This window comes from Canis lupus, chromosome 13, assembly GCF_048164855.1.
Source record: "Canis lupus baileyi chromosome 13, mCanLup2.hap1, whole genome shotgun sequence".
NCBI lineage: Eukaryota > Metazoa > Chordata > Mammalia > Carnivora > Canidae > Canis > Canis lupus.
The window spans coordinates 64,281,060-64,338,649 of record NC_132850.1 but is presented as its reverse complement, the minus strand read 5'-3'; the positions used below and the strand labels follow the sequence as shown (position 1 = coordinate 64,338,649).

Sequence of the window (57,590 nt, the reverse complement as noted above, 5' to 3'; positions counted from 1 at the left end):
TCTACTTCTAATGTTTTTCTACTTCCAGTCTATTCTCTATTCTCTAATCAGAATAACCATCCCAAACTGAAAATCTTACTACTTTATTCTAAAACATTCAACAGTTTCTCATTTCATTTAGGACAAGTCTTCTCTTTACATGGTCATTCGTCATCGGACTCTCTTATTTTTTTTTTTTTTAAGATTTTATTCATTTATTCATGAGAGAACAGAGAGAGAAAGAGAGAGGCAGGGACACAGGCAAAGGCAGAAGCAGGCTCCACGCAGGGAGCCTGATGTGGGGCTGATCCCAGGACCCCAGGATCATGCTCTGGGCCTAAGGCAGATGCTCAACCACTGAGCCCCCAGGATCCCCTCTCCCACTTCTTCGCTCCTGCTTTTACACATTCAATTCCAACTACAAAGAGCTGCGTTCACTTGCTAACAAGGCCAAGCTTCTGCTTTTCCTGACAGTCGCCCATCCTGTCGCCTGGGGACATAGAACTCCTGCTCTTCACCAACTGAAGGAAAACAAGCAAACAAACAAAACCCGCTCCTAAGTGTTTCCATTACTATCCCTTAAAGAACCCAAAAAGTAGCACTTATCCCTCACTATCAACAAGGTCCCGCCTTCTTCAATAGACTAGAAGCTTCTTGAGCAAGTCGCACTTTTCAATCTGTTCATCAATCTCTTTCCAGAATCTGATATATTGTACACTTGAGAGAGAGAGAGAGAAATGGCTGAAGGATTGAATGTGTGAATCAAAGAGCTTGAGCCCGGGTGACTGAGCAGAACATGGTATCCTTCTCCAAGCTGGGGAACTCCGTAGGACGTCTGCTTTCCTGGCAAATGAATTAGAGTAAATCCTCCTTTGAACTTAGTGGCTTTGCTGTGGGGATAGCACCTCCCTACTCCTCTCTACCTCTGCAGGCCCGAGAGCAGGTGGCTGTGCCCGCAGGGCGGTTCCCTACATAAAGGAATTGCAGGCACTAATATATACAATTAAGGGCAAGATGAGGAGATGGAGATATTCTAAGTTCACAAGGAAGCAGTATTTCTGATAACATAAAGTCTGACTGTGTTTAGTTGAAAATATGTGCTATTATAAAATAATTGGGGGATCCCTGGGTGGCTCAGTGGTTTAGCAACTGCCTTTAGCCCAGGGTGTGATGCTGGGTTCTGGGATCGAGTCCCACATCAGCCTGCCTCTCCCTCTGCCTGTGTCTCTGTTTTTCTCCGTGTGTCTCTGTTTCTCTTGAATAAATAAAGTATTTTAAAAAGTAAATAAAAATAAAATAAAATAATTGAATATAGTTGTGTAGCTGTAAATCCAGGAGAGCAGAGGGAGTTTTCAGAGGTCAGTAACACATGAGGAAAGTATAGCCTCTATATAAATGAATGGGATTATTGAGTGAAAAGGTACAGTTCGTCCTTGGGCCTGAGGTTTCTACAATTCAGTGTTTCTTTGGGGTTATATGCCTAATGTTAGCAAACTTCACTAGTTCTTAATATGGGGGGGAAAAAAAGGCATGTGATATAAAAGAATTCTGATAAATTATTTTTAATGCAAACATATAGGCATTAAAATACTGCTGTTGGTTCCAGTATTGCCTCTCTTTTTGAAGTTAATAATATCAGGTAATTTATATGGAAAGTGCAGTAATGATTTTTAAAAAAAGGACAAATGAGACTTCCAGTGTCCCTGGCCTATAAGGGACTTAGAAGTCACCACTGCATCCTAACAAGTAAAAAGATGAGCTGAAACAAGTTTTAGTTTCCTGAGCCTCATTTTTCATATCCATAAAGTGAGGTAGAAATACTTCTCCCATGACAATACTTGACCTCCAGGTTTATAACAAATATAAAACATTTACTTCATGTGTACGCCAAAGTAATCATAAGCAATCATAAACAATCAAAGAAATCATAAGGAAAAAAGCTTGAGCTCATTGAATAGGCTGTGACAGAAGGGGGCAAAATTTCTTTTATAAAAAATATTCAGAAAGAGGCAGGACATATTTTAGGCTTATTTCATGGAATATTAAATCACTGAAAAGTGTTCAGTCCTGTTCAGAAGGTCTATGTGTGCATGACAAGCCTTGCATCAAAATGTACAGACTTACTGTTTTTTTTTCTTTGTCTTTTTAAATTTACTTTCTTATTTACAAAGAAATAATTTATCCAAACATGAAAATATACAAAATGACAACAGATTCTTTCATATTTTGAAGTTCATTTTTTTAATGAGGTCACCTCACAGTCATCTCATTCTCCAAAGGGATAAAATGTTTGTTTGATGTTTTCCAGCCCCATAAAGTTAGAAATTAAAGTACTCAAAACAGGGGGCACCTGGGCAGCTCAGTCGGTTAAGCATCTGCCTTCAGCTCAGGTCATGAGCCCAGGGTCATTGGGCCCAGGGTCCTGGGATCGAGCCCTGCATTGGGCTCCCTTCACAGCAGAGGAGCCTGCTTCTCCTTCTCTGTCTGCCTCTCCTCTATGCTTGACTCTCTCTCTCTCTCCCTCTCAAATAAATTTAAAAATCTTTTAAAAAAATGAAAAAAACTTTACCCTTAAAAAGATAAATACTGAAAAATGATAAGCTATAAATTGTGGCTCATAGAAAAAAGAATCCTGTAGCTTCTGGTTTTGTCACCCTGTAGAAAATGAACCAATCTTTGAGCTAACAAGGCATTCTTCCTTTGGCATTCTTTCCTTAATGAGTTATTTAGATGCCTCTAAACATTATCTACTGTCTTTCTGCTGGTGCATAATCAGTAGATAGAGAAAAGTGTTGGTCTGAAAAAAAATTAAACAAAAAAAAAAACCACTGAACAAAATAAACCCTTTGAATATTTTTCATTTACTCATCTCATTTCCCACCTTCCCCTTCCCTTAAGCTCTCCTTCCTTCCTTCCTTCTTTCCCTTTTCCTCTTATTGCCTCTCTCTCTCATCTTCCTTTCCATTTCACAAAGTTCTTCCTTCTTTCCTGTCCTTTTCCTTTTTTCTAACTTTACCTATTTTGGACCAAGCTATAAACGAGAGCACTACCAATTTTTTATGCACTAACAGTATTTGTTATCTCATTATAGCCTTGCTATCATGCAGCATGAAGTGCTTGTACCTCATGTTATTATCTTACCTCTGGAAGTAACAGACAAATATAATAAACTATTCTACTGTATAAATTATGAATATTGATTATGTTTACTTATCTTGAAAAAGTAAATTAGTGAGACAGTCAGGTAACCTGGGAAACAGACTCTGAGACTCTTTGCATGCAGAAACAAACAGCACTTGTGAAAACTCAGGAAAAAGAATTAAAAAGGGAAAGAACCCGAACTGCAGTTTCCTATTTTAGACATTACACATAAATGAAGTTATAACAAAAGGGGGGGAAAAAAGCACTGATGCTTCAGAACTTGGAAAATAAAATAAGGAATCTCAGTAGGCAGTGAACTTATTTGTTGGGATCACGGTCCTTTTATAACTGGTCGTGAATGTAATATTGCATTGCAGAATAGAATGCTGTGTAAGTGGAACACTGATTTAACGCAATCCTCGATACAAAATCCGGTTTCTCACAAATTTTAATTTTTATATTAGCATTCTCAGCAATGGCTCTGCCTTAAGCTGCATTATGAGGGATAAAACTGAAAAAAAACACAAAATATTAAAAATGTGTGACTAATATAAAATTCCATTTCCAAAGTCCAACAGCTAAAACAATAACACATCCTGAAAACAGAAAAATAGCAAAGCATAAACTAAAACCAAATGTTGCTTTGCTACGAATGGCACTCCTAAGAGACAGCCACAAACACGGCACTTTCGTAAACCCAGCTTGGATTTTTGAGGTCTAACCCGGGGGAATAGCAAACTGCATACCCCAAGGGCAAAATCACCCTCCTTTTTTAAATAGAGTTTTATTGGAGCACAGTCATGCTCATATTTATTTTTCTATGACTAATATTTATTCTCTAGTCCTTAACAGATACTGAGTCAAGACCAAAGGTTTGAGAGAGCCTCTGCTTTCTCATGATCCTAGATTAAAATCTCGGGAATTTCTACCCCTCTGGTTAGCCACGTGACTCAGAAGACAAAGGTACCTTAGGCTCTATTGCAGTCATGATCCCAACACAAGGCGTGAGTCCCTTAAAATCATTTCAAGAACTTTTAGCAATAAAACACGTATTTATGACAGTGTGAATGGATAGAAAGGCACTATAAAGAATATATAATAACCTTGGCCTCGTAATAGCAGCGGACTCTTACTACCGTGAGACCCACAAGTAGGGAACTCACCAGAACACAAGGGAGAGCGACTTGTAGAGAGGATTGCCTTTAGAGCAGCCGGAGCCTTGGGTCCAGGACTCCGTAACCCTCAGGTACTCCTCAGGGAAAGAACCAGAGCAGGAACTCCCTGACCCCACTTCTCCGGTCCTTGAATCTTTTACCACCAGGGATTGAAAGGGAAGCCAGAGGGCACAGAGGCCAGGCCCTCAGCTGTAGACCAGTCAGTGTGTTAGGGCACAGGGCCAAATAAACATGTGGACCCAGGAGAAGAAATGAGAAGACAGAAAATATGTCTGGAATAATATGAGTGGCTTTTGAAAATCAACTGGGCCACCCGACCAGCTATTAGTAAAAATACACCAATCCGTGACCTTTAGAGAGACTAGCGGGGTGTGTGTTTGTGAAGTATAAGACACCAGAACGCCCGAGGGGCTCACCCTAATGTCCGTAATAGGCACACAGTCTCGTACCTACTGGCATAACGGGAAATAATATAAAAGGACCTAACATGATTTCTTCCAGGTTCTCTAGTTAATTTACAAGTTTATTGAATACTTTCAGGAAACATCAAAGATACTGATCCCTTAGCATGTTTTTGTCAAATCACTATTTATGAACGACTTGATAGAGACATTTTCAAAGAAAACTGTGACCAAATTCAAACAAGGACATCAAATTTTGGGGAATAGCCTCTGTCCAAAATGATTTACAGAGGTTGGAGCATTTACAAATTATATCAGCAATCTCTAAAATTTGCCCTTTAATTCTTACATTTGTTCCACAAAACTATATTTAACAATTTGGGTCATTTGCCTGGAAATGTAAGTTCCATCTAATTATCCCTTTTGTCAGTCATAACATCACAAGGTTTTGTTCATTTTTTTGTTTGTTTGTTTGTTTGTTTGTTTTTTTCCAAGCAAGTGTTTCGTCTGAAATTTCATAGAGTCAGGGAACTTTGTGAACAATTTTGAAGTGGGCACAAAAGATCACTGGGTAACTATTTTTGTCTTTTACCCTGAGACATTTTGCACATCTGTAAATTATAAAAATATTGATACTATTGCAGACCATTTTGCCCAGAGAGACGAAAATATACCATCCAGTGGAAAGTAATTATTCCCTGTGGATATTGACCGCTTTTGCTTCTATTTATAAATTCAGCTCAGCATTACTGAGTTACTCATATTAGGTGTGGTTATTTGAATTCTCCTCGGAATCAACTGTAACATCTTAATGTTTTCCTCATTAATTATTGATTAAACAAAATCTTTAACTTGTGTGTATTTCCTATTTGTATGAGACTCATGATTTCCCCGCCTTTTTTTTTTTTCTTTCCTGATAACATGGCTAGAGCCAAGGGTCATGATTTAAACTGAAGAAGGCACATTGGTTTCTCAGGAAGCCTTAAAAGATGTTGCCGATTCCCTTGCGGGTGGAAGAAGGATGGCTCAGCAGCAGTCAAGTAAACATCAATTGAAGCACCAGAGGCTTTAGGTGTCAAGTTGATACAGGAAACAACTTAAAAAGACAAACGCACGCAATGCTTCTTAACTTCATCTGTGATTTTTATGATCAACTACGGTATTTAAAAAGCCTGCTGTGTAGTACGTTGAAAACACCTTAGAGAATGACAGGCTATGATTTCTGTTCTTTTTTATGGCAGAGAAAAAAAGTAATTTTATTGTTGTTTGAATATTTTTATACACATCCTTCACGCTTGGGCTCCCTTATCATGAAAATTGTGGGTTTCCTACTGTTGCATATCGTTATCGGGTTAAGGACAAAAGGTTTACATCTCATGCAAGATTAATTAGGTTTTTTGCCAATTTTAAAGGCATCATCTATATCCTGTGGGCTCAGAGAGAACTTGGCAGCATCGTCAATCACTTCCCACTTTGCCTGTATACTAGTATGTACAAATAATCGGAAGGCAAGCATGCTTTGTGTATAATCACAGAGAAAAACGTGGGCTTTTTTCTAAATGTTTCTATTTCATGTAAAAATGAACTCACAAGTACCTTTGATAACGGCGCAAAGCTTCAACCAATATGAAGTGTAAATATATATATCTGTATATATAAAGTAAATATAGATAGATGATAGATAGATGGATAGATGGATGATAGATAGATAGATGGATAGATGGATGTTCTTTGGCCTAGAAATGGACCTTAATGCTAGGAACAGTAGTTATGGGAGATGAGCAATTAGAAATAAAAACTGACATATCTAAGGATTGCTTAGTGAGTGGTACTGTGGTTTAAACAAACAAAACAGTATGTGGTTGGAATTTAGATCTACTAACCCTTTTTGGCATGTGAGAAAATGTTAAGGGAAAAGGTGATTGTTAAATATTAACATTAAATCTAGTTTAAAATTTCTCCAATATTTAGCTAGAGAATATAATGCTAGGACTCTTAACTATAGACAACTAACCGATCGTCACCAGAGGGAAGGGGAGTAGGAGGATGGATGAAACGGGTGAAGGGAATTAAAAAGTGCACTTACCCCGACGAGCACGGAGTTATGTAAAGGACTGTTGAGTCACTGTATTGTACCCTTGAGACTAATGCAACGCTGTATGTTAATCTAAAAACATTCCGCCATAGAATTAGGTATTCCTCATTGCTTAGCTCTTAAAATATGGGATAAAATCCTTTATTCGTCCTCATTTCCTATAGACTCTGAAGCTTTGAATTTATTCTTATGAGTTGATGAAAATAAACATAATCCCAATGTTTCTTTCTCTCTTTTTGCAAAGATTTATTTATTGATTTACTTACTTACTTACTTTAGAGAGCATAAGTGCACAACTGCGGGGATGGGCAGAGGGAGAGAATCTTGAAGGACTCCCCACTGAGTGTGGACCCTGAGGCAGGACTCAGCCCCACGCCCCATGAGATCATGACCTGAGCAGAAACCAAGAGTCAGACCCTCAGCCAACTGAGCTACCCGGGCACCCCAACCAATGCTTCACCTTTAAACAAGTTCTGACTTATTACTACTGACCAAAATAGAAACAAAATGACCATCAGAATATTTTTTCTCCAATAAGACGTACCGGTTAGTGTGCTTTAGGATGGGGCCAATGATTTGTGGTCACTGCGATTTGCTATGTTGATTTTAATGAGCCCCAGTTAGTCCTAGGAGGTCGCCAAGAAACCTCAAGTGTTTAGAGGCTGATAAGCAGATAAATGACAAGCAGATCTATTGACCTTGATGCTAATTACTAAATCATTTCTTTACTTGGGTCAGATTAATAGTTTCTCTCAAAGTGGAAGACTGTCATTTAAAAGGAATTACTAGCCATGGGGTAGTCCAGACTTACGATTCATATGCTGACTAGTAAACACGGAGATAGTTACTTTATCAGCTTCCAACTAAATTTCAGATGACAGAGTAAGTGTGGAATGGACTGCCTCTATTTGTGATATGAATAAAAAAAAATGAGCAAGAATTAATTCGATCAAAAATACAATGACTTAGAAAACATGCCACTGATCCCTGTTACGTATTGACATATGTTCCCATCATCTTTTTGGCTGTAGGATCAAGGATAATTTCTGGGTTTCTATCCCCAGGGTAAAGTGAATTTGTCCTCATTTGGCATTTATAGAGTTAAAACTATGTGATTTATGATATTTGATTGACTACAAAGCTAAGCATAAAATGCAGACATACTTTAAATACCATTACTTGTCACAGACTATTTTACACAAACATACAAATAGAAAAGTATAAAAAAAAAAAACTGCATACGTTCTAAACCTTCAAAGGGGATTTTAGTTTGCAACCAGTTAGGGTATTAAAAAGTTGCATTAGTCTTTTGTGTATTGACCAAACTTTTAGCACAGGACTTCTACACACTTGTTTCAGTAATGTACAGTGATATGATAAAAGGTACTAGGAACTCATACATTCCAATTACGTCAGCCATACATCATGTTGACTTTGCCTTTCCATTATCATTGTGGTCTTGAGTTTACTTAAAACATTTATCTTGCTGCAAGTGGATAAAATCTTTGCTTTTCATTCTTTTTTTTTTTTTTTTTTAGATTTTACTTATTTATTCATGAGAGACACAGAGAGAGGCAGAGAGAGAGGCAGAGGGAGAAGCAGGCTCCCTGTGGGGAGCCCAATGTGGAACTCGATCCCAGGACCCCAGGGTTATGACCTGAGCCAAAGACAGATGCTCAACCACTGAACCACCCAGGTGCCCAATATAGAAGAAATTTTTGAGAGCATTATTGCTTCCATTGACCATGAAATGTCCCAGGATCACCTTGTTTTTCCAGTAGAAAGGTCCAGTTCTACAGGAATCAAGGAAACCCAGATTCCTGTAGTAAACGACAGTGTAATGAGAAGAAAGTCAGGGCATGGGGAAAGCAGGCGTCAATCTTACCTGCTGGGGCAAACAGGTGACATCAGGGAAGCGACAATTTAATGAAAGTTTGAACTTTGTAATGTGATCAACTATCAGCTTTTCCCAGTTTACTCTAGAACATCCTCCAGCCACTTTAACTGTATCATGTTTAATAATGGATTGACTTGTAATCCTGCCCACCACTTCACATTCATATCACGCATATTCAAATTCCAGGCTACTAGTATTATGTCTTTGTGTGTAGCGGTGGTGAGGCATGTGGGGGGGAGGCTGGTACTACTGGTTTAAGGCCCTGAATTTACTTTGCGTAGTCCTATTTCACTTTATTCAATTTGCCACTAACATGTCCATCCATGGCACACACAGAACGGCAGCAGGGACAGTTCTACATAAGATGGGATTACACTTCTCTGCAAGTTTTGAGACATGTAGAATGAGTGTAGACTAACTGTAAAACAGAAACTTTTATATATTTAAATTAACATCCAGATCTAGCCAATATGCACTAATTAAAAGCAAAAAGCAAATCATGGAATTGCTGTCATCAGATATTCAGAGCCGTCCACGTACGCTCTACATTGTAGAGAAAGCAGTCACCTAGGAGGCACGGATTCCCCGGTGACATTTCATCGCCTGCCCCATTCATTTCTTCCAATCCTCCTCTTGGGATTATTTACTCCATGTGTCTATCGGATGAGAGAGTGAGGAGTTCGGACAGCTCTTCAGAGTGACGCCACTTTTTATTTCTTGACAAACCACTACTCTGCGCTTTCCACGCTGTGGGGTGATGCATCTTCCATCACAGACCCTGTGATTGAAAACTGTTTAATGGTCCGATATTTAACCTCAACCAATGATTTTTTTTTTCTCCTAAAAATCTCTTCCCCATCAGCAACATATAGAATTGCTTTATTTCAGAAGCCTAATAGTTGTGATCAAGGTTTCCCTAAGGTAGGATGCCAGCTACTCCAATCCATGCACAGGTTATCCACCGACATCTCTCCCATCACTCCTCTGAGTAGATGGGCCAAACTTCAGGAAGCGTCTGGTTGATGGAAGGTTTGATCGCCAGGCTGCACTCCACCCTCCCCCACCCCCCGCCACCAAAGAACAACAAACAAACAAAAACATGTTAAAAAAGTTTGTAAGTGGGTTATAGTAAGCTGGCAGATTTCACGGCTGATGGGAAGGATCGGTGCTACCCGAGAGGACCTAATTTAAGGAAACAACAACGACAACATGTCATCTGTGCTTATAGTAGGCTTATTTCTAAACTTTACATGACTCACCAAAGCTGGAAATCCACTTGCTAGTTGGCCTCTCTTTGTTGATAATAATTATATTTTGATGTGATTTGCCATCTACTTACTTATCAATAGATCTGTAGAGGGATGTCCCTGTGAGCGAGCAGGATGTCCCTGTGGCACACTGTAGGCTTTGTCATATACCTGTGTTCGACCAGTCCCCACCATAATGCTGGTAGCCATTTCATATGCTGGCCTCTGCTCTCAAACCCAAATGCTTCTTCCTTGAACCTTACACTCAAATGATTAACTCCTTTGCTTTGGAGAAATCGTTCATAACTTCCTACAATCACATCTACTTACCGGCCTGCCTCTGAGTCCGTGTACTACGCCCTTCATCTTATTATTTTAGGTCTCTCTAAAGCAATACATATAAGTTACTATCTAAGGCCGAACTTTCCATCGTGCCCTAGTTTCACTCCTCTTGCTTTCTCAGGAACATTGAATCAATAAGACTCTTATATATATTATGCATCATTAATATTTTCCTCTTCACTGGATTATTCAAATCAGTGTATAGTCATTGCTTAATTTCTCACATATTTAAAAAAGTAGAGAGATGAAAAAAAAAAAAAACCTCTCTGGTTCTCACATGTGCTTCAAACTACCACACCATCTCTTTTACTCCCTCTCAGCCCTGTGTCTGTTATAAATCTTCATTCATCTCTCTAAAATATCTAAGTTCCCCTCAAGATTTTACCCTTTTTATTCTAATGAAATGGTTTTCTTACCAGTTACATGTATATCCCTAAATCAAAGACAATCTAACCAATCTCATCACACTTAACCTATTAGGAGCATTTGGTTCAATTTATTTGTCCTTTACTACCCTCTACACTCAACTTTTAGGATACCATGCTTCTTGAAAAACAAGAAGATGGTACCAAATAGGAGTCTGTGGGGATATTAGGGAACAGATTTTCAAAGATCTTACATTTTACATTAAGAAGCTTGAATTTATCCATAAACCTCCGGGAGCCAAAGGAGGATTTCTTTTTTTTTTAATTTTTTTTTTTTTTTTTTTTTTTTTTTTTTTTATTTATGATAGGCACACAGTGAGAGAGAGAGAGGCAGAGACACAGGCAGAGGGAGAAGCAGGCTCCATGCACCGGGAGCCCGACGTGGGATTCGATCCCGGGTCTCCAGGATCGCGCCCTGGGCCAAAGGCAGGCGCCAAACCGCTGCGCCACCCAGGGATCCCGAAAGGAGGATTTCAAGAGAAGAGTGACACAATAGCATTTGTTTTGGAAGTACAACTCTGAAAAGAGTGTTATTATGGGGCGCCTGGGTGGCTCAGCGTTTGGACGTCTGCCTTCGGCCCAGGGTGTGATCCTGGAGTTCTGGGCTCCCTGAAGGTACTTCTCCCTCTGCCTGTGACTCTGCCTCCGTCTCTGCCTCCCTCTCTGGGTCTCTCATGAAGAAATAAATAAAAATCTTTAAAAAAAAAATGGAGTGTCATTAAATCAATCAATCAAAACATATAAAAAATGTGAGGGATTTTAATATTGTTCCTTAAAACTCACCCCCTCCCCTGCAAAAGAATTATACACCCATACTCTTTGCCATAAGAAGCCAAGTATCTCTCCATAGACAGATAATACTTCTCTATCCGTCTTTATGTTTGGTCATGTGACATATTTTGACCAATGAAACATAATTAAACTTGAATTATGTCATATTCAAGCAGAAGCTTTAAGTGTGATTGTGTACTTTGCCTTGTCCTCTTGTTTTCTTGCCTTCTGAAATGAGAACAGCACTTCCCCAGGGATGGTTGTTTCCTTAGCTTGGGTCCTAGAAAGGAAAAACACATGGGAGAGAGGCAAGAAGAGCCCAGCAGTCAGAGCCAACCCATAGATTTTTAAGGTAAAAGTGATATTATCATTAAGTCAACTACACTTTGGAGTTAGTGGCTATGCCTAGGTGTTTCCCAGAGTAAATTTGAAAGAACTTGGTGATTAATCATTTGAAATATAAATAAAGAAGAGTGAAAAAATGTTGTTAGGGGAAGATAAGCTTTAGTTTAGAAATGTGTGAGTATAGTTGCAGATACAGTCATCTGTCTCCAGAAATTATATTAAAGCAGAAAATCAATGGAAGCCAAAAAAACAAGGACTATGGAAATGACACTGTCATTCTGAGTGCAGTGTGAAACTGTGGTTGAGAGGAAAATAAGATCCTTGGAAACGTATATTTAAATCCACACACTGGTAGTGGTAATAGAAAAAAAATATTATTTCAAGAATTATTTCTAAAATAACTTTTAGATTTAGGCTGAAGAATGGCAACAATTTATTGCTAACATTATAGAAGAAATCAAGCAACATTTTTGCTCAAAATTTGGTTAGAATATTATGTAATTTGGGGCTGAAAAATTTGAACTTGTCCTTGAGGATTATAGAGTGTTCTTCTCTAAATCTAATAGCCAAGTATCTAACTAAAGTTATTTGGAGAATCTGTTTAACTATTCCTAAATAATGTGAATGACTGGCTCAATATCAAAAATGGCATGAGCTCTTTGAAAAACAATTAATTTCCTTTTTGCCTCTTTTCAAAAAGCCAAAAATGCATAAAGCATATGAACTAATGTTGTTTAAATTTGACAATAACCTCACTTTACCTGATATGCTTCATTTAATCCTCACAATCGCCAAAAGTAGATACTATTTTTATTTTCCCCATTATATAGATGAGCATAGGCAATTTTTCCAAGCCCACACAATAAGATAGGAGGCTAGAATCAAACCTAGGGCTGTTTGCTCATTACATAAGTGCTCAGCTTCTATGAGAACTATGTAGTCATTTAACCATGAAAATATTGTAATTTGCAATTCATGGATTTTAAATGCTACATATCAAAAGAAGAATAACAAATGCTAAAATTACAATAGGTACAGAATTTATCTCAGGATAAGCTGAAGATCCATTATTTGAATATTAAGGCACAAAGCTGGAATTAGTTATTGTGATGGTATCTACGGAACTGGTTAGAGAATAATTTCACCTGACATCTGTCCCCCAATGTGTGCATGCAAACGTGCACATGTGCACACAAACACACCTTTATCTTACAGCCAATTATTTTCCCATAATTGTGTGGTTACCGAACATCTCTGTTTTTACAATATTACTCTGCCCACTTGCTATACATAATTGTTGGCTCTGGGATATGCTAGGCCTATGGCACAACAGAGTATAGCCCTTAGATTCTATATTTTGAAACTAGACCTGAGAAAGTTATTCAATCTTACTTTAGAGCTAAAGTTATAACTTGGACAACTTAGGGAGCATTGGTGGCCATGAGTCACTCAATGACAGATTCGCTTAAGGAGAAAAAAAAAAAAAAAAAAAAAGCCAAGTATGAAGCTTGGGAAAGTGGCAGAGTAGAAGAATCCTGAGCACCAAGCCCTATGGTTTTAACTAGTTATTCTCCACATCCAAGTCAATAAAGTGGAGAGTAATCCAAAGACTGGCAGAAAAAAACTCCATAACTAAATATAGAGAAGCAGCATGGAGAAGTCAGGAGGGTCAGAAAGGCAGAGGGAGGATGCCGAGGAGGGAGGGAGCATCACACATGGAAAAGGCAGAGAAATGGGAGCTCAAAGGAGGAAGGCTAATCCCTGTAACTTTTGGCTATAAAACCCAGAGGAAGTAAATTCTTTTAGTTTGTAAAAATGAGTGGAAATTGGAGTTTTAAAAGTCAGCTGACTCAGTATGGGCGAGCTGAGGGGCAAGTGATAGCTGGGTCACTGCCCTTCAAGGGACAGCAGTCCTACGTGGATAGGGCAGTCTACACAACACAAGGGGCAAACGGGAGACAGATCTGTTCATGATGATTTTGGAAGGTGTTGGGAGACTTCTCCAAAAATGAAGGAGCAAGTAGGCACCATTTCTTTCCCTGCTTTCCTTCATAGACACAGAGCCGCCTGCAGTAGGTGGGGCTACACACAGGTGCTAACTTGCTAACAGAGCACCACGTCCATGAGTTCTCCTGAGGACTCACCCATTCCAAGTCTGCTAACTTCTGTCCTATTCTCAGGGCAAATTTTGTTAAAGCCATGCATGTGCCCTCCTTAGCTGCCAAGTACTCAGCTGCTCCATGCTTCATGCCTAGTTACTGTGCTGGGCTCCATGGCCACATGGTACTCAGCCCTGTGCCCCTGGCCATCCTGGCACACAGCCACCAGCCACCACAGTGTTTTAGGGGATCTGGCATTGGACTACTGGCCCAATGCAAATTTTACTAACACTACTCTTTGCCTAGATTCCACTAATACCACAGAGAGCAAGCATAACCCCTAACAGGCACAGACTCAGTCCAGACAACTGCACTGAAAAGAAACATAATTCAGACACAACCTAAGGATATAAACAACTCATGTAGGATAGTCTCTAGAAGTGCCAGGTTCTGAACAGAGGGTGGTGCACTGCAAGGCACTACAGGACTTCTTTTTCATAAAATCACTACTTTCAAGAGTAGACACAGCTGATGTTCCTAACACAGACAGAGATAGACAAAATGAGGAGACAGAGAAATTTATCCAAAATGAAAGAAGGGAACAAGGCCACAGTCAGAGATCTAAATGAAACAGATATAAGTAGCATGCCTGATGGAGAATTTAAAGGAATGATCATGAGGAAACTCACTAGGCTTAAGAGTGGAGGACATGAACCATTTAACACAGAGATAAGGAGTAACATAAGAGAGATAAAGGGCACTGTAATGAAATGAGGAACATACTTGTTGGAATGAACAGCAGGATGGCAAAGTAGAAAATGAACTAAGACTTAGAAGACAGAGTAGTGGAAAGTAATTGAGCTGAAAAAAAGAGAGAAAAGAATCATGCAAAACAAGTACAGACAGGAAACTCAGTGACTCCATCAAATGTAGCAACAGTCATATCAAAAGAGTCCCGGAAGAAGAGAAAGAAAAGGAAGCAGAAATTTCATCTGAGGTAATAATAGCTTAAGACCTCCCTACACTGGGGAAGAAAAGAGATAGATATCCAGATCCAGAAGACAAAGAGAACCCCCAACAAAATCAATTAAAGCAAACCCACACCAAGAAATATTGAAAGTAAATTGACAAAATATTGTTATAAAGAAAAAGAAATTTCAAAGCAGCAAGACAAAAGAAGTCATTAACTTAGAAGGGGAAACCTATAAGGCTAGCAGGAGATGTTTCAGCAGAATCTATGCAAGCCAGAAGGGAATGGCATGATATATTCAAAGTGCTGAATGGGAAAAATCTGCCGCCAAGTATATTCTATTCAGCAAGGCTATCATTCAGAACAGAAGGAGAGGAAAGGAGTTTTCCAGACAAAGAAAATTTAAGGAGTTCATGACCACTAAACCAGCTCTGCAAGAAACATTAGAAGGGGCTCTGAGTGGAGAGGAGAGATCAAAAGTGACAGCATAGAAAGAGGAAACAGAAAAACGGTAAAAATGAATATTTCTGCAAAAAATCAGTCAAGGAACTCACAAAAATTGATATAAAATATAATAATGTATACCTCAATGTGGAGAGGAGAGGAGAAAAAACATGGGTTCACCCTTAAACAACCATCAACTTAATAGAGATATTAATATTACATATACCATATGTAGAAGAGGTTATATACAAACCTAATGGTAACCATATATCAAAAACAACTAATAAATATACAAAGCATAAAGAGACACAATCCAAATATATCATTAAAGAAAATCAACAAAACATGAAAAAGAGAAAGACAAGAAAGGATCAGAGAAAATCTTGAGAAACAACTACGAAACAAGTAATGAAATGACAACAAATACATAATTATCAAGAATTACTTTGTTCTTTTTTTTAATTCCCCAGTTTTTTAAAAAAATATATTTTATTTATATATTCATAAGAGAAACAGAGAGAGAGAGAGAGAGGCAGAGACACAGGCAGAGGGAGAAGCAGGCTCCATGCAGGGAGCCTGACATGGGACCCAAACCCAAGTCTCCAGGATCACGCTCTGGGCTCAAGGCGACGCTAAACCACTGAGCCACCCGGGTTGCCCTCAATAATTACTTTGAATGTACCTGGAGTAAACACTCCAATCAAAAGACACAGTATAACAGAATAGATTTTAAAAAAAGAAAAAAAAAACTGAACAAACAAAAAGACCCTTTTATACACTGCCTACAAGACAGTCATTATAGACCTAAAGACACCTGCAAGTTGAAAGTGAGGGAATGGGGGAGCTTGAGGGGCTCAGTCAGTTAAGCATCTGCCCTCACCTCAGGTCATGATGCCAGGGTCCTGGGATGAGCCCCACTTTGGGTTCCCTGCTCCTCAGGGAGCCTGCTTCTCCTTCTCCCTCTGCTTGTGAGCACTCTCTTTCTCTCTCTCTCATTCTCTCTCTCATAAATAAATACATAAAAATACATAAATACATAAATAAAATATTAAAAAAAAGAAAGTGAGGGAATGGAGAAATATCTATAATGTCAACAGATGTCAGAATAGCAATATATATATCAAACAAAACAGACTTTAAAATGAAGATTGTAACAAGAAACAAAGAAGGGCACTATATAATAATAAATGGGACAATCCAACAAGAAGATATAACAATTATAAGTATTTATTCACCCAATATAGGAGCACCCAAATACATAAAAGAGTTAAAAACAAATATAAAAGAATTACTCGGTAATAGTATAATAATAGTATGGGACTTTAACATCTCGCTTCCATCAGTGGACAGATAATCTAAACACAAAATCAATAAGGAAAGAGTGACTTTGAATGGCACACTAGACCAGGTGGATTTAACAGATATATACAGAATATTCCATCCTAAAGTAGCAACATACATAGTCTTTTCAAGTGCACATGGAGCATTTACCAGAATAAATCACATATTATTCCACAAAACAAATTCAAAAGTTCAAAGTCATGCCATGCATCTTTTCTGAAGAAAATGCTATGAAACTAGAAGTCAAGCACAAGAAAAAAATCTGGAAGCAACACAAATACATGGAGGTTAAATAACATGCTACCGAGCAATGAGTGGTCAACTAAGAACTAGAAGAAGAAATTATTAAGTACATAAAATTAAATGAAAATGAAAATTCAATGGTTCAAACCTCTACAATCCAACAAAAGCAGCTCTAAGAGAGAAGTTTAGAGCAATACAGAAGTTTAGGCTTACCTCAAGAAGAAAAATTTCAAACAGTCTAAACTTGCACCTAAAGGATATAGAAAAAGAAAAAGAATAACAAACAAACCTAAAACCAGCAAAAGGAAGGAAATACTAAAGATTAGAACATAAATAAAAGATATAGAAATTAAAAAAATAAAAACAAACAAAAGAAACAATAAAACAGATTAATGAAACCAGGAGCTGATTGAAAAAAAAAAAAAAAAAACAATACAATTGACAGACTTTCAGCCACACTTATTTTAAAAAGAAGAGAGAGAAGGGACTCAAATAAAATTACAAATGAGAGAGGAGAAATTATAACCAATACCACAGAAATACATACAATTATAAGAGAATATTATTAAAAACTATATGCCAACAAATTGGGCAACCTAGGAGAAATGGATAAATTCCTAGAAAACTGAAACAGGAAGAAATAGAAAACTTGAACAGATCCAAAACCAGCAAAGAAATTGAATCAGTAATCAATAAACTCCAAAGAAACAGAAGTCAAAACTGGCTTTACAGGCAAATTCTACCTAATATTTAAAGAAGGTAATACCTATTCTTCTCAAACTATTCCAAAGAATAGAAAAAGAGAGAAAACGTCCAAATTCATTCAATGAGGCCAGCAGTTACCCTGATACTAAAACAGGGTAAAGGAGCCCTAAAAAGGGGAACCATAGGCCAATATTCTTGATAAATATGGATGTGAAAATTCTCAAAAAAATACTAGCAAGAAGTAATTAAAAATATTTAAAAAAAAATCATTCCCCACAACCAAGAGGAATTTATTCCTGGTTTGCAAGGGTGGTTCAATATTCACAAATTCATGTGATACCTTACAGATCAACAAAAGGGAGAATAAGAAATGTGATAATTTCAATAGATGCAGAAAAAGCATTTGTAGGTTTAGAGGGAACATACATCAATATAATAAAGGTCGTCTGTGAAAAACCCCAGGTAACATTATCCTTAATGAGGGAAAGCTGAGAGCATTTCCTCTAAGTTCAGCAATAAGACAAAAATGTCTACTCTTACCACTTTAATTCAATAAAGTACAAGAAGTGATAGCCACAACAATCATGTAAGAGAAATACATAAAAGGCATCCAAATCAGTAAAGAAGAAGTAAAATTTTCACTATCTGCAGATAACATAATACTATATAAAGAAAACCCTAAAGATCCCACCAAAAACTTCTAGAACTGATAAATGAATTCAGTAAAGTCTCAGGATACAGAATCAATGTCAGAAATCTGTTGCATTTCTACACAATAATAACGAAGGCATAGAAAGAGAAATTAAGAAAAAAATACCAGTAATAAGTGCACCAAAAAGAATAAAATAGCTAGGAATAAACTTAACCAAGGAGGTGAAAGACTTGTGCTCTAAAAAGTATAAAACACTGATGAAAGAAATTGAAGACCACGCAAAGAAACTGCAAGACATTCCACACTCATGGGTTGGAAGAATAAACATTGTTGAAATGTCTGTACCACCCAAAGCGATCTACACATTTAGTTCAATCCCTATCAAAATACCAACAAGAACAAACAATCCTATGAATTTTATGGAACCATAGAGGGACTCTGGATAGTGGAAGCAATCCTGAAAAAGGAAAGAAAAGCTGGAGGCACCACAGTTCCAGATTTAAGTGTATCACAGAGCCGTAGTGATCAAAACAGTATGGTACTGGCACAAAAATAGACACGTGGATCAGTAGAGCAGGATAGAAAACCCAGAAATAAGCCACAATTAATCTTTGACCAAGCAAGAAAGAACACCCAATGGGAAAAAAAAAAGAGTATCTTCAACAAATGGTGTTGGGAAAACTGGACAGCAACATTCAGCAGAATGAAAATGGGCTATTTTCATATGCCATGCACAAAAATAAAACCAAACTGGATTTAAAAACTGTGAGCCCTGAAATCTTAAAAATCCTAGAAGAAAGCAAAGGCAGTAACTTCTTTGACATCAACCATAGCAACATTTTTCTAGGTTTTGATACTACCTGCAGTTTTGGGCATACACTGAAGGTGCAATGAACTACCCATTAGGGCCGTGGTCTCATCAGGTGACTATGGAGGGAACGTGCTTCCAAGCTCACTGACCTGGTTGTTGACAGGCTTTAGTTTAGCCATCTTCAAAACATCTCAGGGAAACTGAGGAGCACCTGTTTATCCTGGAGCATAGCCTGGGCATCACTCAGTGGTCCCTGCAGCCAAACGATGAACACCTGTGTATTGAGTCGTGCAGGTAGGGACCTTATGCCAAGGGAAAGTGAGCTTGGCAAAAATTTTCTATTGTCTAGCCGAATCCCATCTTTTTAAGACAATTCTGCAGTTATCCTGTTGGGAAGTCTTAAGTAGATTAATGTCTACTCATTCAGTTATGCATCCTTTAGCTTAACTGACTTTATTTAGCATTTTATTAGTAGGACTTAACAATGAAAGTAGAAGCACTCTAGGTATTCTCGGTTGGAAGATATTCAATATCGGGCATCGTGTAGGCTTTCAAACCACTGGTAGTGTGGGAGAGCAAAGTTTAAAACAGGTTTTGGGAGATTCCAAATCATGGTGATGACAAGGTAACTATCACTGATAGTGTTAGCCATTTACAGCTCGGAAGTGGAAATTCTCAGGAGGATGTTTCAAGCCCCAGGTGAAAGTTCGCATTTGTTATCTTTCAAAGCTAGAGACCTTGTAACAGCATCTCAGTGGCATTTTTCCTTCTTTATGTCCCTAAAATTTTGCCCAGTTGCCTCCACAAGTAGAATGTAGCTCAAGCTCATTATGAAGGGAGTCTTGATATCATAATTTCTAGACTTCGCCTCCTTGAAGTACAAGAGATAACTTAGAAAAGTGGACATGTGTCAACGAATACCATTGTTATCAGTGAACCGAGCGCCCATCCCTGATTACCTTGGCCCCCTCTAGAGAAAACAACCCTCTACAGAAAACCAAAACTCAAATACAAAAAAAAAAAAAAAAAAGGATAAGTTTCAGAAATTATCCTGGAGTATAGATTTGAAGTTTAGAAAGGCATAAAATAAGTAGAAGATGAAGAGACTATACGTCATCCAAGAAGTTTTATACAATGAAATTCAAATTCTGATTAAATGAAAAGGGATTTTACACTCCGTTTCCTTCTTATTGTGTTAAGCTTAAAAGTTGATTTAAAGGTTAACATCTCAGTGGCCTGGCTCTTTTAATTTTAGATCTGTGCAGTCTGGATTTCCAGAAAATATACTGGGACAAAAGCCTGAATTCACAAAATATTGTCTCCTACATGATACTGAACTATATTTAAATAAGCCATTACTTTATTCTATAAGGCCACCTGTTTCTGTGTGCTGAGGTTCATATGAAGGCTGGGGTAGATCCTACTTAGTATCCCCACCGCCTAACATTTCTCACTGCGATGTGAGTTCCTCATGCAGAAGCATTGCTGCGTGTAAGACTAAAATCGTATACAGTAAGCCAAACACGTACGTCTGGGAAAGACCTGACTGGCATAGGAATAAATACAAGCCAGAATGTGTTAATGTAAATGAGGATAAATTACTACCCTTTGCTTTCTGGCAGGAACCTAGCGTACTTTACTTAACATTAGGTGCCCGGCTATTTCCCCTCAGTAAGGCCATAGTGGCAGCTGAGATGCACGGGGCATTTGGCAGGGCCCGCATCAACCTTGGTGAAGCAAAGACCTTATTACTGAGTCCATGTATGGTTTTCATCCTTATTTGCATTCATTCAGTTTAAGAGACCAGATGAACATGCAATGAGGAGCCAAGGAAAAGTAGACTGACTGAAATAGATAAAAAAAAAAAAAGTGTGGATAATAAACAGCCTTCTCTGCAGTAAGGCCCCTTTGGGAAGCATTCCTGTGGGACACACATAGTAACTGGACCTATTCTGGAAAGTCAACTCGCTGTGTTTTTCTATATTTTTTATTATCAATCTTTTTTTTAAATAATAAATTTATTTTTTATTGGTGTTCAATTATCAATCTTCTTATCTGTCCTTCGAATCCCTTGGTTACCTGAATAGCTGTTGGCTTCTTGTATCCAACCATCTCTATTTCCATGAAAAGGTGAAAACAAGATGCTCCAACATCTTTTCACTTGGAAGATTTACTTTCTCTAATGTCCCTTATAAACATCCCAAATGGACTTGTAGAATGGCGGTAGACCATTTCGGACACATGCCAGTGTATTATCCAGAACATTCCATAAAAGAGGTTTTTAATTTTTCTTTTTCATTTAACTGATGACCTAAACTTTTTACAGGCATCTGTACATCCTGAGACAGGCGCTATCTCTGTAGTTAAACTGCAGGGCATACTAGGAAATTTTTATCCTGAAAATTCTTTGTGTCTGAAGTAACTATTCAAGCTAGACATCATATGTCAATTCTACTTAACTGAATAGTCTCTGTTATTTACGACTCTGAAGTTGCTTGATTCCTTTTGGGCAGCTCTGGTCACATGATCAAATGTCACCTAAGAGTCATAACTCACCTGCTATCAGATCCTGGGTAGAAAGGATTTGTCAAAGATGTTACTTTCTTTTCTTATTTTATTTCATTTATTTATTTTTTGTTTGTTTGTTTGGTTGGTTGGTTAGTTGGTTTTTTTGTGTTTTTTTGTTGTTGTCATTTGGTTGGTTTCTTTTAGAGAGAAAGAAAGAGGGGACATGAACAAAGAAGAGGCAGAGGGAAAGAGAGAGAATCTCAAGCCGCTCTGTGTCCCACACAGAGCCCATCGTGGGGCTCAATCTCACCACCCTGAGATCATGACCTGGGCCAAAATCCAGAGTCCCAAGCTTGACCAACTGAGTCATCCAAACACCCCAAAGATGTTACTTTCTAACTACGGAATGGCTGTTGCTTCAAAAGCTGGTGTCATTTTCTCTGATCTCCTAATGCAGGCTGCCATCACGATTGCTCGGCCTCCCTGCTGGTCACAGATTCTTCAGGCACAGAGGATTGCTTGGGCATATAGGCAAGTGGAAGAACAACTTACTCTTCGGTGCAGATACCGGCTGCTTAGCCATTTCTTTATTTGTATTTCCACAAAAGTTGGTCGATTTTGAGCCAAAAAAGTAAATTAGGTCAAAGCAGGATTCCAAAATGTTACATATTTATTAGCTACAGGTGATTCAAATTATTAAAAGGGTTTATCAGGCAACATGTATGCTGATAAATTGGGAAATTATGTTGACAGAAGTTGAAAGAGAAGAAACAATATATTTAGGAAGTCATTACGGTTAGTTAGAGTAGGATATATTAAGGCCCTTAAAAAAGGCCATGGCGATAATAATTGAGAAAAGGAGACTCAACTGAGAATTGTTAACATGAAGAATAGCTTGGTTTAGTGACCAATTATGTTAGGAAAGAGAAAGAAGTTGAAATGATGCCCAGATTTCATGTTTTAGCAATCGGTTGAGCAAAGGAACCCCTAACAAAAATACGAATGGACCAAAGTCTCTAGAAAAGGGATGAAAATGGGAAGAATTAATTTTTTTAACAGGTTTAGTTTGAGGCGAGGCTTGTGAGATATGAAAGGCTGAAGCAGAAAATAGAAGTTTGAGCTACTCATTTAGAAGTCATAGCATTTGGCTACTGGTAATTGAATCCACTGAGGCTGGTAACGTATCCTTTAAGCCAAGTACAGCGCTGTTGCTGCCCGGCGACCATGTAGTGCACAGGTGTCCTTAAAAGTTTATTGGCTAACTTTTGCATTATAATATTAATATATGAATACCTTGTCTTAAACAACAATCACTTAGTACATTTTTCAAGGATTTTGTGCATCAGGGTTTGGGCGAAGAGCTCATAAGAGCAGCTCTGGCTTATGGTCTTTCCTGAAGTTTCAAGTATTTGTTGGCGGGAGCTCTGATTACCTGAAGGCCTTACTGTGCTGCTCACGTGGCAGCTGGCCAGGGCCTGGCCGAGGCTCAACCACGCAGTTGACCAGAGGGCCCACTCATCTCTGCATAATGTCTTCTTCACAGCAGTGTGGCCTCAGGGTACTCAGGAATTCTCCCGAAAAGCTGAAGATTTCAAGTGTGATTGTACCACACGAAGCAGAGGTCCAGCTAATTGCCTTCAACAACCTGGACTCAGACCTAATGTAGTTTCTCTTCTTTTGCATTTTGCAGGTAAGAATAAGTCGTGAATTCCACCCACATGTACGGGAAGTGGATTAGACTCTTGTCTCAATGGGAGGAAAATCATGATTTTTTAGATACGTCTTAAAACTGCCAAGCCTTGCTAATGGGTTTCCTCTTTGTTCTCGTGTTGGTTTCCTGTAACTGTGGTAACAGATTAGCACAAATACAGGGGCTTACAAAAGCACAAATTTATTATATTACTGGGATGCCCGGGTGGCTCAGCAGTTGAACACATTTTCCTTCCACTGAGGGCGCGATCCTGGGGTCCTGGGCTCCCTGCAGGTGCTTCTCCCTCTGCCTGTGTCTCTCATGAATAAATAAATAAAATCTTTTTTTTTTAATTATTATATTACTGTTCTGGAGGTCAGAAGTCTGAAATGGGGTCTTACATGACCTTAATCAAAGTCTGCTTTCCTTTTGGAAGTTCTAAGGGCAGAATTTGTTTCTTGCTTCTTTAGCTCCTAGAAGCTACCCACATTCCTTGGCTCCTTGCCTTATCACTCTGACCTCTATGTCCATGTATCATGTGTCTTTTTTTTTTTTAACTCTAATCATCTTATCTCCTTCTTATAAGGACCCTTATGAGTATATTAGGCCCACTGGATACTCCAGGATAACCTCTCCATCTCAGTATCTTTAACTTAATCACATCTCTATGGCCCCATTACCATGTAAAGTAACAGGAATTAGAAAATGGATATCATTTTAGCTCATCATTTGGCCTATCATCCCCCTTGGTGAGAACTGGAAGGCCAACCATGTCTTGATACCACAGTTTGCGTGTAACCAGAATGGACAGATGTATGAATATTGATCTGCTAGGCATCTCGGTCTACTAGGATCTATAGTTTCAAAATGTATTCGTATTCATCTATTTCAAAATGTTATATATTTGAGAGAGAGAGAGAGAGAGAGAGAGAGAGAAGGCACATACATGAGTGGGGGGAGGGGCAGAGGGAGAGGCAGATTCCCGCGGAGCAGAGATCCTGACGCTCAATTCCAGAGTCCTGGAATCATGACTTCATCTGAAGGCAGACACTTAACCAACCGAGCCACCCAGGTGCCCCTCAAAATGCACTAATATTCATAGGAGTATGTCAAGATAATTTTTCCTAAGTCTATCATTGTATAATCTATAAAGCTAAATCTTCATGAGACTACATAATATATTCCAGCCAACAGTGGGAAAAGTATAACTAGCACCTGATCTGCCTCGCTCCTAATCTAGCCCTTATTCAATTTTACCACTTGTCCTGCAAGTTAGCAGAAAGTCATAGTCTTGGTCACACTGAGTTCCAAGAAAAGTAGTTCAACAGTATTCAGAAACAATGAGTCAGGAAGAAACAGAAACTCTAAATAGATCAATAACGAGTAAAGAGATTGAATAAGTAATCAGAACCCACCACACACAGAAATCCGAGAACCAGCTTTCCTGGGGAATTCTATCAAACATGTGAGGAATTAGCATCAACCCTTCTCAAACTCTTCTAAAAAAAAAATTGAAAAGGAGGGAATACTTCTAAACATATTCTATGAGAATAGCATCGCCCTGCTATCAAAACCAGATAAGGATACTATCAGAAAGGAAAATTTGGGGCCAGTGTCCTTGATGAACATAGGTGTAAAAATTCTCAACAAAATATTAGCCAACTGAATTTTAAGGATTCACTGAAAGAATTATACGCCATGACCAAGTGGGTTTTATCCTTGGAATAGAAGGATGGGTCAACATATGCAAAGTAATAAATGCAATACAACACATTAAAAGAATGAATGATAAAAATCACATGATTTTTGCAATAGATGTAAAAAACTACTTGATAAAATATATCTTTGCACGATAAAAACCTTCAACAGATTTAGTATAAAAGGAACATACCCCAATATAATAAAAGCCATTCACATTAGCTAATATTATGCTCAACATTAAGATATTCCCCTAAGATCAGAAAAAAGACAAGGGTGCCCACTCTCACCACCCTATTCGATATAGCACTGAAAGTCCTAGCCAGAGCAATCAGGCAAGACAAAGAAATAAAAAGGCCTCCAAATCAGACAGGAAGAAGTAAAATTGTTTTTTATTTGCAGGGGATATCCTTAGTTAAATATATTCCTGTCTTTTTATTGTTTTTGATGCTATTATGAATGGGATAGTTTTTATTTCTTTTCAAGATATTTCATTATTAGAGTCTAAAAACACAAGAATTTCCACATGTTGATTTTATATCCTTCAAATTCACTGAATTCATCAATTCCAATGGCATTTGGGGAATGTTCAGGATTTATATTTATAAGGAATGAGATATCTATATAACAAACTCTGCAAGACTTTGATGAAAGAAATGGAAGACACAATGGAGTAAATGAGCTCCAGAGATCTGAGGCACAGTCTCAATAATACAGACTACAATATTGCATGAGCATCCTCATGACAACGTCGGCAGTTAGCTCGATACGAGCAGGAAATGGGACTGTTCAATTGTTGAAAAAGAAAGCAACCACCAACTACCTCCAGAATCCGAACAGCTGGGAAAAAACCCCAGGAACACGCATGCATGTTAGAATTTCCCTATAACCACTGCCCTCAAGGAACCTTTAACTTCATTATGATGTGTTGACAATGTGGTTTTGACCTTGTTTGGGAGGATGGCTGTCACGACCATTCCAACAAGGACCATGTAGGGCTAAAATCTCCTCCCTCCAAGCGGTAAGTGGAGTCCCTTAGAGAACTGGAGGCCACCTCAGTCAGAGACCTTATAACCCTTGCAGTTTAAGAAACCACACATACCTCTGACCCCCTCGGCCCACTGTCTACCCTGAGAGTGTACTTTTTCGCCTTGACCATTGTTAAACGCTAGCTTAAGAGTTTGGCTACAAATTCTTTCTCGGTGAAACTCAAGAGTTGAGGCCAGGGAACTGGACTCTCTGCTAACAAACATGCTTAGACAGTACACCTGAGTTATCTTAACCACTAACGTGAAATGATAACCACATGACAGGATAGAGGTGCTAATCGTCACTGCGATGGCGATCATACTATAATTCATAAATGTATCAAATCACAATGTTGTAAACCTTAAACTTTTACAGTGTCGTATGTCAAATATATTCCAGTTATTTATTTAAAATTTTTTTTGATTAAGTAAAAAAAAAAAATAGACTAAAGCCTTTTTAGTGGGAGACTGCCATAGAAAGGATGCTCATGATGATGATGATACAGCTAAAAAGAAAACGACAGGCCCAAAATGGGGTCAGTTAGGCCAAGTCATCAATTTGGGGCTTAACACATAACCTACTTACACTTTATATTTGCCCCAGAAATGCAGTCTTAATGGGTCGGTCGGGAATTTTCTGGTAAGCACAGATGAGGTCATGTGTACATGGGCCCTCTCCACCACCCCAAGGAAGATAATCTGCATGAGACCCCCACCCTTCCCCTAAGGAAAGCTGACTTTCCTGAACCAATCCTGCCTTTCCTTTTACTAATAACTTATTGTCCCCCCACCTTCCTCTCCATGAAAACCTTCTGTTTCAAGCAACTGTTTGGATTTTCCCCTCTGCTTACTAGATAAGATGCTGTCCCAATTCATGAATCATTTAATATAGCCAAGTAGATCTTCAAATCTCTTTGGTAGCTTTTTTTTTTTTTTTGACAATATCAAAACTAATCATCTTTACCTACTCTCCACTTTTCTTTTTTTTTTTTTTTTTTTTTTTACTCTCCACTTTTCAACCAAGCTAAATCCTACATCATTTTATTTATTTGTCCCCCCACCCTGGTGGACTTGTTAATTTTCAGTCTTTAACAACATATACGCATAATTGTATTTCCCATTTGGACTACACCCAAGTGCCTCGGTGCTGAGAACCACATATATCTTTTCACTGTAACCTGTACTTATTCCTAAAGAACTGAAGTATTTGCTGAAGCTGCAGAATTGAGTAATACCTTTTTTTTTTTTCTTAAGTTAGTTTACTGAGTAAACATGCAGGTACACATTTTTTCTTTCTTAAGAAACGAGACTCCTTTATTCAATTATGTTTCTATTAATTCGAAATAATTGTCTACATTGATGACAGATGGTGTAGGGACACCAATCATATTTCTCCAATGACAAGCCACCGAAGCAGGGTCCCAGTTCAGCCCACAGAGTGAATGGAAGGATGGTTCTTTAACCTCCTCAGGTTGTCGTTAGCATGAATGCATATTATGTTGGAAAACCTGGTTTATAAGTTGAGAAAATATCACGCGAGGTCCAGATATTATTTCTCTTCGCCTATTCCTTGCCTTTCTTCCAATGCAGCTATTTTTTCCTGTAAATCAATAAAGCATCACATTTATCTCAGTACAAAAGCACCTTCAGGGATAGTGTTTGTGTGTGTTTTTAGAACACCAGAAAAAGGATTAAATCACACAGAAGAAAGAGTGTGGCTCAGGAACTGACTTTATCCACTCTGAGGACAAGGTTTGGAAGGTCCTCCTGGGTGGTCTGTTGGAGACTCTGGGCCTGCATTTTGCCTGCAGGGTAGATGTGGGTTTTGCACATCATCACCTTTAGCTGCTCTGTCCCGTCCTGTCCTGTCCTCTCATGGCGCCCTTGTGCAGGTTCTATCCTGAGAAAACTGCTGAAATCGTTAAATCTACAGATTTGCGCATTCCCCTTCTGGAGATCCCGGTGGCGTGGGTTCTGGGTAAGGACCGGGAATCCATAGTATCGATCTGCCCCAGGTGATCCGGACGCAGCCAGCAGGTGAACCAGCATGCAGTCCCCTTACAGGCACCTTAGAGTCTGGTCTCAGCAGACTCAGAAAAATAGAGCTCAGAAAATAGTTGTAAGAATTTATGTACAACTCAACTTACGGATTTAGGTCAGCTATGAGACCCAGTTATCTTCGTGCGATTCCTGCACTGCTCTATGGGTTTGCTGAAGTGCTTTGTCTCCCTAAGGGACCTGACTCCAATAGCATCAGCCCTACTGCTCCCCCCACCCCAGGCCAGCTCCTCAAAGACCCTTTTTCCTTGCCTGACTTAAGCCCATCATGTGTAAAGCTCTTATTCACTAAATGTTTCCTTGGTGTTATAGTGAATGAAAGTTGAATTTTGAGAAAGTATTTTCTTTTCAGGAAATTAAGCAATTTTTCCATATATAGTCTACATTTTGCTCCTGGCCTCCACTCTGTGGACCCTGCATTCAGCGTCTGCCTTGTTCTGTCCTGGTCATGTGCAATTGGCCTTCATTTAGCATCAGGAGCTATGGATGGATGGCCGAGCCCATCAACAATTTAGGGGAAAAGGTCAAGGAATAGATCTCTTCTTTAATCCTTCAGTTTCCTGCTGGAACCCGGGCATCCTACTGTTGTAACCCACAAAGCGTCTCCAGTCTCAGACTTGCGATCCTTCCCAGGCCATTAGGATCGCCAGTCTCTCCTCACAGTGGGGACACCTGGCTTCAAAGTGATCCTCCTGTGCAGCTCACCCCAAATCCTCAACCATCATCGCTTGTCTTTCGGAGGTTGCCTCCGGTGAGTATCCTGCTTGGGGACACAAGTGCCGGGACCAGTACACCTGTGCCTCTTTCTCTTCCTTTGCTCTCTTCCCTCTTCTTTCCTGTGAGCCCAGGAGACTCATTTGCAAATCCAGGTGCCCACATTCATCCACCTAGAAAGGGAAATGATCATCTAAATGGGATATTATTAACTGAGTTAGGGAGGATTAGATCCTTAGCCTTTAGTAATTTTTCTTAAATATCCTTCCAGGGACACACACACACCCTCCATCTCCATCTTTCCCTCAGCTTTATTCTTCACTGATGCCCCAAACGACCACTACAAATACACAGGCTGTGTAGTGTCCAAGGATACGAACCCATGTAAGAAGGGGCTTTTGGGTCTGTAGTAAATTCTCGCCTTTGCTTACATGGGAATTGATCAAGGGTGCACTACTAATAGCTATTTGGGCCACTAGGTCATAACTTAGAAATAGAAAAAAAATCTAATTTGGTTTAGAAGATAGGGTATCATCCATAAAACAAGGGATATGGAAGACGTCATTCGAAGTGAGCTGAGTCACAGCTTGAAGTCAATTAAGGACAGTTGCTTATAGATTACACTGGTTCTCTGAGCTGTCAATCAAAAAAACCCAACAAACCCACCGAAAACTGGAGCTTACATTTGCCTGAATAAAAGCAAACAGTTCTAATATTCAAATATTTCCACCCAAATAACTCCAAACAAAAGCAGTACCTCCCACAATCTCCGAATCCCAAACATTTAATAATACACAGGATAGAGCTGCCTACCTGGACTAAATTAATCTCCACTGATGCTATGACCTTTCCTATCATTTTTTTTCTTTTATTATGTGATTGTCCTCAGTGAAATTTTTCTGATGTGCCTGTACCTCTCAAACCGCAGAGGGGGAAAGAAAAGGAAAAGGTCACAGCACTGCACGGTGTGCAGCTCCAATTTCAAGGGAATGTGAAATTCGGATACTGAGTAGCTCTGGACGGCTTCCACGAAGCTGTCAGGAGAGAGCAGCAGCCTTTAATGATCACAGGCCTCTAGGTTCAATTGAGTGTGACTAGATGAAGCAAGAATTCAAACTGAGTCTCCGCGGCGAATTGTCTGCTGATTGAGATGTAGCTCAGTGAGAGGAAAATGCTCCCAAGGGGCTGGGATTCTATGGAGAAAGCAGAAGCACAACCTGACTGCGGGCTTGGGAGTCTACTTCAATTTCGGTGCAGTGTCGGATTCCAACCCAGTAAGTAAGTGAAGAATGGGTTCAGACTTTTATAACACTTTCCTTTCTGTTTATTAGATATTCCACATATCGCTTAGGAAATATATATATATTATAATTTATATATTTTATATATTATATATATAATTTATTTCTCAAAACCCTCAACAAAAAATAATTTTCATTTCATCAAGTGCCATTTAAATAAAACAAATAAAAAAATAATTTTCATTTCAGTAAATCACGGCATCTTTATCAGCACCTTATCCTCTACTTACACCTACATTTCCAAATAGTTAAGTATTGCTTAAGTCAAAATATGTCAGTTTGTGTTAACATAAAACAGGCCAAAAAGTATAATAGCATCCAACTTATTTTTGTGCATATTATTATTTATATGTAATATAGAACTACATTTTATCACACGGCCTAAGCACCGGGTTAGCAATTCTATAAAGAATGCTTAGGAAGAAAGGTAGAGAGGTCGCGGGACCAACCCATCCATTTCACAGAGGAACACGCTGAGCGCCTACAGCACACCCTCCAGTAACTAGCACGTCAGCATGTCCAGCACGCTTCTCGCTTTCTCTCTTTTTAATAAGAGCTCTCAAGTTTTAATGATGATTGATTTTATGATTATGTGATAAAAGTTCTTGCCTTCTAGTATGAAAGCTCAGTGAGAATTTCTCTGATTACTCAGAACATAGTTCTCTGCTTCTTAACATTCACTATTTGGAGAGCATGACTATATCACGGGTCCTAAATTTATACTTGTCCTGTTAAGGTACAGGTAAATATAAGACCTCGTAATTCCAATTTCAAATTATCAATAAGGAATCTTTCTAGAACACCTAGATTCAGTTTTCATCAAATCTTGTTACTTAGACTAGACTACATATTGCAAAAATTATTACCGGCATTCCCAACTTGAAGCCACAAAAGCACAGCAGTGGGTTATCATGAATTCAAAATGTACACAAAAAGGATATTACAGATTTCCTCTTCTACAGTGTAAGTTCCTCACGGTTACACCTCTTTGTAGACAAAGATGCTATTTTATCACACCTAGACATGAGCACAATATTTGCATACAGAAGGCAAAGTAAATTTAATATTCTAAATTTAGATAAGTAACAAATATTAGAATTTTGGAAATTGTGGGTTGCCTGAGCGGGTCAGTAGTTTAGCACCTGCCTTTGGCTCAGGACGTGACCCCAGAGTCCTGGGATCGAGTCCCACGTCGGGCTCCCTACATGGAGCCTGCTTCTCCCTCTGCCTGTGTCTCTGCCTCTCTCTATGTCTTATGAATAAATAAATAAAATCTTGAAAAAATACAAAATCATTAAAAAAATAATTTTAGAAATTGTAACTTTACTTTTATTATCTTCTTGTCAAGGTCAATGTCATCTTTACTAACATATAAATTAAAACCAAACTTTTATATATCTGTAAAACACCTGTGTGTATTTGTGAATGACTATATAAAATCAGCATGTATGTAAGTGTTGAATCACTATATTGTACCCTTAAACTAATATTATACTCTTTTAATTTAAAAAGTGTATAAATATATGTATTTGTATACCTGTACATGCATGTTTGTGTAGATATGTGTATCTATATATCTATCTAAAAAGTATATATATGAAAGTGTGTATATGTATGTGTGTACATATAGATAGATAAAAAATCAGCATGTAGGAATATATGTATAAATAAAAAATAAGTAGCTCAAAATAGCTTACAGATAAAGGCACAGGTGAAAAAAATCAGTAGATGCAAACTACATACAATTGTTGGTGTTCAGTGTAGATGTGGGACATATACCAAAAAAAAAAAAAAAAAAGTCTTTAAGCCTACAACTGGCCCGGCCCCTCTTCACAATATTTATGTATATAATTTCTAGTGTTATTCTAAGAGTGATCACAGTGCTAATTTAAGACAGAAATAAATTTTAGAACATCTGGTGTTCTTTTTACATGGAATGTATTTGCACTTATAGAAATATATAGCTAAGAATGAACTTCTACCCAAGACTTAGTACGGGATGAAATTCATAGGTGACAAATATTGAATAAAGAAAGTCCCCAAGAGTACCTTTCCTGTATCATTGCTTAAGTCTTTTTAATGAAAAACTATGAATTTAAATTAGACAGTTTAATAGATGCAAATTAAGAAAATGAAAATTAAAAGTGCAGGTTAGAAGAAGATTGTTACGTAGGTGCTAAAATAGCAAGGTGATGGAAAAGGTTTCTTGGTATTCCGCTACAGTGAAAAGCTGCCCAATTATTCACAGACACCTATATAGTAAGGTACATTTTTAATAAGATTTAAATACTTAATGGCTGTCTTTGGATATATAATGGGACAATACCTAGTTAAATTCCTTTAAACCCAATAAAACTCAAGATTCTTGGGTGGCTTGAGTATCCACCTTTGGCTCAGGGCGTGATCCTGCATCGGTCTCCCCTTGGGGATCCTGCCTCTCTCCCTGTGTCTCTCATGAATAAATAAATAATAAATAAAATCTTAAAAAACAATAAAACTTAAATTGTATTAATTATCTGTGAGAGTCAATGTTTTTGAAAAATAGAATGATCAGGCACTCGAATTGTAAACATACCAAAAAACCCAAAATCGTACAATTAACATTTCCTTTTATTTAAAATCACTCACTTCTCCATTCCTTGCCTCCAATTCAGGGGATTATACTACCAATTTTTATTTAATTCCAGAATTAAGACACTAGTTTGGAGATTTAAGAGAGGCATAAAATTATATCACATAGCTCAAAACATTCAATATGTGAGGCAAAAGTGTCAAGAGTGAGATATTGTCACATAACTACCAAATTTGTTTCTGTTCCTAAGGATGTGAGCCAGAAATTTCATTAGTGGCTTTTCATTCCCAGTTATAATTCAGCTATGTGCATGAACATCCTAAGTCTTAATCTTCATATACCAAAATTCACTACGTGAAGAAGATCCCTGCTTTGAGTATAAAATCATTTTAATATGAAAATCTAATATTTATAATTAATAGCCAATCATTAAGCAGATAAATAAGTATTTCATTGGGAAAATAAAGCGTTTTCAAAAAGGCAAGATTATAACTAATTTATTTTATAACTAGGCATAATCATTAGGAGAAATATTTAAGTATTTATGCTGAAGAGTGTTTATGTATGATAACTTTGGAGCCACAATGAGGTTTTATCCTAAGTATAGCATTAACTTAAAAAATAACTCAAAAAACCTCATAAATGGTTTGCCTGGGAATGGCGGACATTAGGAATTAGGTCTGGGACCAGTGTGCAGAACTGGTCTTAAATGTGACCTGATAAAGTACAAATTCCCAGTATCTTTCAATATTTCATTGTGTGTGAGGCCCACTGTTTTTTTTTTTTTTCCTAAGGTCGTTGTTTTTACTTTTTCATCTTCAATACTTTTGAGACATACATAAAATGCCCAAATCTTAACTGTATATCTTTATGCATTTTTACATGTGAAATCACTCATGTATTTATCACCAAGATCAAGACACAGACTATTTCTAAAGTGTTCCTTCATTCTCCTTCATCTTAAAGCCCCAACTTTTCCTCAACCTGAGGTGACTACAATTTTGACTTATATCACTCATTTTGTTAGTCTTGCCTGTTTTTGAATATTTTTTATAAATTTGAACTTATAAAGTATACTATACTATCTTACTTTTTGGTCAACATTATGTCTTTGAAATTTAGCCATAGTTTTTCTTCTTTTTTTTTATGTTTAAAAATTGCATATATGTCAAAATTTTCTCTTCCTTTTGGGGAATATCATTATTTGTCACATCATCTGTTGGATTAAAAAACTCTGGAGATGACACAACTGAACACTGCAGATCAATACTTCCATCTGGGATACTGGGTACAGACTGTGACCTGATTCTAAGTCAAGAGCTAAGAGTGGCAGGACTAAACATGAGAAGAGAATTCATCCTCAGTACGAAGAACTCTCAGAACAAGACATGTGGTAGTAGCCAAATTACTTAATATCACAATTTCTTCATTTGTTCCCAAATCTGCCAATTTTAAAAATAGAATTGTCTGTAGGAATATAACAATAATCTTCTAAAACGGCATATGTACTGCTTCAAGAGACTAATGTCGTATCTTGGTTTCTCTGTTTTGAATCACAATCTGTCCAATCTCACTACCTTGGGTGAGTAGTTCTATGGACTTACTGATATTATTTATGATCCCTGTCAATGTTGGAACCATGGCGTTTAAGATTCTCCCACTTTCCATGAATCTTGTAAAGCCTGATATGAAGATGCTTGATGTCAAAAGAGAGCTATCCAGTATTTCCTCTGAATGGTTAAGAATTTAGACAGTGAGTAGAGACTCCACTTTTCTCTTTCTAGAACCAATCTCTTTTACCACTTCCTACACTACAAGGGTCTGTTCATCCATGTAGCCCATGTAGCAGGGTTTCTTAAGACACAGCCTGTGCCTCCTGGACAGTTCTTCCCTGCTCTGTGTTCCACTCGAAGTGGGGAGCCCTTCAGGTCACACAGTCACAGAGGAGCAGAGAGTGTTCCTACCTATGGAATATGCTGAATTAGGACCCAAAGAGACTCAACAGGCAATATTCATCCTTTTCATGCTAGGAGAGTCAAAATATAATAATTAGCTTTTACTTTAGAAGGCATATCTAGACATGCCACTGGACTCCTAAAATGTATGCATCTGTCCAGATCTATAAAGTTTATCCCTCACTTCTGGAGCTCATGTGTCTTACCAATAACTTCAGGTTGCTCACTACCTCTTGCTCATCCAGACTGTCAGTATAATGTCATTAATGTAATGGATTAGTGTAATACATTGCAGGATGTCTAAATAGCCCGTATTTTTTTTTTTCAGACTCTATTATGTTAGGGGATGAGAGAGTTAATACAGTCTGGGAAAATAACTGTAGATATTTATTTTTTTCCTTTCCATGTGAATTTAAAGTGCTTCTTATCTTCTTTGCTAACTGGGATAGAAAATAATTTATCCACCAAATCATTGGCTCATATCACCTACCCGGGGTCATACAAGACTGCTGCAGGAAGAAAATACTACAACTGGCATCACAACTGCAATTGGAGCAACTATTTGCTTGAGCTCATATTAATCAAAAGTCATGCCGGTGAATGATTTTTATAACTGATTGTCACTTTATATTGAGGTCTGTCTATGCTTCACCTGTGTCATTGATAGAATCTTCACTGCAGCCAACCAACAAATAATCCAGGTAAAAACCCCATCTTAAATATGTTACTGTTGTTGGGTTGTCTAGAAGCAAGTACTGAGACATATTTGACTACATGGTGATAGGGATCAGTACCTATGAAAAGAAGGGGAAATAAAAGAAAGAAGCTAAAGTACAATGTAGACCTGAAAAAAACTTTGGTCAACCTGGTAGACAGCCCCAAACTAATTGTTGTCAAGCAGATTTTTCCATAGTAGGTAGAAGTAGCTGTACCATTTTACCAGTCCAGATATGGGCTTTTATGAGAAGAGGGTAACATTGGACAAAGTGGTTCTTTTATTGAGGCAGTCTCCAAAGGAGATGTCCACTGAATGTATTTCTTACTGGGCAACAAGTCCTTCCTTGAGAGATCTGGGTGGTTCATCCCAGTGCCTACTACGAATTACAAGGCCTTATCTATGATACCTTCTCTACATCATGCTCCTGAAATCCTAGCTCACCTGATGAGTGATAAAGTCAATTTCAAAAAAAAAAAAAAAAAAAGCGAGCATAACTGAGTCCATTTGCTCAACTCCAATGTTATGGTGCATTTAAGTTCATGGAAATATTTACTAAAAGAATTGTATATATTACAGCAAAAAAGGTAAATATCTTTACCCATGTCCATGGACCATATTCTCATCAACTTTTATATTTTCATGTGCTCTCAGGAAATAAATGATTTTTAGGCATTAAAATGAGCAGCTATATGCCAATAAATTAGGCAATCTAGAAGAAATGGACTCATTTCTGGAAAGCCACAAACTACCAAAACTAGAACAGGAAGAAATAGAAAACCTGAACAGGCCAATAACCAGGGAGGAAATTGAAGCAGTCATCAAAAACTTCTGAAGACACAAAAGTCCAGGGCCCGGTGGCTTCCCAGGGGAATTCTATCAAACGTTTAAAGAAGAAAGCATACCTATCCTACTAAAGCTGTTTGGAAAGATAGAAAGAGATGGAGTACTTCCAAATTTGTTCCATGAGGCCAGCATCACCTTAATTCCAAAACCAGAGAAAGACTCCACCAGAAAGGAGAATTACAGACCAATATCCCTGATGAACATGGATGCAAAAATTCTCAACAAGATACTAGCCAATAGGATCCAACAGTACATGAAGAAGATTATTCACCATGACCAACTGGGATTTATCCCTGGGACACAAGGCTGGTTCAACACTCGTAAAACAATCAATGTGATTCATCATATCAGCAAGAGAAAAAACAAGAACCATAGGATCCTCTCATTAGATGCAGAGAAAGCATTTGACAAAATAGAGCATCCATTCCTGATCAAAACTCATCAGGGTGTAGGGATAGAGGGAACATTCTTCGACATCTTAAAAGCCATCTACGAAAAGCCCACAGCAAATATCATTCTCAGTGGGGAAACACTGGGAGCCTTTCCCCTAAGATCAGGAACAAGACAGGGATGTCCACTCTCACCACTGCTATTCAACATAGTACTGGAAGTCCTAGCCTCAGAAATCAGACAACAAAAAGAAATAAAAGGCATTCAAATTGGCAAAGAAGAAGTCAAACTTTCCCTCTTCACAGATGACATGATATTGTACACAGAAAACCCAAAAGTCTCCACCCCAAGATTGCTAGAACTCATACAGCAATTTGGTAGCGTGGCAGGATACAAATCAATGCCCAGAAGTCAGTGGCATTTCTATACACTAACAATGAGACTGAAGAAAGAGAAATGAAGGAGTCAATCCCATTTACAATTGCACCCAAAAGCATAAGATCCCTAGGAATAAACCTAACCAAAGAGGTAAAGGATCTATACCCTAAAAACTACAGAACACTTCTGAAAGAAATTGAGGAAGACACAAAGAGATGGAAAAATATTCCATGCTCATGGATTGGCAGAATTAATATTGTGAAAATGTCAATGTTACCCAGGGCAATTCACACGTTTAATGCAATCCCTATCAAAATACCATGGACTTTCTTCAGAGAGCGGGAACAAATTATTTTAAGATTTGTGTGGAATCAGAAAAGACCCCGAATAGCCAGGGGAATATATTAAAAAAGAAAATCATACCTGGGGGCATCACAATGCCAGATTTCAGGTTGTACTACAAAGCTGTGGTCATCAAGACACTGTGGTCCTGGCACAGAAACAGACACAGAGATCAGTGGAACAGAAGAGAGAATCCAGAAGTGGACCCTGAACTTTATGGTCAACTAATATTCGACAAAGCAGGAAAGACTATCCACTGGAAGAAAGACAGTCTCTTCAATAAATGGTGCTGGGAAAATTGGACATCCACATGCAGAAGAATGAAACTGGACCACTCTCTTTCACCATACACAAAGATAAACTCAAAATGGATGAAAGATCTAAATGTGAGACATGATTCCATCAAAATCCTAGAGGAGAACACAGGCAACACCCTTTTGGAACTTGGCCACAGCAACTTCTTGCAAGATCCATCCATAAAGGCAAAAGAAACAAAAGCAAAGATGAACTATTGGGACTTCATCAAGATAAGAAGCTTCTGCACAGCAAAAGAAACAGTCAACAAAACTAAAGTCAACCTACAGATGGGAGAAGATATTTGCAAATGACGTATCAGATCAAGGGCTAGTATCCAAGGTCTATAAAGAACTTATTAAACTCAACAGCAAAGAAACAAACAATCCCATCATGAAATGGGCAAAAGACATGAACAGAAATCTCACAGAGGAAGACATAGACATGGCCAACACGCACATGAGGAAATGCTCCGCATCACTTGCCATCAGGGAAATACAAACCAAAACCACATTGAGATCCCACCTCACACCAGTGAGAATGGGGAAAATCAACAAGGCAGGAAACCACAAATGTTGGAGAGGATGTGGAGAAAGGGGACCCTCCTGCACTGTTGGTGGGAATGTGACCTGGTGCAGCCACTCTGGAAAACTGTGTGGAGGTTCCTCAAAGAGTTAAAAATAGACCTGCCCTACGACCCAGCAATTGCACTGCCTGGGATTTACCCCAAAGATACAGATGCAGGGAAATGCCGGGACACCTGCACCCCGATGTTCACAGCAGCAATGTCCACAATAGCCAACCTGTGGAAGGAGCCTCGGAGTCCATCGAAAGATGAATGGATCAAGAAGCTGTGGTCTATGTATACAATGGAATATTCCTCAGCCATTAGAAACGACAAATACCCACCATTTGCTCTGACGTGGAGGAACCTGGAGGGTATTATGCTGAGTGAAGTAAGTCAATCGGAGAAGGACAAACATTATGTGGTCTCATTCATTCGGGGAATATAAAAAATAGTGAAAGGGAATAAAGGGGAAAGGAGAAAAAATGAGTGGGAAATATCAGAAAGGGAGACAGAACATGAGAGACTCCTAACTCTGGGAAACGAAAAGGGGTGGTGGAAAGGGAGGTGGGCGGGGGTGGGGGTGACTGGGTGACGGGCACTGAGGGGGGCACTTGATGGGATGAGCACTGGGTGTTATTTGATATGTTGGCAATTGAGCACCAATAAAAAATAAATTTATATATGCTGAGTGAAGTAAGTCAGTCGGAGAAGGACAAACATTATATGTTCTCATTCATTTGGGGAATATAAATAATAGTGAAAGGGAATACAAGGGAAGGGAGAAGAAATGTGTGGCGAATATCAGAAAGGGAGACAGAACGTAAAGACTGCTAACTCTGGGAAACGAACTAGGGGTGGTAGAAGGGGAGGAGGGCGGGGGGTGGGAGTGAATGGGTGACGGGCACTGGGGGTTATTCTGTATGTTAGTAAATTGAACACCAATAAAAAATAAATTAAAAAAAAAAAAAAGTATTTTTGAATCCAAAAAAAAAAAAAAAAACAAAAAACAAAAATAAAATAAAATAAAATAAATTTATAAAAAAATAAAATGTCCAGTCCTGTGTAAACAACAACAACAACAACAACAACAACAACAAAATGCTTACACTCTCAGTTCTGAATATCCTTCTTCCCTAACTTGGTCTTCCTTCTCCCTAGGGAGCCTGTACGTATCAAGGCACAGGATCACCTTTTTCTCTCCACCTCCTATTGTAGCCTGGGACTGCTGGACTGCTATTTGTTGCAGAAAATACCGCCTCTAATTGATGCTTACAACCTAGACGTTGGTTTCTTATCTAAATATACATGCCAACATTGTTCTGCTGGTATCAACTAGCCTCTGGGAACAAGGACCTCTGGTGTGGGGTTCTTTTCAGAATAGTTCATAGTTGGTCCTACTTTGGAGGATGGCCCCTGAATTCTTAAGCATCCTTTCCTGTTCTTCAGCCCCAAAACAAATACCAAGCTAGACATTTCAAAAGCGAGTCAGATATCATTCCCTGGACTATTGCATCTCCAAAGCACAACATGCCAAAGTCCACAAGTAGTTATCTTGAAATTTCCTTCACATAGCTTGAAGTGTTACAGGTTTATCTCCAAAAGCACGGTAGACAGGCAATTCCTCTGAAATAAATTCATGCTCTCCAATCTCTACAACTATCAAACAAATCTCATTTATGTTCTGAGTTGAATAATAAACAAGTTGATTGCAGCAGTGCACCAGCCAGAATGGACCCACAGAAGCCCTGGCTTCCCTAGTGACAGCCTGGAGAGGTTTTGATATACAGTATGTAGGTACATCAAAGGGTCACAGACCCATTTCAAAATATTCTATCCACTATGACTTAAGAAAAGTAGCATTCATTTTACCTTTCCACACTTCTGGGATCTCTGCCCAAACTTTTAAAAATGGAAACATTCTCATTTAAAATGTGTGTGTAGGAGCGCTCAGGTGGCTCAGTGATTGAGTGTCTGTCTTTGGCTCAGGTCTTGATCCTGGAGTCCTGGGATCAAGTCCCACATTGGGCTCCCCATGGGGAGCCTGCTTCTCCCTCTGCCTGTATCTCTGCTTCTCTCTCTGTGTCTTTCATTAATAAATAAATAAAATATTTTTAAAAAGATGTTTATGTATACAGACTCTTTTCCCAGCCATGGAAATTCAACATCATCCTTATATTGTTCTTCTGCAGAAGAGGAAAAGTCAACTTAAGAGAAGAGAATGACCTAGGATTTCACAAATGGAGAGTGTCAAAAGAAGTAATTAAATTATGTATAAATACTTTGATGGTTTTGTGTCTTTTGTATAAATATCTAAATGTGGCATATCTACTCTGTATACCACATGATTTTTCTATCTGATCCCACACTATCACTGAAAATGCGGTCCAATAAATATATCTGTTTATTGGTTGAGGAAACTAAGGATTCAACATTTGTTAAAGTTTCATCACAAGAAAATAGTGGATCACATTTCAAATTCAAGTCTGTCAGAGTCCAGAGACCAAGCATTTCCAAGGACATTTTTCTGGACAGTATTTATGGATGATTATTATGAAGAGAGAAGTTAAAGACCCTGTTTAATCTGTTTATTTTCACTTACATCTAGGTTATTAGACTTAATTTTTAGGGTTGATACAACTCCTGTCATGTCAGTAACAAATTTTTATCCAAGCATTGTTTTGTTTTTAAACAATGTAGTGTGTTTGCACTGAAAAAAGAAACCCAAGATTGAAATGGGTAAATTCAAATTCAAAGACGACTCTTTGGGTCATAAGACAAATCTTAGTATTAATCACTCCACAATGCATTAAATAATAATTTGTATTTATTCTAATTGGGGGAACTTAATATATACATCCATATATATGACATGTATTAAAGTATATTGTAGAACATATACTATATATATATTATGCTTGTATAGGCATATGTGTATATTTGCATATTTACATAGAAGAGGAGAGGGAGAAAGAAGACAAACATATATATAAAAAAAAAGATGAAAAAAAAAAAAAGATGGAGGAAGGCCTGGGAAACTCATTCGGTGGAGCAGTGGACTTTTGATTTTGGCTCAGGTCATGGTCTCATGGGTTGTGAGATTGAGCTTGAGTTGGGCTCCAAACTCAGCAAGGAGTTTCTTTGGGATTTTTTCCCTCTCCCTCTTCCCCTGAACTTTCCCACCCCTCTTTGCTCACATTTTCTTTCTATAAACTAAAGAAAAATAAAATCTTAAAAAAAATATATGTGTTTGCACAAGAAATCAGAACACAAAACTGAGGATGGACAACATTATTTAGATTGGCAAAATGAGCAGGAAAGAGGCGTTTATTTAGACCGCCTCTAAGGAGCTAGTGATTCACAATAAATATGTTTTAGGGACCTAGTATATAATGGATGAATAAAATAGAGGCATTCTTTGTCTTAATGGAGCTTATACTTCATTGGATTCAACAACTAAACAAGATATAATAAGTAGGTAGGTTTGAGTACATGGTGGCCGCCTCCTCAATGCTTACTACTTAACTCACACCAGTAATTAAAGATATTAGCAAACCCTCTGTTTCAAACCTTTGTAATTATACCTTCCTAATGCTTTCCAAAATATTTAGCAATTTACTTCGTACCGCTTCTTCTGTGAAGAGCCAGTCTTAGATTAGAGAGGACATTCCCTCAGTAGGCAAATAAAAATTTCCTTAAAATGAATCCACAAAGTGGACATTTAGTGACCAGGGCTATGGAATTGATAAACTAATGTAACTCAAACACTTGTAGAAGCCAAATTATCTTAGAGATTTAGACTAGTGAATGTTTGGCCTGTCATGAACTCTTGGATCGCGTATCATAGTTATGAACCTTAAAAATCTGTTTATCGTTTGGAGGTCAGATCACTAACTCACATTTTCAAAATATCTTACTCAGTCAAACTTGGGTTTGAAATTGAGCATGAGGAGAAGCTGTTATGAGAAAAAAAATTATCGTATTTCAGTCTGAACCTAACAAGAACCTAAATATTTTATGTTATGATCCTACAGAAGCTTAAAGTGACCAAGAACCCAGGTCACTACTGCTGCTGCTACTGCCACTGGTTAAGAGCCCCAAATTGGCCGCACTGATCAACAAGGCAAGTCCATTGCAGCAGAGCATCAGCCAGAAGGGACCCGCAGAAGCCCCGGCTTCGCCAGTGACCGCCTGCAGAGGTTTTGACATGCCGTGTGTAGGTACTTTATGCCCATGGGAACACTGACCAATGGGAGGCAGGTTTTAGCAAGAAGCTATGGGATAAATTCTTCTCTCTCCCTTACTTAGAAAGGGCTCTTTTAAGAAATGGTACTCCACTTGGTCTCCGTAAAGATATATAGGGAATCAATATTTGGTTACTTCTTGCTGGAATGGAATCTTGTAAGATTCTATTTCTTAAAGTCCCTCCTAATTTGGTGAAGATTTACCCAATTTTCTCATGCCTAATCTATCCTCTTGTTTATTTATGTCTTATTTTACTTAAAAACTATGGATAAAATGCTTACTGCATACTAATAAACTATTCAGGATATAGCACCAAAAATAATTGAAAAAGCTTCTGACCCTATGGAGCTTACATTCTATTGTTAGAGAGTAAAATAAATTAATATACATACATTTCTATAGCAATAAGTGTTATGAAAAAAAATAAAGCAGGGGTGAGGAAGATGCATTAACTAGGGAAGACCTATTTAAGGATCTGACACTTGACCATCGACCTAAATGAATTGAAAGGGTGAGGTGAACAAATTGAAGGAAAGTGACATTCTAGAGGAAAGAGCTGAGCAAAGGACCTGTGGTAGGTTTATGATAAGTGGTTGCACAGTTTAATGTTGCTAGAAAAGTAATCAAGTCTGACTTTCTTGCTTTAGGAATTCAGATTACCCTCTAAGGGCACCAAAGAGACCAAAGACAAAAAGGCACGATAATAGCATGTTTTCTAAACAGTGAAGGATTATTCACGGGTCCCCTTAATCTTTGCCAAAATGAGCTTCAACACATCGTAGAGGCAGTGCAAACCTTTAGTGATGTGAGACCCTGTGTTTATGTTACCTAATTAAGCCTCCTTCCTCCAAAATATTTATTATGTCACATGTTTTGTGAATGAGAAGAGCTAGCATGTCCTTAGAAATCATAAAAATATTTGTGGTTATTTAGGGTGGTGACAAAAGTGTTTGTGGTTATTACTTTTAAAAACATTTCTATTAAATTTTAATAGATTTTTTTGTAATAGATTGAAAATGAATTAAATTTATAAGCTGGTCATTTAACAGTCTCTTGTGAGAGAATCTGAATGTGGTATCAATAGAGATATGAGTGATCACAGATAATAAGAAGAGAAATATATATATATAGTTATATATATAGTTATATAGTTTTATATATATATATATAGTTATATAGCTATATAGCTATATTTCCTCCTTGACATTGATAATAGTTTAGATGGTTAGATGGTCACTTCATATATTACTATCTTTTCAAACCAGATATTTTGATTCAATAGATATGTATTATGTGGCTATTAAGCATCCTGCACTGTTCCAGATTCTTTGGGCATATTAAGAAACAAAACACAGGAAAAGCTCTACTCTCTCAGAATGAATTCCCTCTTTTGTACTTTTAGGTCTACAACAGATTTTAGGTGGAATGATAATTTCTTCTGTAAAGTAGTAAAAATTCTGAAAATTTACTGAGTTCTAATTTTGGTATAGAGTTAAGGAATTAAGACAGCTACCACAGGGTTCCTGGTGGCTCAAGTGATTAAGATACAGACTCTTCTTGATCTCAGGTCAGGTCTTGGTCTTTGGCCATGAGATCAAGCCTTGCATGAGATCAAGCCTTACATACTGAGGGGAATATAAATAAGAAAAAAGCTTCCATGGACACAGGACTTCCATGTAAATGATTTGTTTTCCATTTTTTATATCAGTAGCAACATTAAATACTATTTCTAATAAAATGGAGTCTCACGCATGGCATTTTTAATAAAATGGCATTTTATTATCATTTTTAATAAAATAAAATACTTTTAGGGATAGACTCATTCTGAATTTTAAAGAGTCTTACATTATTTTACCTAACATATTACATTTTAAATTTTACATTAAACATTTAGTATGCTTTTTCAGAAGCAAGTGTTTCTGATTGGTAATACAGTAACTTTTTCCAAAGTTTATTCATATTTATACTGATTCTCTTCCATTCTTTTTGAGATATCATTATGAAGAACTTATTTGTTAAGCGAAATAAAACCAAATGACAGATTTCCCGTGACTTTTTTGTAAGTCCAGTGTTAAATTGCAAAAGTAACACAGAAAAAGTCAGCCAGTGAAACAAGTATGCACAGGGATGAAATTAAATATCTCCTCAAAAAATTAAAGGAACAAAGAAAAGCAAAGCTGGAGGTATCACAATTCCAGATATCAAGTTATATTACAAAGCTGTAGTATTCAAAACTGTATGGTTCTGGCACAAAAACAGATGCAAAGATCAATAGGACAGAATAGAAAATCCAGAAATAAACCCACCATTGCATGGTCAATTATTCTTTGATAAAGCAGGAAAGAAAACTCAATAGGAAAAAGAAAGTCTCTTTGCCAAATGGTGTTGGGAGAAGTGGACAGCAACATGCAAACAAATGAAACTGAACTTTTTCTTATACCATACAAAAAGGTAATCTCAAAATGGGTTAAAGACCTAAATGTGAGACGTGAAATCATTAAAAATCCTAGAAACAAACACAGGCAGTAATATCTCTGATATTGGCCGTAGCAACATTTTTCTATAGATGTCTCCTGAGACCAGGGAAATCAAAACAAAAATAAACTATTGGGACTTCATCACAATAAAAAGCTTTCTGTACAGAAAAGGAAACAATTAACAAAACCAAAAGTCAACCTACAGAATGGGAGAAGATATTTGCAAATGACATATCCAGTAAGGGGTCAGTACCCAAAACATATAAAGAGCTTATAAAACTCAACAACCAAAAAACAAATAATCCAACTAAAAAATGGGCAGAAGTCATGGACAGACATTTCTCTAAAGGCATTCAGATGGCCAACAGACTCACGAAAAGATGCTCAACATCATCCATCATCAGGGAAATGCAAATCAAAACCACAATGAGATGTCACCTCCCACCTGTCAGAATGGCTAAAATCAAAACCATAAGAAACAGCCAGCATTGGTGAGGATGTAGAGGAAAAGGAACACTTGTGCACTGATGATGGGAATAAAAATTAGTGCAGCCACCGCAGAAAACAGTGGGGAGCTTCCTCAAAAACTTAAAAATGGAACTACCTTATGATCCGGTAATCACACTACTGGGTATTTATCTCAAAAATACAAAACCATGAATTCAGAGGGAACCATGCACCCCTATGTTTAGAGTGGGATTATTTACAATAGTCAAATTATGGAAGCAGCCCGTGTGCCCATCAACAGATGCAGAGATACAGAAGACGTGGTACATAGATGCAGTGGAATACCATTCAGCCATGTAAAAGAATGAAATCTTGTCATTTGCAACAACACGGGTGAAACTGAAGAGAATTATGCTGAGTGAAATAAGTCAGAGAAAGGCAAATACCATATGATTTCACTCATAAAAGGAGCAAAGGCAAAAGAAAGAGAGACTAACCAAGAAATAGACTCTTAGCTTTAGAGAACAAATCAATAGTTACCGGAGGGGAGGTGGGTGGGTGGGGGTATGGGTGAAATAGATGACGGGGATCAAGGCACGCACTTGTAATGAGCACTGGGTGATGCATGGAACTGCCGAGTCGCTATATGTACACCTGAAACTATGGTGTATGTCAACTATATTGGAATTATTTTAAAAAAATAAAAGAATGTATTTTTAAAAAAAGAATGTATTTTGCATTTTTACAGGACGAATGCTTTGCCAGCATCCTCTTGATCTTATCTACCCAAATTTAAATATAAATAAAATATTATTAATGGCATTCTTTTCAGAGTTGCTTTATTTTTTTTTTCTCCAAGATGTTGCCTTTCCACTTGTCATTTATTCCACATATGTTTAAAAAGTGCACATTATATTCTGTGTACTGGGATCGTAAATAAACAAAACATGGTTCTCGTACGTTAAATGTGATTAAGTGAAGGAGACTTATTGAACAAATAATTACATTAGAATGTGACACTTTATTGTTTAACCATATTCTTTCATTAAGCAAATACATTTTGGAATTTATGGTTAGGAAAATAAGAACTATGGAATCTGTTTACAAGGAATCTATGAAATAAATACTTGAAATATTTCAAGAAGATAATATAAAACCATATTATCAATGCCTCTTAATAATATAGATGGGAGTGATGTAGGGAGAACTCTGAGAGCATGTCATTTTTAAGTCCAGTCATCAAGGGCAGGGAATTTATCGGGTAAAAGGGGGGAAGGAGAGTGTTTGCAGTAGATGAGGTATTATGTCAAACAGAGAAGGAAAAGAGATTATGGAGTTCTGGAAATGGCAGGTTTGTCAATATGATGTAGACAGTGATTTTCAGCAAGTAAAGATTTTCTCTCTAGAATCAGTTAGGTGAATAGAGAGAGCTTGACAGAAGGAAGTGAGATATTAGAAGCAGATTTTTTTTTATTAACAATCCACAGCAAAAAAAAATAGTGATACCCTAACTTCATAAAGGGAAAGTAATAAAAAAAAAAATTAAGGCATAATATAGATGAAGAGTTGATTATTCTTCCTGACTGGTAGGAAATGGTAGGTGACAGGAAGATGGTATCAAGAAAGACTCCAAGTTTTTAGGAGATATTCTTGGGAAAACTAGAAGCACTAAAGCATAATTTCCTGAGGTATGAAATTTCAAAAACAGCACAGATTTTGGATATACTGTATATTTATATTGGGAGATTGGAGATATCTAAACATTAACAGAAGGCAGGAAAAGAGAAGAAAGTTGTGGTCAACCATGTCAAATGCAACAGAAAAGATAGATGATAAAAAATTTTGAGAGTAACCATTACATTTCCTAAGAAGGACACTTTCAGTGGTGGGGAGGACGAGTTTCAATGATGTGGCAAAGAAAAAAATGATGATTGTACTGTATCCAATCAGTACAAAGATCTGCAGAAGTACAAGTTCTGCAAAATATACATTGCTTTGTAACCAAAATGATTTAATGGTAAGCAGAAAATGCATATTGTAGATATTTCATTTTCATTTAAATATGGTAGAAACAGATTTAGGTTGGGGAGGAAAAAGCCAGTATGGAGATGAAGATACAGACAGGAATAAAAGTAAATGAGGAAAAGTTTCTTTGAAGAGATGGGAAATTACTCAAGATGTTATGGAAACACAAAGGAGGAACCCATCTCTTCCTGGGAGAGTTACAAAATGCCTCACGGGTAAACGTCCAGGCTACCTAACATATTTTATAAAAATAGTAACTTGTGACATAATCAAGTCTAGGTGCCTCTTCTTCCTTTTCAGATAAAGATGTAAAATATTACCGGGGTGAAGTCTCTCCTCTGTAGTCCCCTGCATTAGGGTCTCCAAGCCAGTGCACCCGGTCTAAACATATCTATTTATAAAATAACAAGAGACTGATGGACCTATGAATGATTTAAAGATTTTTCTGCTGTTTTACTCAATTGATCTTATTTCCTATTTAAGGAACACATTGCCAGTCATACGTGCGTCCGTGTCCGCTTTGTTCAAACATATTAAAGGTTTACTAATAGCAAAAAGATGGATGAGCACTAAATTGAAGACAAGGGTAAAAGGAAAAGGTAACATCACTTACTTCTTTACAGAATGGGCAAAATGTGAGCATAGTTTTAGACTTTTGTGTGCCTGAGCTTTTCTTAGAAATGCATTGCAGGTCACTCTAATCCCATCCATTAAGTTCCTGCTCCTCAAATAAACTTAGAGTGATACTATGTACTTGAAAGAATAGCTTCCTTAAGGGGATTTTTTTTTTTTAGAATAGTATCTTCAAGATGTTAATTAGTGTCGTCTCAGAGAAAACCGTGAGCAAAAAAAAATTCAGAAAATGCTAAGTTAAACAGATTTCATTGTCTTAAAAAATTCAAAGCGTCTTTGTTGGATTTAAAACGCACATATCCTTTGATCAGCTTCTCATGGAAAGAAGGCATCTAAGTCTCCTGCCTTAAATATAAGCTGGCCTAAACAACTCAATTCTAACCAATGGCATGAGATGGAAACGAGGATGTGTAACGTCTGCCAGGCCGTGTAGACTCACTGACTCTCTACTCGTTGGATGGGCGTCGTTGAAATACGGTCACCTTATTGTGCCAAAACCAACAGCCACATGGGAAGTCTACCGGTTGGCGTCCCAGCAAGAGCTCCAGGAGGGGGGATCTAACTGACAACTGCATGAATTATGAGAGTTATGGTGTCGTGATATCAAAGGTGGTTCCAGCTCCCAACCATGGCCCAGACCCAGTTGATGCCCAGCGAGCTGTTTCCCTATGAAATCTTTCTTAAGTCGCAGATTCACAAATGAAATTAATTCATAACAGATTTAACCTTTGACTTTTAGTGTTTTTTTTTTTCAGCAATAAATACTAGAATGTCCTTCCATTAGCTAATGATACAATGAACTTCGTAAGAGGAATAAACTACACGTTGCCCTCTGAAATTATTTTCTTGGATCTTTTTCTATAAGGATTTACACATGGACCAATTTTGGACAATGTTCAGCATCAGTCTTTACACATGGACCCATTTTGGACAATGTTCAGCATCAGTCTTTACACATGGACCCATTTTGGGCAATGTTCAGTATCAGTCTTTACTTTTTTCTCTGAAATGTTTAGATTCATTACATTTATGTATGTATGTTTTTAAAAATCTTGCTTTTTCTTTTCTTTTTTAGATTTGTTTATTTATGAGAGACACAGAAGGAGATAGAGCCAGAGACATAGGCTACCCCATGGGATTTCATCCCAGGACCCTGGGATCAGAACCTGAGCCAGGCATCCTGATTCATTACTTTTTAATTTAAACTTTTGCTTAGTGTTATTTGGGATATGTATCTTAATATGTCATGGTTTTTCTTTTATGATTGTCAAGAATTAAAAGACAAAAATATTGCATCACTTCTATGGAAACATCATTGCACTGAGAATACATATATATATATATATTTTTTTTTTCTCTTTTGATAAGTCAGAATTAAATATGGAGAAGTTGCCCTAACTTACTATTCTGATTTCGGAGAGAAGAATTTATGGGCAAAATAATTGAAGAAATTCTCAGACACTAAATGTTAAGCAGATACATTCTCAGTAGAGCTGCCTATTTGAAGTACTTCCATGAAAATTTTGTCTTCTCTAAAAAACTATCTTTTTTTCTATCTCTGTAAAGGCACATAGCATATTCCCTTATTCATATTATTTCAGTCTTACTCTCCTTGGTTATCAGCAACTTTCTACCCTCACATTTATATATTTCCATGAAGGAATATGCTTTCAAGTACTAAAATTTTCTTCTCTCTCTCCTCTTAAGAAGTATATCTCTTTTGAAAAGAGAATATCCATAGTGCATTGCCATTTTCCAATCTTGATTTCCATTTCACAAAGTTACTGTGATAACAATAAAATTATATCTACCGTTCTGTTTTAGATTCTCAATTTAAGGTTACTTATTACTCATCCTCACTATGTTGGTTTACAGCTACTGAATCCATAAACATACTGAAATAATAACATCTTTAAGCAATGGTATGGAAACCCAATTTCAATTCAAAGATGACATTTTCAAACAAAGGTACCTCTTTAGAGGTTTTGTTTTCTTTTCTGTAGCCCCATGGCTTTAGAATAATGTGTTATGAAGTTGATAAAAGGTTTAACATTAGATGTATTGGGTTTCCATATTTAAGAATAGCAAAACAAAACAAAACACTATTTCAGTTTTGCATTTTTCTTTCTTTACGTAGTCACCTCCCTACCTGTAGCCACATGTAATTATATCATTTTAACAGTGTTTATGTCTATGAAAACTCTTTATGAATACATATGCAATCCCTTGAGTATCAAACTTAGACAAAAATCCTTGTATTAATAACAGGGACATCTTTTATCTCCCTGTTGTTATTTTTGTAGAGTATCTATGAAGGAAACAAGAACACAATATAGTCTGAAGGAACATAGAAGTGATTGTTAAAATCAAGAGAGTAAGTTAAATTTTATGGTAATTCAATAAATTATCTAAATAGATGAGTGAAGGAGAAGAAATAATTATAATAAAACATGTATAGTTTCCCAAAATAATAATCCAACATTATTTTTGTCATTTTCTAAAGCATATATTTTTCCAAAAGTTAATCTGAATATAAGAAAATTACTTTTAAGAAATATTTACTTACCTATTCTAAGAGTATAGAAGAGGAAATGGAACAGTGAATTGCCATCCTTAGAATACATTTTATTTATTTTATTTTATTTTATTTTATTTTATTTTATTTTATTTTATTTTATTATTTATTTATTTATTTTTAGAATATATTTTAGTAAAAGCTATCAATATTGCATGTGTAAATAAGGAACAATAATACATTTTCAGGAAATGTTAAGTGCTAAGAAAAAAATTAAAATTAATAAATGATCAGGAGCTAGGTTGGGAGTTGTATATGGGAATGGGGGTATAAACAGACTATTTAGATGACAAAGTCTATGATGGTAATAATAATAATATATTAATAATAATAAATAATATTTTAACTTATACTTGAAAAATGTATGAAAAGAAGCCATGCAATGACCTGGGACAATAGCATTCTAGACAGAGAGAAAAGCTATTCAAAAGGCTGAGATAAGAGAGTAATCTTGATTGCTGAAGAAGCCAAAGAGGAGCAAGTCTTGGCTGCAGAAGTGAAAGGAAAAAGCTAAACCAAGCATGACCCTGAGGACAGAGCTTACAGTCAGAAGGTCTCAAATACTGGCTCCACTATTTCAAAACATCAGGTAATTTATTTAGTCCCTGTAACCTTAGTTATTTAATCTGTCAGGTGGGACGAATAGCATATCCGTCTCCTAGAATCACTGCAAGTATGGAGTGACTCATACATCAGAAGTCCTCAGAAGAGTCTAGGAGGTGTCGGAGGATCGTCCTTTGCTGCGCTTGTGGCAGATGAGGTCAAAGTGTCAGTATAGGATTACATCTTGCCTTGTAGGCCATAGAAAAAGTTTGGGTTTTATTCTAAGTATGATGAGAACGCTAGAGAATTTCAAGCAAGTAACGGATATGAACTGATCTATATTTTTGAAAAGAAATCACTTTTTCCCGTGACGAGTGGCTTGGGAGAACTAATAGGAACAAAGGAACCAATAGGCAAACTAGTTCACTAATCCCAAACAAAAGGAGGCTGGGTTGTACTAATCATGAAATTAAAATACTCTTAGTTTTGATTTTCTTGACCATAATTTGTCTCCAGTCCTGAAAAAAATATCTCCAGGACTTCTACATGTTATGGAATGTTAGAAAACCATCAACCTTTAAAGGATTAAAAGTTCTTAGTTTAGTTTTACATCTGCTATTAGTACATTATATTAACTTGGGTGATATTTCTAAATCATGTTTACACAAAATCAGTTGCTAAACTAGGTAATAATGGCAGTTATTTCTGGCTCTAAAATTCAATGATAAAGGTTATTTAGAGTTTTGAAATATATTTTAATGTGAAAAGAGGTATGTTAGATATTATTATATCAAAAAGGCATTTAAAATAGGGCACTGGGCTCATGTAGTCAGCTAAGAGTCTGACACTTGGTTTCCATTCAGGTCTTGATTTCAGGGTTGAGAGATTGAACCCTGCATCAGGCTCCACACTCAGTGGGAGTCTGCTTGAGATGCTCTCTCCTCCTCCCTCTGCCCTTCCCATTCATGTTTTCTTTTTCTCTCTAAAACAAATCTTAAAAGAAAAAAGGGATTTAAAATTACGAGCTCACTTAAATTTAGCTCTTTTTTTCAAATGAATTTTTTGTTATTTTTGAAATTGAAACTTAGGTCAAATAAGTATTTTTTATAAGCCAATGAATTCCTCATTGCTTCAAAAAGATGTTATTTATTTATTCATGACAGACACAGAGAGAGGCAGAGACACAGGCAGAGGGAGAGGCAGGCTCCCCGTAGGGAGTCCAATGAGGACTCAACTCCAGACCCCAGGATCACGCCCTGAGCTGAAGGCAGATGCTCAACTGCTGAGCCACCCAGGCGCCCCGAATTCCTCATTTTTAATAAGACATGCATAATTTCTTAATTTTAGGGTGATAGTTCAGGATAAATACTAAAGATTTCCAAAATTTGCATTTAATGAATTGTTGAATTATTTTCAGAACTATGCATGATTATATCTAAAAATATTTTCAGAATAAAAGCATCTCATGAGTTCACATGAATATTGATTTCCTCCTGTAGACCACAGTCTCTCACCAGTATTTACCCTATCTCTGCCCCTGCGTCAGCGTTCTCCTCTGTTTATTTCCCCATCCCTTACATATTCTTCTCTATATCAATTCCCTTTTGCTTTTTCTAAAAGCATCTCATTTGGTCTATTAAGTATTAAAGTATTTTATGGGAATACATAAGCACTTCGTACTTAGCAATAAATACAATTTTAAAACTTCTATATCTTAGAGTTGGAGTTCCTTCTGAGGCTTTAAATTTCCTGTTTTTTTTTGTGATTAAACTTCAATAGGAAGTATTTTTCACAAAAAAATATAGCTATTTTTTTATTTGTTGCATGTTTTTTGTTTTGTTATTTTTTTGCTAAATTATAACATTAAAAATTTGTGGCAGAAAAGTTTTTAGTATCAAGCACTTGTTATTTAAAATACTGTATTGCCAAGGAATATTTAAATTAGCAAACCTAGTATTAGACTAAATTAATCTGTATAATAGTTACTTAATAGTAATTAGCCCATAGTTCTATATAAAATACAGAATTCTTTTTCTTCCATTGATATCATATATCGTGATGAGTGTTAGAAAGTACTCAATGGACATAGCTTTATGGTTACCTAGAAGGGCTGTAAAATATTATTTCCCAATTTTTTGGAAATTTGGCTCTAGAGGTCCTCTAGCTATAAAAGTAAAGGAAAAACAGTCCTTTTGCTACCAAAAATTTCTATACAGCTTCTTAAAACATTCTTCTTTAATTTAGCTTCCAAATTAAATTATAATTATTTAATAAGATAGTATTTTCTAAGGAAGTTACTTATATTCATGATATATGATGAAAGTTTGATTTCAACTTTTAATAATATTTAAGCTGATTAAGAACTACAAAGATTATTGAAAATTAACTCATATGTACTTATTCCTCATAGATGGCAAATTAGAGGTATTCAGCAGTTTGGTAGGTAATCTTTTAAATCTAAACAATTACCTTTGAAAACACAGAAACTATATATAAGCTAAACAGTGTAGTTCAACTTGGTACATAATCTTACTATTATAATGAAATCTTCTTAGTAGAGTATAAATGATGAAGTCTGAACACATTTTAGTATGGAGATAAGGGTCTACGGATTCATTTAGGGAAAAGAAACTTGAGAAACATTTACTTTTAAATCAGCGACTTTCATAAATTGGCTCATTTGCTTGGATAAAAATTATTAAAATATTTAGAGCTTAAAAAACATACTAAGGTGCAAGTTTCAGACTATGTTCTGATGTGAAATAGGGAAAAAGACGACTGTATTATTCATCAATATCCGTAGCTATCCATTACTGCAAAATTGTCTATATGCAAATAGTTTCGTTATCTGAGGTGCTAAGCCCTATAGACTATAAGATTTAGAAAAATACGTGTATAAAAATTCTTGTTCAACTCATAGTGCTGTCAAACCAAACAGTTACCAGATAAAGTTAACCAGGCGAGGAAGACTTCTGTCAAGGGAATTGCAATAAGCACAAGCAACCAGACTCTGAGCTTAACTACACCAAAACAAAGGGCAGGAGAGTTTGTTTTTTTTTTTTTTTTAAAGGGAATAGGGGAATCTTAAATCCTCCGTGTTCTCTCAATGGCCTTATCCAAAGAAAAATTAACTGACTCTTATCTTCATGACAAGAGGCAGTTTTCCAACTTGAAGCAAGGAGCCCACAAAAGTTAGGCTCTTACCCAACCACAAATCTGGGAGCACTATCTGCCTCGATGGTTACATTTCAAAGGGATGGCTCTTAGATCATTGAAAAAGACAATCCTGGATTGTGAACCTGTGTAAACTTCAAAAAATTTACATCTCAAAAAAAAATTATATCTCAAAGGGACAGAGAAAGAACTTAAAAGTTTTCTAAGTTACATGCTGTAAAAAAAAGGAGAATCAGGGCCTAAAGTAAGGAACAAGCTTAGATAAAGTTTAGTCAAGGACAATGTTAAGGTCATCTTGGTCAACACACACACACACACACACACACACATACACACGCACAAGTTCTTAGATGCTGGTATAAAAGGAATAGTGATAATAGTAAAAGCAGATGAACGTGGTAAGCTTATTATCTTATTTGGTATTTGATCTGGTAATCAATCCTACACTCTCTTCCCTATCATTATTCCAATTTTAAGATAAGAAACCAGAGCTGCCATGTTGGTGAGCATGTGGGAATGTGGGAAGAGTGGTGGCCTAGAGAGGGCAGGGAAGGCGCGTGGCCTTTCTCCATACCTTGCCCCATGTAAGTCTTCCACCTGGCTGTTCCGGAGTTACATCCTTCTAGGATCAACTAGTGTGATCGATCAATAAGCCCTATGCCCGAGATGGAGCTTGAACCAAGACTCCGAGATCAAGAGTGGCATGCTCTACCGACCGAGTCAGCCAGGTGCTCCTGGTGTTCTCAGCGGTTGAGGGCTCCAGGGGCTCGTGCTGCTGCAAGTTGCACGGGGAGGAGACTACAGTAAGAAGAAAATGAGGCCGGTGATGACAGTGGCAAATGTGGAGACTGCTGGGCTGGAGATGAGGAGGCAGCAAGTCGGTGGAGATGATCTCAAACACAGCACTTTGCTTGCATTCATCATTCTTCCGTGTTTGGGATTTAATGTGGAGTTACCTCTCACCAGCCATTGTACCCAACAGCCATCCTACTCCAGTGCGTGAGTATTGTTTGGTTGGAGGACAGCGTTCAGAGGATTTCTTGTTGGAGCAGAATGCTATCGAGGATCACATTTTTATGGCGTTTTGAAATCTCTCAAATAGAAATAAAGCTAAAGAGATGGGGGGAAAAGACATAAGTATCTTAAGGAACTTGCAGGAAAGTGTTAGAACATAACCTCAGTCTCACAGTTTGACTTCGGGGCTCAAGCTCATAAAAGCAGGTAGAGTCAAAATGCCCTTGAGTCAAGGTTGTATTAGATCTTTCTGTGCATCTCTGGGGAGTACTGGGCCCCTTTCTCAGGTGATGAAAGTCCGAGAATAACACCGATTGCTTCTACTCAGCCTGGCACTTTTGACAGCTTGGAATATTCAGTGAGAAAGAGGAGATACTAAGGCATTTCTCCCTTTCTTGTGGGGGCGGGAGTGTATTCACCCAGAGTCACAGGGAGACTTTCCCACCACTGTGTCTCTTCTTACTCCTACATGTGGGTTTAAAATACGTCTATAAAGGGAAACGTGTACTCTCCTTCCCTCTCCTCTAAAGAACATGATGCTGGAAGGTGAGCCCCGGAGCACAGGCCCGAAGTGGAAAGGGCCCTATAAGATTAACGTTGCTCAGTTCATAAGAGTAACCGGGGGACGGGTGGATGAGCACAAATAGTTTTAAAAATCAGTGCATGATTTTAAAGCCCTCCGTGCTAAGGTAAAATTTCCCTCCCTTCTCCCTACAACCCAAACCTCATCTTAATTTAACCAAATATATTCCCATTTGAAAGCAAAAGGAGTGTAGTTTTTTTGCGTTGTAAGTCAGATGATGAAGGGAGTTAGGGGTTGGAGGAGGCACACGGAAACAAGAGTAGGGAGCTGGCCCCCTAATTCATCTAATGGACTTCCCTTAGGTCTAATCCACACCACAAGGACACGACGCCTCCCACCCTGACTCTCAGGGCTTTATTCCAACTGATTCTAGCTAGATTCAGCCAACTGAAGAGTTGTTCAAAGGTGAGATAATGGAGAATTCATTTTTCACAATTCTGGAGATTAGATACCCAAATTCAGGGGGAGATGAGAGCTCCCTTCCTGGTTCATACCCGGAATGTGTCCTCACATGGTGGAAGGGACTAGGGACCTTTTCCTCTCTCTCTACTATTCTCCATCCTACTATCGATGAAGTCGCATATCAAGTCATCGGTGTCGGTGGAGTCAACCCGTGTTCGGATCTTATTTTTATCCTCTTAGTTTAATGACAAATTTTGGATCATTTGATGGGATTAGCAGCTGCATAAGGACATTCAGTCTGTGGAGATCACATACTTAAATACTACAAAATAGACTGTGAAGATAAGAATTATGAGTTTATAGTCCATTTATAAATCAGGAGCTCAGAATGACCAAATTAAACCCAGAAAACAGATAAAAGTATCTCTAATCCAAAGAGTCTGCAGAACCAGGTAATGGACACATTAGCTAAATTACCTGAAATTTCCTCATTTTTATATTTGTTTCTGGATTATTTTGGTACATTAGAGTCCCAAGAAAGTACTGTATTGCTGTAAGTACAACTGTTTCCTCTAAGTGGCACATGTCACTTTTATCTCTAACAGCTCAGCTCTGAACCACTAACATTCCTGAGTCACATGAAACTGTTGCATGAAAAATTCTATGGCCTTTATGACATTATTAGCATCTCTGGAAATCGGTGAACCAGAGGGTATGGGCATGTCATGACTCTAAGAGCGTCTTATAAAATGTGAAATGGAGTGGCATGAGCATATGAGCATAGAGGAGAGCAGCCCATAACTTCCCTTGGGTAGCTGATTTTTCAGAACTCAAGTCAAAGTCTGATTTTTAATCTTTTGCAAAAAAAAATATATTAAATGTTTTCTTTTTCGATGAAGGAAAATTGGCAGGTCAAAATAACGTCTGAAATAACAAAAGCTATCATAAATAAATAAAAATTAAAAAAATTTTAAAACTATCATAAATAAATAAAAATTTAAAAAAAAAATTAAAACTATCATAAATAAATAAAAAATCAAAAAAAATTTTTTTAAAAAATTGGGATCCCTGGGTGGCGCAGTGGTTTGGCGCCTGCCTTTGGCCCAGGGCGCGATCCTGGAGACCCGGGATCGAATCCCACATCTGGCTCCCGGTGCATGGAGCCTGCTTCTCCCTCTGCCTATGTCTCTGCCTCTCTCTCTCTCTCTGTGACTATCATAAATAAATAAAAATTTAAAAAAAAATTTTGAAATAACAAAAGCTTCTGCATGTTTCAAGTAGGACACAGTAGGCCTTTTTTTTTTTTTTTTTTAACAGCCATATGTTAAGGTTGTG

At 37.4% G+C, this 57,590-nt stretch overlaps 1 long non-coding RNA gene across 1 annotated transcript; it reads right to left on the bottom strand.

Moving 5' to 3' along the window:
• Positions 1–27,324: 27,324 nt before the first annotated feature.
• On the bottom strand, positions 27,325–54,981 carry LOC140602274 (uncharacterized). The gene is made up of 3 exons (XR_012005249.1): positions 54,831–54,981; positions 28,771–28,952; positions 27,325–27,607 (listed from the first exon to the last, which is right to left on the bottom strand). It is a non-coding gene; the product is annotated as an uncharacterized lncRNA (long non-coding RNA).
• Positions 54,982–57,590: the final 2,609 nt, after the last annotated feature.